The 72,089-nt window shown below is 34.1% G+C and overlaps 1 protein-coding gene across 3 annotated transcripts; it reads right to left on the bottom strand.

The window, feature by feature from the left end:
- Positions 1–38,035: 38,035 nt before the first annotated feature.
- LOC113702061 (zinc finger CCCH domain-containing protein 46) lies at positions 38,036–41,974 on the bottom strand. Of its 3 annotated transcripts, XM_027223022.2 has the most exons (9): positions 40,645–41,974; positions 40,031–40,213; positions 39,756–39,935; positions 39,561–39,664; positions 39,227–39,481; positions 38,983–39,133; positions 38,624–38,824; positions 38,456–38,539; positions 38,036–38,337 (listed from the first exon to the last, which is right to left on the bottom strand). In XM_027223022.2, the coding sequence occupies exons 1-8, from the start codon at positions 41,685–41,687 to the stop codon at positions 38,506–38,508; spliced, it is 2,151 nt and encodes a 716-aa protein (XP_027078823.2). In that variant the 5' UTR covers positions 41,688–41,974; the 3' UTR covers positions 38,036–38,337; positions 38,456–38,505. The 3 variants fall into 3 exon arrangements, with proteins under 3 accessions (XP_027078823.2, XP_027078831.2, XP_071910430.1); XM_027223030.2 differs by lacking the exon at positions 38,036–38,337 and having other exon boundaries at positions 38,456–38,519; positions 40,645–41,875; XM_072054329.1 differs by lacking the exons at positions 38,036–38,337; positions 38,624–38,824 and having other exon boundaries at positions 40,645–41,875.
- Positions 41,975–72,089: the final 30,115 nt, after the last annotated feature.

Here is a 72,089-nt window from a genome sequence, read left to right as displayed (position 1 = left end):
TTCAATTTCTGTTGGCTTATTGTTCTGAAAATTCTTATGGTGCTCTACACCTAACCATTCAACATTTTTGTCTACATTGTCATGCAGCTCATATCATCACTATCAGTTATATTATAATCAGAGTCCACTGCTGAGAAGAAGGATTCACTCCCTGAATCAGAATCATTATTATTGTTCCCATTAGCCTCATTGTCATTCCCTCCCCCCCCTCTACGGTCAGCATTAGGTGTATTAAAATTGTCATTACCATCAGCCCCTTCATTCCCACCAATCTGATACGGATCATAGCCTAACTGTTGAACAAAGATTTCATGGAATGAGACCTCAACATACAAAATAATTTCCCTAGTTAAACCACCATGCCTCTTAATATATCCATGCAATTGTCTACTTGTTTCTATCCTCATAAAATTGTTGTTTTCCCAACCATAATACACTTTGTGTCCATCCAAACTAGCATTTTCAGTCAATCTATCTACTTCAAAGATAATTAAACCTATGCTTTCAACATAGTCAATGACACATGCATCTCCACCCTCATAACGTGGATGAGGAGTGTAGGAAATTAACCCTCCATGGTGACACCTTAGAGTTATAAGTGTGCTGTCTTGTTCTGATAAAAAAATGCACATATCAATCATTCAATAATTAACAGGGCATACATTAACATTAACAACAATGCACTCAATAATGCATAAATGTCATAATCACAAATAAGGACCACATCTTATGGACCCATCTTAATATCATAATCACAAATAAGGACCACATGCATATTATTCAAACATTGTCAGCTCCGACAATCAGATTAAAAATAATTAATCTTTTCAACCCAATACAACTCAAAGTAAACAGAATATACCCACAATGCAAACCTCAGGGACCACATCTAAATATTATACTCACAAAAGTTAAAAAATTTTACATTTAACTCTTTATCTAAATACCCTAGAAATTTTATCGTAATTTGAAGGTGCACGAACGTTGAGTTCTTTCTTCCGAACAAACATTTTCTCCACGTTCGGTGGTCTTCAATCACCGAACTGGAAAGCTCCACTCTGAGGACGGAAATATTTCAACCAGTGGGAAAGGGGGAACATGGAGAAGAAAAGCAGCAGGTTAGAGAGAAAGTACAAATGTGGACTTTAGTCTATTTTGTGTTGGTTTTCACAGATATTTGGACTTTTGTTAACGGCCACATGGTATTCTCCATCCAAATTGAGTAATTTCCCGTTTTTTGACTAAATGTGGCAAAAAATCGTTAATTCAATACTCAATGTGTTCTGACAAAAAGTTTGGGGACTAAATGTGTCTTCGTGACAAAGTTTGAGGATGAAAAGTGGATTTTTTCCTATTTTTTAAATGTGCACCTTTTTTATTATTAAGTGTTTATAATGTTATTGTTTGTATAATGGTTTTAAATGAAGAAAAAAAAAGTTATGTAACTTTTGTTGGTGTTTTTCTCTAAATTCTATTACCAAACTTGTTTACAGCCACAGGAAAACTAAAAGTATGTGAAGCAGATCAATATATTATATAACTATATACAATATGACTTCTATAGCTAAAGTAGTTTGATTAAATCAATTTTGTTGAGTTTAGTATACTTATACAACTTGCAACCTTTTACAATTGTCCCGAGTCGAGCACTCAATAAAAACTTGAAATCAACAGCAACAGGTAATACAGTAGAAGAGAGTATTTTCAAAGGAATTTTAACACCAAATTGATGGCCACTTAAAAGTTGTTAATCTGTTAACTTCCTCATTCATCAAAGCATTCATTCTACTCTTGTGCATCTTGTGGATGATTTGGAGGTTCCTCATGCATCTTCTAATTAGACCATTACACCCTTCATTTTTAAGATAAAAAAAGTAAGTTAAAAACTTAGAATGATTAATACACAGGAGAGCCAATGAATGGTATATAATAAGAAACAACATTCAAACTTGTGCATCCAATCGTAATTAAAAATACATTCAAAAATATAGTTTACAACTATATATTTTTTTCATTGACAAATTTAGCACTAGAATTATTATCTTTTCCATTTGATAAAACATATAACTTATATAACTAATTCCTTTTTGTTCAACCATATAGAAAATTTAAATAAAAATACGTTAGAATTGGAAAATCCACTAACTAAGCTTGAGAAGACAAAATTGTGGATTGAAGAGTTTAGGATACAAAAAGAAAGAATTAAAGCCTGTTTGGAGAGATAAAGAATAAAGCTAAAAAGGATAAAATGCAAACAATCATGTTGCTAGGTAAGAACTGTAATAGCATCCGAGGTAAGTGTTAATGACTTGTTGGTCATTTAGTCACTTTAATTCTTTTATGGAACATATACTTGTAATACAATATATCAGCAAATAATTTGTAATGTGAGACATCTCATAAATTCATTCTTATAAAACAAAGTTTCTATTGTTTGAAGCAATGTGAAACATACTCAAACAACAAATTTTTTATAGAAGCAATGTACGAGATTACTCTATCATGGATAAAATAATTAATTAATAGTATAACATCTGGAAAAATAGATTTATTTGTACACATCCAATTCAAATAACAAAAACAACTTGAAAACTTGAAACTTAGCAATAGTTATCAATATACTTAATTGAAAATACAATACTACAGTAGTACACAAACAAAAATAACCCAAAAAATATCTCATCCATGTAACATATCAAAACAAATCATAAATATACACCAAAAATTAAAAAAACTAAATTCTACAACATTTTCCACCTATATCACCACCACCCATCACCACTACCACCAACCCCCACCACTATCGCTACCACTCTCTTCCTCTTCCTCCTCCCCTCCTCCCCCTCCCTCTTATTCCTCCTCTCCCCTTCCCGCCACCCCCCAACCTTCCCCTCCCCCCCTCGATCTGGTCAAGGCTTTTGGTTGCAACCAGCGACCTTCTGGTTGCAACTTTCTAGTCGCGACCAAAGGCCTCGATCTAGTCTCGACCAAATCAAGGGGAAAGGGGAAGCCCAATGGGCAAAGGGAAATGGGAGGGAGGAGGAAGAAGGAGAAGGAGGAGAAGAAAGAGGAAGATGGAGGTGAAAGGAGGAGGGAGAAGGTAGTGGCGGTGGTGGGCAGTAGTTGTGATTGTGGGTGGTAGTATTAATTTTTCAAAAGTATCTTAAAAATATTTTAATTTTAAAAGGTGTCCCAAAATATATTCCAAAAACATCACAAAAAATCTACAGTAAAAGTTTTTCATATACACTGCTACAGTAAAATATTTCAAAAATATCACAAAAACAACTAATCCAAATGGAGCCCATATTTTCAATGCAATTGAATGTGTAATTATATTTTTCTAATTTATCAATTTCTAATCAGCTTTTCATTGTGGAGTTATACTTTGGATTTATTGAACAACTATAATAGGTGAAAACTTACATAATGAGTTTGAGAAGAAAATTCTAGGATTTGAGGAGTTCAACAAACAAAAGAAAGAAATAAAGCTTTGCTCAGTAAGAAAAAAAGAAGAAATTCCAATGGAAACAAAAAACAATCATGATCTTAGGTCAAAAATAAAATAGTATGAGAGATGAACAGGATGCTTTATTCACTAAAGGTATATCATGTGTGAATAATTTATAATTTTATAGCCATGTATTAAAAACATTCCTACAAAATTTGATTCTGTAATTAGAAAATTAATTTGTTAATATATTTTATCACAACAGAAATGTACAAATGTGTAGGTTTTTGTAGATACATATAAATATGGGTAGTTACTAACATAATTTGAATGAAAAAAAAGAAAATTTTTAATATGATTGAATTATATTTATTATTAAGAGTTTATAATATCATTATTTTTACCAAAAAAATTATTATTTCTATATATGTCATTCTATAAACTATAGTACCAAATTTATTTGCGATCATAGAGAAACTTAAATGATTTAAAGCAGATCATTGTATTGCATAACCATATCTAAGATGACTTCTATAGATCAAAAAACTTGATCCAGTCAATTTTGATAATTTAAGAATTCTAATTCAACTTACATTCCTATGCAATTGTTCTATGTTAAGCCATTGATAAAAACTTGAGATCACTATTAGCAACCGATGTAATACATCGAATATTTTAGAGACATTTTAACACGAAATTCATTTACTACTCGACAATCAGAGATCATGTCAGCTTTTGCCTTAAGCAAAACATTCATCCTAAGCTTGTGCATCTTCTGAGTGACTTAGAGGTTGTTCATGTATCTTCTTTTTAGGCAATTACACTCATTATTATAAAGATAAAAAAGGTAAATCAAAAAATTTAAAAAGTTAATAGTAAAAGAGGGCTAATACATGATACATAATAAGAAACAATATTTTAAAATGTGCATTGAATAATTATTAAAAATGCATCATAGTAAACAGTTTACCAATATCACATTTCTTTTGATTGACCAATTTACTATCAAAATTACTACTTATTCCTGTTAATTAGGCATATACTTATACAATTAATTTCAATTTGCAATCGTAATGTAGATTTAGTAGCAATGTGTTAGAATTGGAAAATCTACAAAATAAGCTTGAAAAAAAATTATGGATTGAAGAGCTCCATAAACAAAAAAGAATGATTGTTAATACTTTATTGGTTAATCAGCTGCATGAATTCTCCTATAGAACATATACTTGTAATGTGATATATCAACGAATAAATTGTAATTTGAGACATCTCATAAATGCATTCCTACAAAAATATAGTTTATATTGTTTCAATTATTATTGAAATGTTGTTTATGAAATTAAATATCTACTTTCGCACATTGTCTTGATAACACCCATATATTACGACTCAATTATTTTCTCACACGTGCAATGCATGAGATTGGTTTATCATTTATAAAATGATTAAGTGATAGTTTAACATCCAAAAAAGTAAAGTTATTTGTGTGCATCTAATTCAAACAACAAAAATAAGTAAACAATTAATTAGTATTAGTATACTTATTTTGAAAATTATATTACCAATGCAATTAAAGGTGTATAGGCACAAAAAAAATTTCTAATTTCTAATCATCTTTTCATTGATCAATTACCATAAAATTACTATCAATTCATATTATTAGACAAATTACCAACATAACTTGTCCATCTTGCACAATCATATTGCAAATAACAACGTGCTGTAGTTCGAAACTTATAGAATGATTTTGAGAAGAAAAAGTCAAGAATTTAGGTGTGATACCCCAACTTTTAGGATACTATTGTTGTTTAGTCTCAAAAAAAAAAATTACGCTTCCTTTAGTTTATTTTTATTTTCAGACATTGTTTTGTTTTAAAGACTAGAAACCCTAAATTCTAATCAAAAAATTCTAGTTTTACTTGTGATTACTCGGTTTTCTCAAATCGCTCATATTTTACCCGAAACCATAACTGGAATCAAGGGAATTGTAAAATCCCTCACATTTTTCTTAAATATCCTTTTATTTGGCGTTTATTCCTTTCTAATAGATTTACTACTCAATCACCCCACAATAAGTGCAAATGAACCTAGAAAGTAGGGTTTCACTTTTCGTTTTTTAAGTTAGCGTGAATTAGGGTTTTACGCCTATCCGTAGTGCGACTATCCGGTACGAAGTGTGGATCAAATTTGGTGATTAAAAGTGAGTTTTAGATGATATTAAGTGTGGGATTAGAGGTGATAATAATAAGTTAGTGAATTATAAGTTAAAACCCTAGTATACGCGATTTAAGGAAAATCGGGTTGAACCGACGTGTACCGTTCTCTACCGATGGATTACACCACTTGACCACCACTTTATTACCTTAATTTCCTTGTTTTTACTTGACTAATTAGCCCTAAATTACCCCTTAATCCAGACACCTTTGTTGACTAAAGAAAAGGAAGAAAAGAAAAAATTGAGACTGAATCCTACGGCGACACTTGGCGGTAATCCACTTAACTTTAACCTAAGCTTATTAATATCTTCTTAACCTTCTTGAAGCTTCATTTTAGCCTCCATTTCTGCACATTAGAACCGTGACTTAGAGAGGAGAAAAGGAGAGAAAGAAACCAAGTGAGCAACCTCCAAGTTTCACCTTGAATCACCTTCATTTGAGCAAAATCAATGAATCCAAACCGATTAAACCTTCATTTGAGTGCTTAGGTAGTTGTGTGTGGTAAATGTTTGGGAAGAAAGTGTTTGGTTTCACACCTACAAGGGAGTTTTTGGCAAGTACATGGCTGCCCACACTTTTCTTTGTCCTTTAATTATGTTGGAGTTGCTTAGTAGCTTGTATTTGTGGTTATAATAATGCTTATATCAAGTGATTTTGGATGATTGAAATGATGCAATTGAGTTAGGGTTTGAATGACGCCCTCCGCATACTAGTTGTATGGATGGTGTATGATATATATATGTTGGTATAAGAGGTGGTAGTGATGGTTTCAAGCTAAAAATGAGATTTATATCTTGATTGTAGCCAATTTCCAGAATTGAAGTTAGTATGTCCCCTGTTCTGCCCGGTTTCAGTTCACCATGTTAGAGGCCGAATTAGCTTACCTTAAAACATGAAAGTTGTAGGGAATGATGTTTTATATCTGCCTGTAAAATTTCAACTCAATCCGAGTGCTGTACCATGTAAAAATACCGAGATACCCCTGACTGCCATAGGTAGAACGTTAGGGACAGTTTTGACATTTCACCCAATCTGATCGTGTCTTTTCACCTTGATCCGTACTGAATTAGCATTTTTCCAAAACACAAAAGTTGTAGTGCTATATCTTAGCTTTCCAACGCCCCTAGAATCGCCTTGATTGGACTTCGGTAACCTGAGTTATTACCATTTACGCATAGTGCAGTTGACTAGCCCGAATGTGAGATTCTGGTTCTGTAATTTGAGATTTTGACTTAGATACACTATAAAATGGACTGAGTGGTCTTCATCAAAGTTGTAGGCCTTTGTCTTAGTTTCGAAACGGTATAAATTGCATCCCAATTTGATAAGCGTAACTTCGGTTGTGCTCGTTACGCTAAATGACGGCAAATCTGTCTTTTGATTTATGCTTTCCATTTCATTTCCGGACATGTACCTAGTTTAATTTTGTACTTGTATGAGTTTAAGCCTATGGAATGGCTATTGAAATGAGATTATTTTGTGTGTGACTTTGGAACTGTTTGAGGAAAATATTTAAGCCATAAATGGCTGGAAATTAGGTAAACACAAGAGGCATGCCGCCAAATTTTCACTAGAGATATAAACTGGTCTTTGGAGTTCTAGTTCTATATTTTGCACATTTGACTTGAATACCTTGAAAACTGGGTTGAGGTGTCTTCATGGAAGTTGTAATCTGTTGCCTAAGTTTCGAGATACTACCTAGTACATTTTGATCCGATAACCACAGCTCCAATTATGGTCAAAATCGTGTAGCCCGTTTTGTACCGTTTTTTTATTATTTTTGACCGTTTTCGACCGTTCTCAATCGTTTAAGCTATAAACTGCTATTGTATGGCCGTTTCACTTATGTGTGTATATAATTTGTCTATACAGACTATGAGGCTTTTGACGGTGACGGTCAAGCTCAGTGACTTGTATCATTTTTCGTGCCAAGCTTTATCAAGTGAGTAATTGGGTTGTTTATTGATGTGAAATTGTTAAAATGTTTTGTATATGTTAAATGGGTACTTAGGCGAGGGTGTACTTTATCTCACTCGACCTAAACCCATCCTTTGTTTTGATTTCATAAGTGAGAATACCTGCCTTATGTTGAGTATCACCCTTTTGCTGTGTGCTGATGGGGGTGATTACATGACTTGAATTAAACCCCTTTTGTTGTGTGCTGTTGGGGTAAGTACTTTGTTGTGTACTTTGTTGAGAGATACCATCTATTGAGAGATTTGATATCTCAGGGCTTGGTTCCAGCCCGGTTCCAAGGGTAGACGAACTATTCGAGTCAGCCGGGGCTTGGTCGAAAATAGTTCCATGCTAACTTTGGGATTTAGTTCTTTGTTAAAGCTTTGATGAAAGCTAAGTTATTTTGTTTCGCTCGAGCTGCTGTGTGCTGTTGACTGGCCAGCGAGGGTTGATAAGGTGAACGGGAAAAGTTAAGTGGAGTCTACGGTCTATGAGTATTTTGGTTGACGAAGTGTCAACAGGCGTTCCAACTCGGGGAATTGAACTGGCTTTGGAGCCACCCGTATCCTACCATTGTGATGTTACATTTCTGTATTGATGGAGCTCTAATGACACAAATTCACTTATTTACCCTCCAAAATACAAAGCAAAGGTCAAGGCATCACTTTAATTAATAAGTAATCAAATAAACATGAAATTGAATCAATTGAATCATGTAAACAACCCACATTTAAGAAGTCAAAAGAAGAAAGGACTTGATTGCAAAAATTAACAAAGTTTTGAGGTCAAAAATTAAAGAAAAATAAAGTTTAGGGACCTATTTACAATTAATTTAGGGACCCAATTGGAAAACGCCTAAAGTTTTAGGGCCATAGCATAATTAAGGAAAAGTCCGAGGACCATTCTGCAAATTCGTTCTCTGATTTCTTAATGGATCAGGCCACTGGGCTATTTTATTTATTTGTTTGGGCCAAAACTCACTTGGCCCAATCGGAAGCCCTGAGAGAGCAAGCAGGCCAGCCTATTTTGAGTCCAAGCAAAACTCAACTAAAAACATATGGGCTTTATCTCTCCAGCCCATGTCAACAACCCAGAAAAAACAAATCATTAATCCATTTGTCAAACCCAAACAACAAGTCCAAACCAAACCTAATTTTATTTTATGAAACCCAACAAGATAAAAACCCAACTAAAGTTTGCTAACCTCTAATTATGCATCAAATCCCAGCATTAATCTATCCAAAAATCACATAAAACATGTAAAAAGTGGGTTAAACTTAAAAAGGGCGAAATAGGTTAGATTATTCCAAGCTTTGTGCCATAGCAGAATAAGGGGAAGCTTGAGGGTTTCAAATGCAACAAAAGCAGGGACCTAATTGAAGAACTTATGAAGGTGTTGGAGGCAAATTATGAAGCTCAGAAAATCCAGGACCAAATCACAAAACAAAAAGAAAATGGAGGGACTGAAATTGCAATTTTGGACAACCGGTCTTCTTCCCCACGGATCAGACATCAATCCGACACTTCCGTCTTTCTTACAATAGAGCCAATTCGAGAAATCAGTTTTTATTCTAGCTTTTTTCAATCAACATGAAAATCACACAAATTTCTTCTCATACCATTTCAGTTTGAGTTCATTCGACCGGAATCATGAGAGACGGAAAAATGGAAGACAGCAATGCATCAAAATTTTCTCAAACGTGAGGAAACGAATTGACCAACTTACCCGATTTCTTCACACGAAAAAAAAAATTGCAAACAGAGCATCTTTCAATAAGAATTTTTAGCTGGGCATTTCGTCGAACACCAAATGAGTATAAGAAATTTCACCGATTCTTTGTTCAATTTGAAGTTAATCAGCCCAAGAATTGGTAAGAAAACATAAAGACATTCAATCCCAATCAATACAGAAAGCAAGTATGCTTAAAATTGCGCACAATCAACATAAAAATCACAATAAGCTAATCTCTGTTTTGAGATTCTTATGGGTCTAAGCTGGAAGAGAAGACAGAATTTTTAAAGGGAGGAAGATGACTTACCTCATCTGTTCGGTTGAAGATTTGCAGACGATGGTGATGGATGTCCGACGAGGTGGTGATGGCTCGGTGAGCAACGGCGGTTTTTGGAACGCTGGTCTCGGGAATGGTAGCAGGGGATGAAGGCGGTGGCGGTGCTGCTGCTGCCATTTCCTACTTAGGCCTCCGTTCGAGAGCTCTCTCGGTTTTTCTTCTTAGCTTTTTCCAGCTCCTTCGTTGCCCAGATCATCAGCCTTAGCCGCCCTCCGTTCTTTCTGTTTTTTCCTTAGTTTTTCTTTCCCTTTTCAGCTGAAAGCCCTCTGTCTTCCCCAGCTTTCTTCCTTCTTCCTTTTTCTGATTTTTTTCCTAGGTTCGCCGAAGCTTTCATGCCCAAAACCTAGCCGCCCCTCTCTGTTTTTCTCCCTCTGTTTCTTTTACTCTCCACCCTTTTCTCCTTCTCAAACTCACGGCCGAATCCCTCTATCGTCTTTTCCTTTTTCGTAAACCCTAGCCGTCCAAAACTCTCAGCCTCACTCCCCTCAAATTTCTCTCTTTTCTCCGATCCTCTGTTTTTCGGCTCCCTGTTTTTCTTTTCCCTTCCTTAGACGAAGCCCCCAGTTTTTTTTTGTTTTTTCCTCTTTCTGTTTTGTTGTCTCCCCTTTTTCCTCAGACCGCCGCCCCTCTGTTTTTTCGTTCCCAAGTTCTGTCTGTCCGCCGCCCTCCTTACCAATTTTTCCAGGTTTTCCTTTTCCTTGCTCTGCCTCTGCCCTCCACCTTTCTTGCCCTCTCTCGGCTTTTTTTTCTTTTTCCCCCAGCCGGCTCCCCCAAATCCTTTCCTTTTTTGATTTTTTTTTTTTTGTTTCCCCAAAATTCCCTAAGCCACCAAGTGTCTAGACACCTAATCCCTTAGGTGTTGTGTTGTCTAATATCCAAAGGGACACTTGTCCCTATTGCATATTCTCCATTCGTCTAGCATGCAAACTTTCACCTATTTCACACATTATTTTGTATTTTTATATTTTTCATTTTTCCCTCTTTTTTTTTTTGAAATTTAGTGTGAAGACAAAAATAAATAGATAATAAAATAAAATAAAACCCTAGAATTGCAACAAATAAAGCAAAATTAAATTAATTAAACCAATGAAGTTAAAAAACCAAAAATTTGGTGTATACAGTTTGCCCCTCTTTGTCTGAGTTTTGAAAAAACTTGAGACAAAGAAATAGAAACCAAATACTTACCTGTGTCATTCGGTTGCCACTATTCGAAAGACTGCCATCTTGAAATGAGGACTGACCCCGAAAAAGTTTAAAAAATAGGACTGACCCAGATGAGAAATTTAAAACGAGACTGACCTGAACAAGAAATTTAAAAGGGGACTGACCCCAACGAGAAAATTTAAATCATGGGACTGACTCGAACAAAATTTAATTCATGGGACTGACCCGAACAAAATTTAAAATCATGGGACTGACCCGAACAAAATTTAATGTGCTCACTAGTGGGATTGACCCATGTTTAGTGGCAATGCAAATGAAGTGCTCACTGGTGAGCCTGACCCAACGGCTAGTGGCAGAATAAAAGAAATGCGCACTAGTGGGACTAACCCAACGGCTAGTGGCAGTGAAAATGAAATGCTCACTAGTGGGACTGACCCAACGGCTAGTGGCAGAATAAAAGAAATGCGCACTAGTAGGACTGACCCAATGGCTAGCGGCAGTATAAAAGAAATGCTGGTATGTATGAAGAGACTGTATAAGACTTGCTCGAAAAATTATCCAAAGATTTGCCCTAATGTGATGAATTGGTCAGTGGGATTAAACCCGAGCCTGCCTTAGTGGGTGGTACAAAATCCAAACCCAACGTGATGTTCGTGAAGTTGGTGACACAAAATCCAGGCCCAACGGGATGTTGGCGGCACAAAGTCCAAGCCCAACGGGATGTTGGCGGCACAAAGTTCAGGCCCAACGGGATCTTTGTGATGTTGGCGGCACAAAATCCAGGCCCAACGTGATGTTGTGATGTTGGCGGCATAAAATTCAGGCCCAACGTGATAAAGTGAAATTGGTGGCACTAAACCCAACGTGATGTTTGTGATGTTGGCGGCACAAAATTCAGACCCAACGTGATAAAGTGATGTTGGCGGCACAAAATTCAGGTCCAACGTGATAAAGTGAAGTTGGTGGCACAAAATCCAAGCCCAACGTAATGTTTATGATGTTGGCGGCACAAAATCCAGGCCCAACGTGATAAAGTTATATTGGTGGCACAAAATCCAGGCCCAACGTGATGAAGTGAAGTTGGTAGCACAAAATTCAAGCCCAACGTGATATTTGTGATTTTGGCGGCACAAAATCCAGGCCCAGCCGTCATGAATTGAATGAAATTGGTGATCTATTCAAAATCGACTAGATTGCCCTAAAATGGGTAAACTAGTCAAATGAATTCGAAATCGACTAAGTTGCCCTAAAAATGAACAAATTGATAAAATGGACTGGATGAAAATGGTCCAATGGATTGAATGGAATTGACAGCTTATTTAAAAATCAATCTATCCATCGGTAGTTTCAAAAATTTATTGCGATGCATTAGTCTACGAGCCTTCTAAAATCAAATTTTGGCCTCAATTTATTTATCATCTCAATAGTGAGGAATTATTTGTAAATTTCTTCAAATTAATGTCCTTCATGCAAGGAATTTTTACCAATTTTGATAAAATGGCCAAAAAGTGATTATTAGACGCTCATATTCCAAAGATCGCTCTATGAAAATGATCGGATCCTACCTTACCTTGTGCACTACCCCTTTGGATGGTACAAAATGTAAACGTGCAAGTCTTCTTGGATTAGTATCCGAGACACAGGGCGATTTATTCCTGAAGTGGGATCCCCTAAATGGCATTCCCTCTAGGGTTTATGCGTGATGTCATTTTATCAAAGCGAGTAAATATGCAGTACGCAAATGAAACGTGACCTAAAGGAACCCTTTATATGCCAGGGTAGGCCTAAAATGATATGATATTATTAATTCATGAATGAAATACACTCAAAATTTTTAAACGTGCAATAGCCTATTTACAAGGGTAGGTTCTAAAAGAAGATCATGCGAGACCTTTTATCTCTTAATGTTTGTGAATGCAAAAGGCAAGAAACAAAGAAAGTTAGCTCAATACATAACACATTGTGGCAATCAAATAATAATAAAATATAGAAAGCAGAAATGAGGTGAGAGGGTTGGAATCCCTCCCCTTGTGCATAGTGTCCCTAGTTCAGGATAAGGTCGACTCTATCCTAGGCAATTCTAATATGGATACATGAGGTTTGGCTCACTAATGCATCTAGACTCGATAAGGCTTCTGCTCCCAAGCCTTCAGACCTAAAGGCGAAGGGTCATCACTCCCAGGGCCTTTGATCGGTGGCTCGAGTGATCCCTTAGGTAGCGCTATGGGCGCAGAGCACACCATCCGCCTACCCAAAGCAATCGATCCTAATCCTACAAGGAGCTGTGGGAAACGCCCACGGAAAAGGAAAAAATAGGGTAAATAAGACTATGCATGCACGTATGAGATGCTCTCTTATTGAGGAGAGGGATTGTACCATTAGATGCGGTCGAAGGTTCTAGGGTGACTACCCCCATCCCAAAATGCAATGCAAAGCGCGAGATAACATAAATAAACCATCCATTCATCAAATCAATCGTACGCAAATGGGTGAGGGAGTGACTTGATACGCGCAAAAATGCAAAAAATCCTAAAAAAGAGAAGATGCAATCCTAAACATCCAAATGTGATATATGAAAAGGTTAAAAGAAGAAAAAGATTGACTAAATCAAATTTGCTCGGACACTCTAAGTCCCCAGTGGAGTCGCCAGCTGTCGCGCCCCATTTTTTATAAGAAAAATAAATTAGTTTAAAAAGTGAATTTTTGATTGGAAAATGAATTGTTGATTTAAAAAGAAAATGGGCCTAAATGGGACTTGTAATGCGACGATTTTGACCCAAAATAAGATTAAAAAGGGTTTTGAAATAAAAATCGGAGTCGCCACTTGGTATTGGGTTAAGGTGTACCAAGTCACCAAAAATGAGTTTTCAAAGAAAAAAGTAGACAAAACCCCTTTTAAACGACTCATAGTCTACGAAAATCAAAGGAAAGGTTCGGGAGTCACATTTGACGAAGGGGAAGGCAAGGAAAAAAATCCAATGCACCCCTTTGACCTAGCCAAGGCTAGTTGCGTGATTTAGTCAAAGATTTTCTTGTTTTTAACCAAAGAATTTATCACATTTGGATGTACTATATGAATGCAAACCCTGGATCTAGGAGGGTATCGGGGGGTAAAATTTCTTTTCAAAGCTCAATTGGTGCTAACCACATTAATTGTGATGCCCAATGATGATCCTTTGGAGAAGTTACGAATAATGCAAAAATATGAGACTCTAAGAAAAGGAAAAGGATAAAATAATTATAGAAATATACGTGTCTTAAAGGAATGCATCATGTCGGGTACGGAGGACTAATGTTTGTGACTCAATTTTTCCTTTAATAGAGGGAATACGAGAGTGCTAAGGTTAGAAAGCCAAACTCGTCCATATCCCATACTCAAGGGATTATCTTTAGTCTAATCAGGCAAAATGCACTAATCTACCCCCTAATTTCCTAAATGAGATGCAAATCTAAATGTTATATATACATAGGGGTAAGGGATATGTTATTAGGGGAAATATTATGTGAAAATGATAAAGATCCTAAAAAATGGAAAGATATGCATGAAGTGTAGTGTAATCATACAAACATGATCTAACGAGGGAGGTCCCTAAGGGTCTAGCATTGGACTAGCCCATGTCTATGAATCCTCACTAGCATTGGACTAGTGGAAAATCGGAACAAAGAGCCACAACTAGCGTTGGACTAGTGTGGTGACGGGAAAGGAATCACAGCTAGCATTGGACTAGTGTGATGACATGCATTTATTACAGTCTAAGAAAATCAGATAAAGCAAAATAAAGCAAATAAACACATAAATCACATAAGGCACATAGCACATAAGCATGATATCTAGATGGACGTCCTAAAAAAGCGGTAACACATAGCACATAGGCATGCAAATCACACACAGCAAAAATAAAATGAATAAATCCCTATCTATTACATTAGGGGAAGGCCCTACTACAATCTAATGGGGGGAAGTGAGAATAAATAATTAAAATAAATACCTAACTATTACAAATTTGGCATTTAAATGCCTTCCAAATAATCAAAATTGTACTAAAATAAATATACCAAAACTAAGCTAATAAAGCAAATAAATAAATGAAATAAATAAATAAATAAACAAAACATTCAAGAGGCATGCCATTAAACACGTAAAGTCACATAGGGCACGTAGAGTCAAATAAAGTGAAATATAAGGGATAGAGATTACCTCCCTTGAGTTGGAGCTCTAATGACACAAATTCACTTATTTACCCTCCAAAATACAAAGCAAAGGTCAAGGCATCACTTTAATTAATAAGTAATCACAAAAGATAAAAATAAACATGAAATTGAATCAATTGAATCATGTAAACAACCCACATTTAAGAAGTCAAAAGAAGAAAGGACTTGATTGCAAAAATTAACAAAGTTTTGAGGTCAAAAATTAAAGAAAAATAAAGTTTAGGGACCTATTTACAATTAATTTAGGGACCCAATTGGAAAACGCCTAAAGTTTTAGGGCCATAGCATAATTAAGGAAAAGTCCGAGGACCATTCTGCAAATTCGTTCTCTGATTTCTTAATGGATCAGGCCACTGGGCTATTTTATTTATTTGTTTGGGCCAAAACTCACTTGGCCCAATCGGAAGCCCTGAGAGAGCAAGCAGGCCAGCCTATTTTGAGTCCAAGCAAAACTCAACTAAAAACATATGGGCTTTATCTCTCCAGCCCATGTCAACAACCCAGAAAAAACAAATCATTAATCCATTTGTCAAACCCAAACAACAAGTCCAAACCAAACCTAATTTTATTTTATGAAACCCAACAAGATAAAAACCCAACTAAAGTTTGCTAACCTCTAATTATGCATCAAATCCCAGCATTAATCTATCCAAAAATCACATAAAACATGTAAAAAGTGGGTTAAACTTAAAAAGGGCGAAATAGGTTAGATTATTCCAAGCTTTGTGCCATAGCAGAATAAGGGGAAGCTTGAGGGTTTCAAATGCAACAAAAGCAGGGACCTAATTGAAGAACTTATGAAGGTGTTGGAGGCAAATTATGAAGCTCAGAAAATCCAGGACCAAATCACAAAACAAAAAGAAAATGGAGGGACTGAAATTGCAATTTTGGACAACCGGTCTTCTTCCCCACGGATCAGACATCAATCCGACACTTCCGTCTTTCTTACAACAGAGCCAATTCGAGAAATCAGTTTTTATTCTAGCCTTTTTCAATCAACATGAAAATCACACAAATTTCTTCTCATACCATTTCAGTTTGAGTTCATTCGACCGGAATCATGAGAGACGGAAAAATGGAAGACAGCAATGCATCAAAATTACTCGAGTATACCCACGCAAGAATAAATATAGTCGATGAAATAACTCTCTAATCGAATTAATCAAGATAAAAGTACTGAAATCGGATGAGAGGCACCTCCCACTCAAATTGAGTAGGGTACATGCTGCCGATCAACACTTACAATATCTAAACAAGAACAAGTGTGGTTGATGAGATAACTCTCCAATCGATTTAATCAAGATAAAGGTACTGAGACCGGATGAGAGGCACCTCCCACTCGAATTGAGTGTGGTACATATTGCCGCTCAGCACTTACAATATCCAAGCAAGAACAAGTGTGGTCAATGAGATAACTCTCCAATTGACTTTATCAAGATAGAGGTACTGAGACGGCATAAGAGGTACCTCCCACTCGAATTGAGTATGGTGCATGCTGCTGCTCAACACTTACAAGTCAAGCACAAGCACAAGCACAAATATAGGTCACTCAAGTTCAAACAAGTACAAGATTATTCAAGAAAAGGAGGACAAGTGTGATAAAGTACACCCTCACCTCATCAAATTCCATATTTAACACATAACACGTGGTATCATTCACATCAAGATATCAAGAAACATGCACTTGACACTCACCACAACCAAAAGCAAACGAGCAAGCAAGTCCTTCACGATTCCGCGCCGGAATTCCATTCAAAATTCTCTTGGACACCTGAGGCAATTTCAACCAATAATTAGCAAATGCAAACCGTCTTTAACCAAGCCCCCCCCCCCCTTCAAACCTGCACTCACGTACACCTTAAGTTACTTAGCACACAAGGAGAAAAATCTTATTCATTTAATTAACTAAGGAAATACATCGAGAGGGATCTAAATCCTTCGAAAATCACCATTTAAAATGAAGGATTAAAGTCACAAGAGACCTTGTATCTATCCATGAAATCAAACTTAAAACGAACTAACAATTTCAAAGGAAAGCTGGAAGTTCTTAAAAGAACATTTTTGTTTTAAACCAGAAAATTCAGCTTTGTACGATGCTACTTGAAAAATCATATCTTGAGTTTCGTAAATTCAAAAATTGCAAATTTTATACCGTTAGAAACGAGATTCAAAACACTACAATTGTCTTGAAGACACTTTTGTAAGATTCAATCCACAAGTAGGTCAAATTTTGGCCTTAAGTTACAGCTTTACCAAGTTTAAGAGCAAATCAGGTTTGAATTTTAGTCATTTTTGTGAAATTTCTGGCGCTTGTAGAAATTGAGTAAAAATCTGAAACTTACAAGGTTGAAAGAATTCTATGTCTAACTTCAAACTCCACAAACGGAATTCGATTTGAATTTTTCTACATCAAGATATCGAGATTTTTCTAAATCTGATCAGCAAGACCTTCAAAAATTTTTCAGAAAAACAGGGCAGTTAGAACTCCTCTCTTTCGACTTCTTAAGTCCAAAATTTATGCTCAACCCAAAACTTTATGCTCACACATTCATAGATTAACATCTAACAAAAATTATTGAATTAGATTTCACCCAAAAATTCAAAAATCAGGGCTGGAAACCAGTCGATCAGATCGGCCAGCACACATGAAAAATTTTCATAACTTTGTCCTCCAACAAATCACATCCAATATTCATTCAATGTATGATATTTCCACAATAAATACAAACCAACATATATCAAGTCTTATAACATCAAAATCTACCATAACTTCCATCACAAAACATGAAAGATTCTTAAGTCATCTAGCCTAAATATTTTTTTTTTTAGGGTTCAAGAGACCCTTTCATAGCAACCAATATCTACTACTAATTCTTGCATGAAATCAAAGATCAAGTAGAGTGGAGTTAATTACCTTTTCCAAGCTTCTTCAACCCTAGTTAAGTCCAAGTTTTGCACCACCAAATCCATCAAAAACCACCACAAGACAAGACCTTTTTTCAAACTTGAACAACTTCCAAAGGTGAGTGAAGATTTGGAAGATTTTGGAGCAAGATTTTGTAATTACATAAGGAGTTTTTCTTTCCCTCTTTTGCAGCCTCAAGATTCGGCTAAGGAGAAAGCGAAGGAGGGAAGATGAAGGCTTGGATGATGATTTGAAATGAAATGAAAGTTGGCACTTTAGTTGTTTAAGAAGTCAATTAGGGATAGTTGCAAATAGTGTCATGCACTCACTAGTTTTTCTCTTGTTTCTTACTCTTAAATACTAATCTCCCAAAATAGTTTCTCTTACTCCACTAATACTCACTCTTGCTAGTCCGAGGTTAACTCCCCAATTCACTAATTAATCGCGCCAGTGCGACTTTTGCAAAAAAAAAAAAAATTTTTGACGCGTAAGCGATAAAGATATGATTTAAGTAAAGTTCAAGTTAAAATGATAAAATTAAATGACATACCAATGCAAATGATTTAAAATAGATGAAATTAAGAATAAAAGTGCGAGTTCTCACATCCTCTCCCTCTTAAGGGAATTTCGTCCACGAAATTCATACCTTGATTCGAAAATAGGTCTGGATACTTCTTTCGAGTCTCTTCTTCTACCTCCCAAGTTGTTTCTTCTATTCCGTGATTTTTTCATAGGACTTTTACCAACGAGATTTACTTATTTCTCAGTTCTTTCACTTTTCGATCCAGAAATTCCACTGGTTTCTCCTCATAGGTTAATGCCTCATCAATTTCAATATTCTCTTGCTGAAGTACATGGGATGGATCCGGATGATATTTTTTGAGCATAGATACATGAAAAACGTTATGGATTTTGGACAAATTTGATGATAGCTCTAATCTATAGGCCATGTTCCCAAAACGTTGAAGAATTTTATAGGATCCTTCAAATTTTGGTTGCAATTTCTTTCCTTTTCCTGCCATCAAACTTGCTTTTAAGGGAGTGATCTTAAGGAAAACTTGGTCTCCAACCTCAAACTCCAAATCTTTCCTTCAATTATCTGCGTAACTCTTTTGGCGGCTCTGAACCGTTTGAATCTTTTGGCGTATCAACTTAATCTTTTCATACGACTCTTCAATCCATTATACTGTAGTTGGATCTAAAACCTTTCTTTATTTTATTTCATCCCAACAAATCAAAAATCGACACTTTCGACCACAAAGAGCCTCATAAGGAGCCATTTGAATAGATGAGTGAAAGCTATTATTATAAGCAAACTCCACTAATGTTAAGTACTGACTCCAACTTTTTTCAAAATTCAAAATACATGATTTTAGCATGTCCTCAAGAGTTTGAATTGTCCTCTCCGACTGTCCATCTGTCTGTGGGTGGTAGGTAGTACTAAAGTTCAGCTTAGATCCTAGTGTCTCTTGCATCTTTTGCCAGAATCGAGAAACAAATCGAGAGTCTCGATCGGGCACTATACTTGTTGGTATCCCATGTAACTTTATAATTTCATCCAAATATATCTTGGCCACCTTCTCCAAGGAGTACTTCATACTAATCAGTAGAAAATGAGCAGACTTGGTCAATCTATCCGCTATTACTCAAATAGTGTCATGACCTCTTTGTGTTTTTGGTAATCCAGATACAAAATTCATGGTGATATTTTCTCACTTCCACTCAGGTACCTCCAAAGGTTGCAATAGACCAGAGGGTTTCTGATGCTCGGCTTTAACTTGCTGGCAAATCAAATAAGTCTGGATAAATCGAGCAATCTTCTTCTTCATATTCTCCCACCAATAAAGACTCTTCAAATTTTGGTACATTTTATTTCCTTCGGAATGCACCGTGTACTTGGAACGGTGAGTTTTTTCTAAGATTTTCCTTTTTAATCCATCATCCTTTGGCACTACTATACCATTTCGGAACCTTAGTACTCCATTAGATCCTTTTGAACTTTTGAAATTCGACGTTTCCCCCTTTTGAACTTTCACTAACCACTTTTGTACCTCAAGATCCTTTTCCTGTACCTCCTTGATATGATCTAATAAGGTAGATCTCACAACAATGTTTCCAAAGATCACTTTTCTTTGTTCAAGGTGGGGTTCCAAACACTAATTTCTTCTAACAGGTGCAATATTTTTATCATCAATCCAACCACTTGCACTTTACGACTTAAGGCATCAGCTACCACATTAGTTTTCCCCGGATGATAATTAATTATACAGTCATAATCTTCCAAGAACTCCACCCATCTACATTGTCGCAAGTTCAACTCTTTTTGAAAAAATAAGTACTTAATACTCTTGTGATCGGTAAAGATCTCAAATATCACCCCATATAGGTAATGTCTCCACTTTTTCAACGCAAACACTACTGCGGCCAATTCCAAATCGTGAGTCGGGTAATTTCTCTCATGAGATTTTAACTTTCGAGATGCATACGAAATCACCTTTTCATTTTGCATTAACACGCACCCCAAACCTTCTTTTGAAGCATTTGTATAAACCACAAAATTATCTTTTCCACTAGGTAAGTTTAAGACAAGTGTCCTTATCAATCGTCTCTTTAAATTCTTAAAAACTTTTCTCACATTTAGAACTCCACATGAACTTTCCACTTTTCTTAGTCAACTTGGTTAAAGGTCTGACAATCTTAGAAAAATTCTTGATAAACCTATGGTAATACCTACTAATCCTAAGAAATTTTAAACTTCAGTATGATTTTCCGATTACTTCCACTTAGAAATCGGTTCTATTTTGACCAGATCCACCTTAATTCCTTTCTTAGAGATTATATGACCAAAAAAATTTACTTCCTTCAACCAGAACTCACATTTGTTGAACTTAGCGTACAGTTGATATTTTCTCAAGATTTGCAAGACAATCTTCAATTGTTTCTCATGATCTTCCAAAGTTTTAGAGTACACTAGTATATTATCAATGAACACCACTACAAATTGATCTAAATAAGGTTTAAATACTCGGTGCATTAAGTCCATGAAGGCTGCAGGAGCATTAGTTAACCCAAACGGCATCACGGTAAATTCAAAGTGTTCATATCTTGAATTAAAAGCAGTCTTAGGTACATCCTTTTCCAAAATTCACAATTGATAATAACCCTGCCTGATATTCAATTTTGAAAATACTACCGCCCCTTACAATTGGTCGAACAATTTATCAATGTGGGGCAAAAGGTACTTATTTTTAACAGTCTTAAAGGTACTGTTTTTACTCCCGTCCTTTTTCTTAACAAAAACACTGGAATTCCTCACGGAGAATCACTTTCTCTAATAAAATCTCGCTCTAAGAAATCCTGCAATTGCAATTTCAACTCTTTCAATTCAATTGGAACCATTCTATAAGGTATCTTAGAGATAAGTGCTATCCCTGGAACCACATCAATTTTAAATGCTATCTTTCTTTTAGGCGGCAATTACTCTAGTTTCTCGAAAAAAACGTTTGGCTATTCCTTTACCACTAGCATATTTTCAATCTCACCTTATCCCCAAGAGTATTTATAAGAAAGGTTAAACATTCTTGAGCTCCCTTACTCAACAACTTTCTAGTTTGAATTCCTGAAATAAGAGCAGACGAGACTAGTCTACCCCTTACATCCAATTTTAGGGTTGCCTCTCCCGGAATACATAACTTTACCGTTTTCATCTTACAATTCAACTAAGCGTGGTAGCAAGCTAACCAATCCATATCTAGGATAACATCATACCCCTTAATAGCTACGCCTATCAAGTTAGCCAATAACTTTCGCTCTCCAACCCATACCTTACAATTTCTATACATCAAATTAGCAATCAAACTTTGATCTCCCGTAGGCGTTTTAACTTTCAAGTCATAAGGTAATTTAATCGGTCTCACATCTACCCCACTCATGAATTTAGGATTTACAAAAGAATATGTCGCACGGCGTCAATTAAAACCTTAATTAAGAGATGATAAATAGGGATCGTACCTTCAATGACTTCAGTGGAATCGGGAACCTGCTAATGGTCTAAGGCGTAAACCCTAATCGGCACTCTCGGTCGACTTCCTCCTGCACTAGATTGCTTAGATGTAGACTTGTCTAGCCATTGAATACTACCTCCTTCCTTCGATATACTTAGACATTTCGAGATCTGATGCTCAGCGCTACCACAATGCAAACACTTCTCTGATTTTCTCCAACACTCATTCTCTTTGTGGTTTGGCTTACCACAATATCCACAAACAACTTGAGTAGCTACAGCTTGACCACTTTGAGGTGTCCCTCTCGATTGATTTCGTCCACTGTGGGCTCCCCTCGATGGAGCTCCTCTTGGTGTCCTGAATATCCTTATTTCTCCTGCTCCTCTTCCTATTTTAGATGGTGGTGCACTCTTATCAACTTGTCCAGGAGGGTTACCAGGAGCGTCCCTCTTCTTTACACGAAAATCCTTGCAATTTTACACTCTCAACCGCTGTGCTTTCACCAATGCCTCAGTGAAAGTAGAAATTTGGGCTGCCGGTAGCCCTCTTGAATCTCTACATTTAACCCTTGTACAAATTGTCTTATCCTTTTTCTTTCAGTGGCCACCAACTCCGGAGCAAAGTTAAAAATTTTAGTGAATCGCTCCTCATAATCAGCAACACAAGAAGTCCATGTCTTAACTTTATAAAATCATCCTCTTTTTTTTCTTGAATCATGGACAGGAGAAACTTCTCATTAAATTCCCTCACAATATTTTTTCAGGTCCAAGGAGTCTGAGCTCTTTTTCATTTTTCCTTAATCACATTTAACCGAGCACGGGCCGCTCTCTCGAATTGAAAGATGGCCGAATTCACTTGTCTCTCCTCAGTATAGTCCAAAGTGGCAAAAATATTAATCATTCTCTCTAACCAATTCTCTGCCATCTTCGGGCCAGGTCTTCCAAAAAATTTAGGTGGAACAAATTTTAAAAATCGCTCTAAAGTTCTATCCTCCCCTCTCTCCTGAACCCCAGGCTGGTTAACAGGTTCTGGACTCTGATGATCGACTAACCGCGCTAAAATATCAGTCATACGGTTAATAACGGTAACTACTTGATCTTCCCCTTCATTCCTCTGCCTTTGGTTTGGCCCAGCTGTCGATCTCCGATCATTCTCATGAGTTTGGGGTTACCTAATCCCGCACCCTCGGCTCCTTCCACGTCTTCGACCATCCAAAATTTTAGTATATTTCTAAAGGCATGAACGTAAGATAAACATGCATAAGTGAAATTTAAAGTGACAAATTAAGTATGCAAGACGAAAAATAAATATGTAAGATGTAAAAATAATTAAAATACGCACAACCCATAACGTAGATTAAAAGTCATAGAATAACAAAGTCAAACACATCATACATAACATTCAAGTGTTTCAAAAGATAAGTAGCATAGTTAAAAACTACGAAAGTAGAAAAACTACTAGTTTAGTGGTTGGCAGAGCCAGAAGTCTCGACTACTTCAGTAGGCTCAACCTCGTCTTCAACACTAGGAGTTGCGTTCTCCTGTCCCTCATCGAGTATTTTGCCATCAACTACTTATTCAACCAAAGTTACATATTCAACCATCATTCCATCAATTCGGTCCCTTACTTCTTGCACCACCCTAACAAGTCGTCAATTAGTCTCTTGAAACTACTCACGAAGGGCCTCTACTCTATTTCACTTTTCGAGTACATTCGTCTCGTCTCTAACTCATGAATCCTAACGGTCTGTACGTCCATAATTGCCCTTAACTCTCAATTATCCTCTTGAGCTATCATATTCGCATTACATAACTGTCTCTACTCATCGACTACCGCTAGCATCACATGGTTAGGGTATACGTAACTCCTCCAACATTCACATGAAAGCCTAACTCGACGAACTAGATTCCACTGCCAAAGAGGGCCCCCAGACCTCTCTCGATAACGAATCACTAGAAGACGCCTTGGAAACTGCTCATTTCCACCATTTCCTTCCATGACCTACAATTACAATTAGAAATTTAGACAAATCTAGATACACTTAATAAACTAGATCCTAATATTTCATACTATCACATATATTTTTCATAAGATTAAGACTCCTAATTTTTCAGGCTAGTTCAAATCTAGGTTCTGATACCACCTGTGACGACCCCACTTCTCTTTAGGACAAACTCTAGGGTTTCGACGAGCCGCCTGCCTAACTCTTATTAGGACTCACTACAACCCAAATTTATAATTTAGAACTACCCAATCAACAAGTTACTAATATATAGAAGAAGTCATTTCCTTCAAAATGTCATTCATTAACTACACCATAATATTTCAAAAATACATCAAGCGTCCCAAATTACAACTATCAGAAAATCACTTAAATCATTTACATCCATAGCTAGACCAAAATATAGTCAGGTCAGCGTCTTCAAAAGGTCTCGCCACTTCAAAATCATGTTAAGAAAATTAAACTTAAAGGAGTGAGCTAATGCGCAGTAAAGTCAAGAAAAACAGGCAAGCAAAAAAGTACAACAAGAAAAAAAAAACGTAAATCAAGAAAGACGGCAATGATATTGATGTAAAATTTTACAAGAGAAACAAAAACACCATCAATAAAGAATACAGAAACTCTCAGGAGGTAAATCCACAATTCATGCTACGTCGGTACCTTTGAACAACGATTTTCCAATATTGACACTCCGTCAACTAAGCAAGTAACAAGTCCGTAGAATTCACTTAACACGAATCTCCATCCACCGTTTTACCCTCTACCGGACCCGAACGTCCACAAGGGTTTTGGTAATACTCGAGTATACCCACGCAAGAACAAATATGGTCGATGAGATAACTCTCCAATCGATTTAATCAAGATAAAGGTACTGAGACCGGATGAGAGGCACCTCCCACTAGAATTGAGTGTGGTACATGCTGCCGCTCAGCACTTACATTATCCAAACAAGTACAAGTGTGGTCGATGAGATAACTCTCCAATCGACTTCATCAAGATAGAGGTACTAAGACGGGATGAAAGGCACCTCCCACTCGAATTGAGTGCGGTACATGCTGCCGTTCATCATTTACAAGTCATGCACAAGCACAAGCACAAGTACAGGTCACTCAAGTTCAAACAAGTACAACATTATTCAAGAAAGAGAGGACGAGTGTGATAAAGTACACCCTCGTCTCATCAAATTCAATATTCAACACATAACATGTGGTATCATTCAAATCAAGATATCAAGAAACATGCACTTGACACTCACCACAACCAAAAGCAAACGAGCAAGCAAGTCCTTTACGGTTCCGCGCCGGGATTCCCTTCGAAATCCTTTTGGACACCTGAAATAATTTCAACCAATAATCACCAAATGCAAACTGTCTTTAGCCAAATCCCTCCCTTCAAACCAGCACTCACGTTCACCTTAAGTTACTTAGCACACAAGGAGGAAAAACTTATTCACTTAATCAACTAAGGCAATACATCGAGAGGGGTCTAAATCTTTTGAAAACCACCATTCAAAACGAAGGGTTAAAGTCACAAGAGACCTTAAATCCATCCATGAAATCAAAATTAAAACGGACTAACAATTTCAAAGGAAAGCTGGAAGTTCTTAAAAGAACATTTTTGTTTTAAACCAGAAAATTCAGCTTTGCGCGATACCATTTGAAAAACATATCTTGAGTTTTGTAAGTCCAAAAATTGCAAACTTTATACCGTTGGAAACAAAATTCAAAGCACTACAATTGTCTTGAAGACACTTTTATAAGATTCAATCCACAAATAGGTCAAATTTTGGCCTCAAGTTACAGCTTTACCAAGTTTAAAAGCAAATCAGGTTTGAATTTTAGTCATTTTTGTGAAATTTCTGGAGCTTGTAGAAATTGAGTAAAAATCTGAAACTTACAAGGTTGGAAGAATTCTATGTCTAGCTTCAAACGCTACAAATAGAACTCGATTTGGATTTTTCTACACCAAAATATCGAGATTTTTCTAAAACTGGTCAGTAAGACTTGCGAAAATTTTTCAGAAAAATAGGGCAGCAAGAACTCCTCTCTTTCGACTTCTTAAGTCTAAAATTTTTACTCAACCCACTCACACATTCATAGATTAACATCTAGCCTAAATATTATTTTTTTTAGGGTTCAAGAGACCCTTTCATAGCAACCAACATCTACTACTAATTCTTGCATGGAATCAAAGATCAAGTAGAGTGGAGTTAATTACCTCTTCCAAGTTTCTTCAACCCTAGTTAAGTCCAAGTTTTGCACCACCAAATCCACCAAGAACCACCACAAGACAAGACCTTTTTTCAAACTTGAACAACTTCTAAAGGTGAATGAAGATTTGGAAGATTTTGGAGCAAGATTTTGTAGTTGGAGAAGGAGTTTTTTCTTTCCCTCTTTTGCAGCCTCAAGATTCGGCCAAGGAGAGAGAGAAGGAGGGAAAATGAAGGCTTGGATGATGATTTGAAATGAAATGAAAGTTGGCACTTTAGTTGTTTAAGAAGTCAACTAGGAATAGTTGCAAATAGTGCCATGCACTCACTAGTTTTTCTCTTATTTCTTGCTCTTAAATACTAATCTCTCAATATAGTTTCTCGTACTCCACTAATACTCACTCTTACTAGTCCGAGATTAACTCCCCAATTCACCAATTAATCGCGCCGGTGCGACTTTTGCAAAATTTTTTTTTTACGCGTAAACGATAAAGATATGATTTAAGTAAAGTTCATGCTAAAATGATAAAATTAAATGACATGTCAATACAAATGATTTAAAATAGATGAAATTAAGAATAAAAGTGCGAGTTCTTACATATATTTACTAGTCCGAGGTTAACCCCCCCAATTCACCAATGAATCGCGCCAGTGTGACTTTTGCAAAAAAAAAATTTTTACGCGAAAGCGATAAAGATATGATTTAAGTAAAGTTCATGCTAAAATGATAAAATTAAATGACATGCCAATGCAAATGATTTAAAATAGATGCAATTTAAAAAAAAAAGTGTGAGTTCTCACATATATACCTTCTATCGTATGATAACCTGTCTTCAAGATGCCATTTATTTAATTTCAGCCCGTATTAGTTCATGTTAGTGCAAGGAAAATTGAACTTAAAAGGTGTCATTGATTTTTATCGATATTGTTAATCACAATATTGCCTATTCATCTTTTTTTTCTTGTTTTTAATAAGTAATGTCATGTTTGCACTTGTAGACTTCAAAAAGGTGCTACTACTAAATCTTTGCATTGAGTAAGCGTGTTTTAGATGTAAATTGAATTTGATATTGCACTTTGTAAAGTTAACTAATGCAATATGTAGTAACCCTATAGTGCAAATCATATAAATGGTGGTATGTGTGATCCAATTGTTTGTAGATAAACGTTAAACAAGTTTAGCATGTACAGGTCAAAGGGAAGGAACACTTTCCCACTCTAACTCTCATTCAACTTTTCGGTGATCATGCAAGTTTTACATTTTATTGCATATCCTATTTTTATCCTATTTTTATATGAAATTTTAAGCTTACAATGGACCGAGTTCTTTCCAATAACTTGTAAGAAATAGAAGAAAAAGATGTCATCAAATTCAATATAGACCAATTTCTATGTGCCTAAGAATATATATTCCCATTTTTTCAGGAGTTCTTCTGGCAAACACGTAGGTAGCAATAGTAGCTAAAAGTCAAAAATTTTGTTAATTGTTGCTTCTATGTGTTTAAAGTTTTTACCTTTTCTTATTGGCATCAATAAATGGTAATTAATTTTAAAATTTTTATGGAACACGGGTCTGATCACTAAGTTAAGGTCTTTTACACTATAAGCCCATTTGCATGGCATACATAATTTTTCTGCAAACAAAGCTATGTTGAAGAAGAGCTTGATCAGCAATTCTTTCATTTAATATTGTAATCTGATGCTTGTGTCTATTTTGTTTTTTCTAGAATCTTCAACAAGATAGGTGATATCGTCCAAAGCTGCTGTAAAGAGATTGATTATTGGTTGGCTGAAGTGTTTCAGGTTAGCAAATTATTTGGAATGCTTCTTGCTATTTTATGCTTGCAAAGAGTCACTTGACATTGGAGAGACATGATTCTTTTCTTTTTTTTTCTTTTTTTTTTTTGGAGTTTGGGTATGTGTGGACTCTATTGCTATTCATGTGTAAATAGTTCTTGATTTGTAAGTGGCAAATAATATAAATGATTATATTTTAGAGAAATTCTATTAATGAATTTTTGCAAATGCACATCAGCTGCACCAACAACATTCATGCTGTTTTTGAAGGCCAACAGAGTGTGGATTTTTCAAGGATGATGGAGCAACACATTGCATAAAATAACTTAAAATTTTAGTACGATTGTCTTCTTTTGTTATGAGTAATACAATTTCAAGGATTTATGCATAATATTTCTACTATAAAACACATACTTTAGTAATTTGATTTATTTGTGCATAGCATAAGGTGTTACAAGTATGATATGAAAAGAAAGTAATCCTTTTTAACCTGAAATGGATTTATTCATATAATTCTCTATGTTTTGATAATCAAGTGACCCTCTATGGTAATGGACAAATATATTGATTCTTCCATGAAACATCATCTCTATTTTCTAGATGTTTGGTTGCTTATTTTGATACTTCATTGGATATTGAAGTGATATCTACTCATTCTAAACTTCTAGATAATATAATCCTACCCTTACCTGTGGTGATGTCCATGATTAAATCAAAACATTTCTCTTTTATCACTTTGGATATTTATGTTAGGGATGGACAGTTCACACTTAACTCTTTTCCATGTGAAAATAACTAGGATTATATTTTTTTATCTACATTGTAGTATTTTATTTCAACTATAGTTTTAGGAACCTACAATCAAATTGTTTAGTCAGCAATTGAAACTTTCACGCGATTTCAGCTTTCATGATAACTTTTTCATACTATTTGCTTATGGTATATAAACGACAGTAGAAAGGTATAGTCACACATCAAATTTAGTGTTGGAAGTTGGATGTCTTGCAAGATGACAAGCATTATAAAGAACGTTTATTCCTTTAGAGACATATACATAGATATGTCCACATATTTGCATTCACTAGAGGCCAAAACAAGAGGTAAGCTCCCTCCATCTCTTTTTTGCCTCAAAATTTTCATACCTCTCCTTGTTTTGGGTTTCGACCTCCTATACAAAGAAAAGACTATTTTATATTGTTTTTTCCATTTTACTTTCACACTATGCCATGCATTTTCGAAATATAAATTTGCTCCCAAGCATTACATTTGAGTCTGCTATCATTTTCTTTTAAAGAATTAATTTTATGTTCTTATCCTTTGATGTGGGAAAATGAAATAACCAAGTAGAATTGCTCAGGAATGGGTATGTTACTGTATTTTTTTTAAAATTATGATATAATGTAATGTGAAATTGGAATAGATTTTTTTTACTATTTTAAAATGGTAGCAACAAATCTAAGTATAAAAGTTGTTGGCTTGTAACTACAGTAAAGAGTAGAACCACATCTTGGAAGATATAAAAATTGATTGCATTTCTCAATGAAGAATGATAGAGATCTTTTAGTGTTCAATTGGAAAGTATCATGTTAACTAGAAACTAGAGGTTAACAAGATTAAAAATACTTTTCAAGAACCTAATGGCAATCCTTTGTGATGTTGTCATTAGTTATGATGGCACAATTAGAAATACGTCAGCAATTCGATCATCTAGTTTGTGTGAATAAATCACAAGATTTCCTTCCAAAATGATTTTGACGCTAGTGAACTTGTTGGAGTATTGATTGCAACTGCCATGTCAAATCCTGCATACAAAGCAGTATTAGATTCTCCAAGTAGTAACTTTGCTTGGTAGATCATGAAGGTGAGTTTTTATTTAACAAATGGTATTTCCATGCTCATTGCCTTCGAATTTCAGCTTTGTTTGTTTCAAATTCCTTGACAAAAAGCCTATCTACTTTTCTATGCTTAGGAGATATTGCTTTGTGAAGTCAACTTCAAAAATGAAATTGTTGACCACTATGTGATACTTTATCTAAATTAGTGCTATTAATCGAGCTGATTCGAGTCGAGTATTTGATTCTCAAACTCAACTCGTGCATCTATCGAGCCAGGCTCGAGCTCGCTTGGCTAAGTGGACGAGTCTTGAAGTGTGTTCGAGATCGGCTCAACGAATAGGACTTGTGCCTCGAACTCAACTCGTTTAACACACTTCAATTTCGAGTTTGAGCTCAAAATCTCGAACAACTTTTATTGTCAATTTTGGTGATATTCATAAAAATGCTACGATTCAATCACACAAGTTTTATAAAATGACATAAATGCCATTTTTTATCTAGTCTAAACGAGCTACTCGAATAACAAACGATTCGAGTTGGCTCGACTCATTAATTTAATCGAGTATATTTCTAGCTTGAACTTGACTCGTTACTAAAATTAACAAGTTGAGTTCAAGCATTATCAAGGCAAGCCCATTCGAGTTTTCGAGCTACTCGTTTCGTTTAACAGCACTAATCTAAATGATTGTGGTTATGGAAGAAAGTATTGTAGAGAAAATGCTGCATACATTGTCAAAAATTAGTTGAGGAAAGTCAATCTTAAGTAATGTTGCATTTGATCTCTTGATAGAGTAAGCCTCCATTGTTGCCATCTTTTTCCTTTTGTCACCATTATTTATTTTCATTGTAGGGATATTAAGTTGCCAGCGGCATATAAGTTTGATTTTTTATTAGTGAATCATTTATAGAATGTACAAATATCCAACTAGTGGTGGAATTAATAGGGTAGTGATGATCGGGTTACAAGGGAAGAGGGAAGGTGGGAGAGAGGTGGTAAAGGCATAGAGCTATCGAAATAGAGGTGGGATAGAGATTCAAGGTGGGGCTTTTTTGTAAGTTTAGAAATGGTTTTATTTTGTCCTTTTCATAATAGTGGTGCAATTTCTATAATGTTAGGATCTAAACTGATTCTTAACTCTTAGAGACTTCATACCATTAACTTCCAAGCACCAATTTCCTTTTATAAGTATGACAGGCTACCTAAGTTTGACATTTTCAATTCTGTAGATTATTGCCCATGCAAATCAGTTAGGGAAGGACCCAATAAATTTAAGCAGGCGATATTATGAAGAGTTTCATTATGACATGACTTACCTTTGATGTATTGCTTCTTCCATGGGGAGTTTCGTGTCTATGATCATCTACCTCAAAATATAGATTTTTCTCCATGAAACACTAGTAAAAGTTCAAAAACAAATAAATATATTTGATTTGGGTAGAAACAAGACCCTCTACTCAAAATTCATATCGTGCATATATTGTGCATCTATCTATACTGTAGAAACAATTCTAATAATGATTTGCTTTAAATTTGATTCTTATTGTTAGTTAATTAACTTCATGCATGATTTATTTACATGCAACTATTGCTTTCATTTCTTTACATATTGCTGCATATTATAGCATTTTATCTAAGGAACACTAATTAAATATTAGCACCAAAAAATTTGTTCTTTCACACATTTATTTAGATTGGATGATTCTTGCGATAGTAAAACACTACTTCCTTACCTTAATACTTATCTTTCAACTTAGACTTGACTTGTTCTATATAAGTTTTTATCATGTAAGTTTTGTAACTTAGGCTTAGTTTATCCAAATAATTATTAAGCTATGCAATTAAATTTACCAAGTTTGTAAGGATGCCTGAAACTTTCCTCACTATTGAATCCATCATCTCTTATTTCTCCAGGTTTGAATCTAATCTTTAAGTGTTTGATTTTTTCTCAATAAGTTGTCCAAGTTTCCTTTAAAAATTTATCAATAACATTATGGTTTAATGTGCTTAATGTGCTTAATGTGGTGCTAAGTTGCCATTACTTACCTTCTATATCTTATTAACAATTTCAATTTCATGTCATGCATGAAAATATAAATTTTAAATCTATTATGTTACTTGAAAGAATCAAGTTGAAAAAACAATTCATCTTTAACTAGCCCTTTGTTCAAGCAATTACACAGGATTACTTTATCATGAACATCATACTATGTTATAGCTTGACATCTACAAAAATAGAGTCTACTAATATGCATTTACATTCAAAGAACTAAAACAAATAGTCAATATAAAAGTCAGCAACAATTGTTATTATACTTAATTTTAAGGTTACGATTCCAAGTGCAAATTTAAAATACTTGGGCTAATAACAATTACATTGACCAATTTATGGTCATAGTTATTGCTGTTTTCATTTCATCTTTTTTACGACTTATAGAATAGTTTAAACTTTTACAACCATATTACAAATTCAACAAATAACTTGTTAGAGTTAGAAAATCTATACAACAAGCCTAAAAAGAATATTAAGGAGCTCAATAATCAAAAGGAAGAAATAAGTCTTTGCTTAGAAAGCTAAATAAAGAAGTCTCAAAGATAAAATTTGAACATTGAAAAAGTTAGGTGAAAATTATAATAGTGTGAGAGTTACATATAATGCTTTTTTAGTTTAAAAAAAAAAAGGACATGTACCCAAAGACTAATGCTTGTTCCTTCATGGAATACATAATCCTAATTGTGAGGTGCCAAATCAGCAATCTTTCTAAAATTTAGAGATCTCATAAATTTTTTTCGAACAAAACAAAACATTACTATTACTTAAGTGATTATGAAATTATTTTTTTCAATTGTGACAAATTTCATAAGTAAAACCTCATACTCCATCTCATTTTGTTGCCTTGAAAATAAGGATAACTATATATATATATATGTACACATACACATACATACATAAGTTTAACTATGAATCACTATAAATCTAATTCTTAGTGTTAATTAATTCTTTCCATGTCATAAGTATAAATAAAAATAGATGCCATTTCATAAATATCGGTTATGCTTATTGAATGTAAACATTTAGAAAATAAATTATTCTTTTGAACATATAGTTAAATTGGATTGTTTTCACATCAATTTAGACTCAGTTTTACGTTTATAAGTTTTTATCACCTAAATTTGTAAGCTAAGTCTTAAGTTATAATTAGGATTAAATACCAAAAACCTCCCTGTGGTTTGACTAATGTTCACTTTACCTCCCTATGGTTTGAAAATCTACAATTTAACTCTCCGTCGTTTCAACTAAAGTAAAAGTCTAACAGAAAACATCTAAACTAACGTTTGAAAGAAAAATATCAAAATTGCCCCTCTATAAGTCAAACCCTTGGAAGAATGTTTCGTGCATTTGAGAATGAGTAAAATACCAAAAACCCCCCCCTGTGGTTTACCAAATGTACACTTTACCTCCCTATAGTTTGAAAACCTACAATTTAACTCCCTGTCGTTTCACCTAAAGTGAAAATCTGACAGAAATACCGTTATTGTAGATGTTTTCTGTTAGACTTTCACTTTAGTTGAAATGACAGGGAGTTAAATTGTAGGTTTCCGAACCATAGGGAGGTAAAGTGAACATTAGCCAAACCACAGGGGGGTTTTTGGTATTTAACCCTTATAATTATGATGATTGGATTACTATAGCCATTTTTCTTCAAGTTTGTGATAATGCCTAATTTCTCCATTCTCAATTACTTTTCTCTAATTTGAGTAGGCTGGAAGCCAATCTAGAAATAATTATATTAGAGTCTGTGATGCGAAATGAAAAATTAGCAACACCTTTCATGTACCAATCGACGTTCAAAACAGATTTTGAAGCTTTAAGGTGCTCTAATTCAAGTCCTTGATTCAAGTGAAGCAACTTTGAGAGCAAGCTCGAATCCATGAAGTTTCAAAGTTGTTGAATCAATATTTTTAAGCAAGGGTTTTATTGTCACTATCCTTGCTGGTTTGAGTCATTTCTTGTAGCGTAAGAATTCATTCATATTTGATCAATAGGAAGGCCGAATTCTAGTACTTAGTTTAGTTGGTTAGGTAGTTTATTTAGTTGAATTAAAATCGGACAGATTTGATCTCTTAGGAGCCAACTTTTAATTAGAGTTTTAAGTCCTTTAGTTGAGTCCAAGTTCAATTAGGTTTTTGAGTTCATGTGAGGCTATAAATAGCCTAGTCCTTCCAAATGTTTTGGGGAGCTAATCAGATTTTACATCAAAATTGTGAGTTTTATTCACTTCTCTTGTCCAAGAGAGCTTTTCTTGAATGCTTGAGAGTTTTCTTAAGTTATTCAATTTGGACTTATCAATCAAGTACACATTTTAGTTGTGGCGTTCTTCTACCGATAACATTGGTTCACTAAATCATTCGATTGTGGGTTGAGATTCAATTCAAGGTTCATAATTTTAAGGTTTAGATTGGTCAAGTGTTATTCTGCACTCCAACTTGATTTCTTCGTCTAGATTCAGGGTTTGGGGGGATACGAGTTCATACTTTCAGCCGGGTTCATATCAGTCTACCAAATCAATTGAAATCAACTCCTTTGAGTTTCATTCTTGCAAACATACTCCCCAGACGGGATACTTAACGCTAAAATTCCCTCTGCCCCTACCGTCCTCCAGCTTGATGGTTTCCATCCCCTGTCGATATTTCTTGATGAACTTTCCAAGTTTGCATTAAATTCTTATCAATAGCTTTTGCATGTAGTACAAAATGTGACTGCATACCTTCTATATCTTACTAGGAAGTTATTTGCATGAGACCCTTAATATTGAAATCTTATACTTGTCATGATTGCTCAAAATAAGTTGTAAAAGTGAAATTTTGTTTGAATTATTGATTGAGAAACAACATACTATTTCTAGGAAGGTAGTTTTCTTAAGATTGAATATCTATATTTAAGAATGGACATGTTATAGTTACATGCATTTATAAAATGCAACCCCCCTTCAACTCTGTTTTATTTTCCCCATTTTTATTTTTCACCTTTTTTCCTACATATTCCTAAAACATAGTTGCATTTTCAAGATTCCACCACCTTTTAGAACCCCCTCCACCGTCCCCTTCTCTTTTTTTTTTTTTTTTGTGATCCCCTAATATTTCCATTACAACTAAGTAACCAATAGAAATCACTCCACAGCCATCTGAATTGGCTAATGTTTTTTGTTTTCTATCACGGCTTACCAACATCATGGTGATCTCAACTTAATCTAATTGCATGGTCTTTCCGGCATTTCTCTCCATATAGCAACGGAAAATTAAAAGCACTGACTACTTGAAAAAATAAAGTATGCATGTATAATCTTCCTAAATATATTTCTCTCCATGTATAATCTTGGAAGAATAGAGCCACATGAAATGGGCCATAAGTTTCTTGATTTTCACTCGAGTTGATGACTACTCTTTGCTTGGGAGTTGCTTGAACCAGGACAAAAAGCCAATTTCTTCGTTCAAAAAGGGCCTTGAATTGGTATTCCCCCCATTAGTACCATTCCAGTTAAAGCCCACTATCGCAGATGAATAGCCCATAGAGTATGCCTTCTTGAACACCTTTTCTTTTGATAATTTGTGCAACATCTGTTGCATCTGTAGAACCATCATGGCTTAAACCCAGGGAGACAAAGCAAAAGGCCAACAAAAAAGAAAGAAAAATGTTAATCGCATTTTATTTTTTTTGCTAATTAGACTCTCACTGTCATTTTCATTATATGATTTTCATTTATGAGACTCTATGATAAAACAAATTGTAGCAGTGCAATTAACAAAAAAAGGGGTGTGATTAACATTTTTCAAAAGAAAAGAGAAAAAAGAAATAGTATGTCCTGTAGATCGAAAACAAAAAAAAAAGTGCAAATTGAAAATTAACTGTTCGTAGTATGGAAGACATTGGAGCATTATTTAATAGTATTAAGATTGAATTAAAGTCCAAGCAAGTACTCAAGTTTCCTCTGCTTCTGTAGTCAGTGCATTATTTAATATTGCTGAAACCTTGTATATAGTAGAATGTTTTATTTTTCAGTCTTAACAAATATTTGATGCATTTTTTATGCAAATAGATATCCTACTTGATTTTTTTTATTTAGATTCTTCATTTTGTCATGATGTTAACTATTTTTGTTTCATTTAATATTATTATTTGTTAATTTTAACTTATCATTTTATTTTCTCGTAGTTTATCAACTTGCTCATTTTTCAACATTACCAATATATAACAAACTTTAGTCTCATTTCCTACTTTTTCAAAATGAAATTTTAAATTGACACATGAAAAAAATTGCTAGAGATTCAAAGTTTTTGGACTAAGTTTTTATGTTAACTTTCATAGTACTTAGTTCAAATTCTTTTTATACTCTTATTGTTTAATTATTAAATAGTATGTAATTTTGCAAAGTTGAGCATGGATGAAAAAATTTGATAATTAGACTTATTGAGCATTATAGGTAAATATTTAAAACTAATTATGGGTGTAAAAAGTGGTATAAATTAATAATTTAGTTTGCAAAAATAAGTTTAAATGAATTTACAAAAAGTTAAAATAAATGGATTATAAATGAGTAATTGAGTTACCCAACTCAATTTTTGATTTACTCATTTATGCCCATCTAATTAAATGAGTATAAATGAATTGATTCACTTGTATCCATTATTCATTTCAACCCGTCAAAATCACTATGGAGCATTTTGACAACTCTCGTTGAAGACAATGGAGCATTATTTAATAGTTTCAAGATTGAATTAAAGTCCAAGCAAGTACTAAAGTTTCCTCTGCTTCTGTAGTCAGTGCAGTTTCCTCTGCTTCCTTCCCCCAAAAAAATTTTTTTTTTCAGCTTCTCACTTCTCTAGTACAGACTTGAAGACACTTTAATAAAAGAAAATTAAGACATCAACAACTGGACTCATCAGTTATATGCGCAAAGGATTAAGGCCCAGTAAATTATTACAAATTTGGTCCGGCAAATCATTAACTTTTGGCCTACCCCATGTTGTATGACTAATTTGCCCTTAACATAGAAAGCAGAGGTCTTTAAGGGAATCTTAGTCAAAGTACAGGATAAGGCCCCCAACAAACATCAAAGTAAAATATTAATGTACCCTCATCCAGGTGTCAAACTTCCTTTTGCCTCCAAATTGTACACTAGATAGTAATATATAGCTGGTCTAAGCAACACAAAAAGGGGATCATGAGAAAGAAAACACAGATCCAAGTCATGGGATTTCATTTCCAGTGAAGCTAATCTAAAATGGCAAGAGGAGTAGGTGTAGGAGATTGGGTTTTACACTTTAACAGTAGTGAGTGAGTTTTAACTGCAACTTTTTTTCAGTGGATCTAAAGTTCATTTTTACCATATCAGCATATTTCTCTCTTTAGACCATAATGTTTGGTGACAAGACAAATTTATGAAGAGGGAAAGGGGTGGGGGGGTTTCAGAATTTGGAGCACATGTGCCCCATGGAATATAAAAGTAAAGAAAGGAAAAAAAAATACCAAAACAAAGGGGCACCAGTACCCATAAAACAAAAGGCCAAACACATATATTTATATCTGAATCAGGCTAAGGGCTGAAAGTGAAAGGAGTGTTGTACCCTGATACCCATTCAAATGGTGTCAGCACCCATGTGAACTAGTGGCCCTCCCCCTTCATGTCCAACCTAAAAGAAACCACAAAATGAGACAAAAGAGTGTCCCCTAAAGTAGCCTTTAATCGCATAAAAGAACACCCTTTTCTTTCTACCATCCTTTCGAATTTTTACTTTCTTTTTTTTTTTCTTAATTAAATTGGTTGGGGGCGAATAGTCAAAACCATCATCCTCGTGTACTTTGTAAGATGATCCAACGTGATGAAGAAAGGCTGTCATGCAACAGAAGCAATTGAACCATAAAGAGTGACAGAAAAAACACAGCTTTCAGCCTTTGCTTCAGTCTTAACCACTTGTTTACCCTTTCGGGTTTGAACGCTGAGTCAAGTAGCTATGGTAGGCATTCAGCTCCTTTAGACTTCCTTGGAACGGTGCAGCTGGTTCAGTGCATGATATATTATCTCTAAACCCCCCCCTTTCACAAGAGACGTCAGGGCAATTACTTCTTTCCCAAATTTTTCTTTTCTTTTTTGGTTTCCTTGCAAACTACTATATAACATGGGAAAAAAAAATGCAAAAACGACGAGGAAAGAAGAGTAAATAAACATATTGTATGATAAAAAGTTACTACTGCCTTTGTTATGCTACTATTGTTCTGTGTGGTCCAGCACACTACTACAGAGAGGGTACAAATTAAACAAAGATAGACCCCACTCCCATAAATCAGTTCATCTGTCCTTTATGTATGCATTATGTATTGTTGTAAGTAGTATGGTATTGATGATGACAATAATCTTGGGGAGATCTTCCTTACAGATCTTTTCTTCTGTTGTGGGTATGGTTTGGCTATACAGCTAGAGGACTTTTACTTCTTGTATATGCTAGCTACTCAACTTTTTCTGCACAAAGGAGAAAAAAACCAAAGGTCAAAAAATCTAACAAACGAAAAATTCTTCCAAGTGAAACAAATATGGATTTGCATGAATCAAATTAAGAATCCAAAAACAGTCCTCTTACCAAAAGCTAAAGTTAAACACTCCTTGCTAGCCATCTTTCACTCCTAGCACCTAAATTTCAGTGGCTTCTTGCCCAGATGAAAACCTGGTCAATAATAATACCAATAACTTTTAACTACCATCAGACAGTAACATAAAGAATAGATGCACGGTCGAAGTGGGAGTATACCTTGGCATTTGGAAGTAACATGATTTAAGAGAAGCCATGCTAAGGGTAGGAGTTGGGGCCAGCATTGGGATGTAGTTAGAAGATGATGTTATTGGGGAAATTTCATCAGCACTAGCTGAAGGTGTAGCAAATGAGGAGTGGAGTTCAGCAGTTGATTTAGTCGGAGAAGCAAAGAGGTTATCAGGAAGAATGTTCTCCAAGCTGCTTCCAGGAAAATTTGAATTTCATCAGGTAAAAAGCAACACTTAATTCATAAAGGAAGCAGAGAGAGGAATGCAAACAACATGCGTGAGTGCCTATAATAATACAAATGTCCAAGCCGATTAATTTAACATCTCATGCAAAACTGAATTTGATACCTTTCATGTGTATCAGATTCTTCAACCTTGGTGTTCTCTTCTTTGTTACCAGAGTCACTACCGCTGCTGAGAGCTTCAGATGCTTCCTGAAGCACCCGCTCATCAGTTGTAGCTGGAGGAGAGTTAGCAGCTTCTAGGTTACCATTAACCTCTGCAACAAAATAAACTCATGTAACTTCTTAATGCACAAAGCCTCAAGCTAAACCTGCAACAAACATCACAAGACTCTTTTAAGAGTGCCAACCTTCTGGAACTTCTAAATTGATGCCATCAGATGGAAGAATGAGATCTTGATTGATTTGAGACAGAGGCTGACTTGGAGAAGGGATGGAAACACCTTGCAATGTGCCAGGCTGCAATTGTTGACCCTGATTCTTTTCCATAAATCTCATATTAAACAGCCTTCTTCCCTGAAACTCGAGCGCTTGATGCAATTCTGCCTCCTGCTCTAGCTTTCTCCTCAACAGTATTTCTTGTGTATTATAAAACATCCTTGCACCTTAATGACATTAAAAAGAATTGGATAGGTATAAAGTTCAATTAGCAAATGGTAACATGTAAAGGTTCTTGTTTCTCACCGAAGGGAAGGTCATAAGGTTCCCTAGACTCGAGTCCTGAAGGACTCAAACACCCAGAAAAATCTCCTCTATCCAGATGCGGCTGTTGCTGTTGATGCTGCTTCCTGCACATTCACCCACAGAAATGCCCCCAATTATTCCTAGAAGACAATAAAGACTTCGTGCAACAAAATGAGTAGAAGGAAGTTTACATACTTGTCGGGGACTTTTCCTTTTTCTTTGTAGGGCTTGACAAGCACTCGCGAATCACACACAAAATGTGGATTTCCTTTGGCCAAGATCTGCTTCACAGTCTCCGGGTAGACAAATGTAACAAATCCAAACATCCTTTTTTGTTGATACGGGATTCTAACATCTTGCACTGGCCCAAACATGCTTCAGAAACAAATTAAAGAAGCAATAATCTTTAGCTAAATCTTGACACCTAGAGTAAAAATTCAAAAACAATCCACCAGGTATGAACAGGTTACCTAAAGTAATTAGAAACATCCTCTTCCTTGAATGTACTATCAGCAGGAAAAGTCAAGTAAATCTGTCGGGAAGCTGAACTAGCACTTCCTCCCAATCCCATTGCCGAAAATTCACTCCTATCTGGTCGACACCGACCAAATTTGTGGAATTCATCACCCATCATCAATGCAGCGGCAGCCGATCTAAAATGTAGAATCATGTTAACATCAAGACAGCGACTTTAAACCAATCCTAAGGCCATTTGCCAAAAAATTATAACATTGACTTCATCTCAAACTGAGGTACGACTTGAAGCAAAAAGAGCCATCTTTCCAGCCTATGGGTAAAGCAACCAAACTTGGTCCGACAAGCCTCTAACTATGGTGTTCAATTAACACAAAAGCCAGCACATGCACACAGGTACACAAAAAAGTGCCATTAAAGCATCAAGAACAGTTAAACTATGAACCAAAAATAAAACTGTGTCTCGTATACCTAATCGAAATTATTAGGAACACAGGCACAATGCAATCGGAGAAACACAAAACTAGTACCAATTAGTACTAATAATGAACTACAGTCACCAACTTTACACTCAAAATGTTCAAGATTGTGCCTTTTGGGGAAAACATACCTCTGATTATCGTTCAAGAAGTTCATGCACTTGTTGTAAGCAAAAGGGGGAGGCGCCCCAGATGCCAGTAGCTGCTGAGCAGCAGCAAACCTCTGCTGCTGAAGGGCCCTGAGTCTAAGCAACTCATCAATGCCATCAATCTTGCTTGGAGACCCCACCATCATAGGCCCAAGACCACCACCACTATCAGGTGAAGTAGAATCACCACCACCATGCAGGAACTTGCAACTGTTGCCATTCTTGCAAAAGCCTCTTGCAAAATACAAACATGGTCTCCAACCAAACCCACCATTTCCACCACCTCCAGCGTCATCACCACCAAGAAAAACATCATTAACAGAACAGCTCCTCCTATGTAACTGCTGGTGGTGATGGTGGGCCGGGCTGTCCTCGCAATTCCCATAAGGAAAAAGCACAGAATCACTCCTTCCACTGGGGCTAACAATTGGATCCAAAGATTCCTCAAGAAATGACAACTGATCTTGAACTTGAATGTTCCCAAACTCATCACCACTCAAATCACTACCATTATTGTTGAAAAAGGGCAAAGAGAGTGAAGGACTTGAGGACCCAGAAGCAGTATTAGTAGACGCTCCCCCACCTCCATTAACCACAGCAGCATAAGACGCTGCTGCTGCTGCTGATCTAGAGCTTCTCGAAGAAGTAGACCATGGGGAAGAGGGTGAAGAGGTGGTGTTGTTTGCCCCCAAATGGAACCTATTATTATTTGGGATAATGATTCTAGGGGATGTCTGGGAAAATGGGTTGGGCCTAGAACTTGGGATGGGATTACTGTTGCTGCTAAAAGGGGAAGGAGAGGAAGGTGTGGAGGGTGTAGAACAAGTGTTTGACGAAATTCCTAAACAAACTTTGGCTTGGTTGACATAAGAGAGCAAAAGGGATTCTGGACTGAAGGCCAATCTTATCATCTCTTTCTCTCCCTGGTCTTGTATCAGTATATAACCTGTGATTCTTGAAGCGTTTTCTGGATCCAAACTTTGGATCCTCGACAGCACTATTTTTGTTGCTTCATAAGTATCCATGATGACTCCTATTTTAGTGTCTGTTACTACTATGTGAGACACACAGACAGAGAGAGACAGACAGAGAATGAGACCGAGTGAAGTAAGAAAGAGAGAGTTGAAGTTGAAGTTGAAGGCGAAGAAGTGCAGGGAAAGGGCTGCTGCTACCACTTCTACTACTACTACTGCTACTACTAAACAGCAAAAACTACTCCAAAAAAAAAAAGTACTAGTACTAAAAACTACTACAACTCCATCTGTAGAGAAGAGGGCCTTCTGGTTTTCCCCTCTTTTCTCTTTGGGAACTTCTTATTTTCAAGGAGAGAGAGAGAGAGAGAGAGAGAGAGAAGAGGGAAAGAGAGGGGGAGAAGGAAGGTGAGAGAGAATGAGGGAAGGGTTTTAAATAGTGAGTGAGTAAAAGAAAAGACTGAAAAATACGTTTGAGAAAACAAAAGATAAGGGGGAAGAAGAAAGAGGAGAGAGAGAGAGAGAGAGAAATGATAGAGGGAAAACGAAGGAGATGCGTGCTTATTTTGGGGAATTAGTAGGAAGAGGTGGCTAAGATTTAACCATGTTATAAAAGGTAATGATGGGTTGGAGACTTGTGTGGAGTTATATTTGTGTAATCATTAATATGCCCCCCCTATGTGTGTAATTATTGAATAAAGGTTATTTACAAGAAAAGGAATAATTTTTTTAATATCTAATTTTAATTCTTTTAATAGAGTACTATTTGTTGGAGCCCTTTTTAGTTGTGTTGATTATTTATCCAAGTTTTTCACTTTTTTTTTTTTAACCATAGTGTCCACCATCTTTCTACTACTAGTATATACCATCATGGTCACAGATTTTGCCAGAGAAGATGGTGTTGTGGATGGGGAGGAAGAAGATAGACCAGACTGATGCTAGTAGAGAGAGTAGGTAGTCAAAGCTTGGTTGGATGGAAGTGATGGGATTGAGGAAGAAGATGGAGCGGGGTTGGTGGGAAGAGGAGGTGGGAGGGGCCAAAAACAAATTTTGCTTTGGGTGCAGCAAACACACAAAAACACAGCCACAGAGGTCTTAAAACTAAGAACCACAACTTTTGGTTTGCAGTGCAACCTGCAGCAGGCAGCAGCCTTGGGGAAAGGAAAACCTTTCTCTCTCTCTTTTCTTTGTTTCTTTCTTTCCTTTGTTTCTTTCTTTCCTTTGTTTCTTTCTTGCTCTATCTCTCCTCTCATCACTCACTAGTCTAGTCCTTGTATCTTCCTCTCTCTCTTTCTCTCTCTTTCTTTCTTTGGTCCTTTTCTCTCTCTCTCTCCCCCTAATATATTTTGTGGGGCTATCTTTTGCACAATTAGACAAAACAATGCTGAGTGGAAGTGTGGTTTCAGATCTGCTTTTAAGAGTAATACTCATAGTGTCATAGTCCACTCTCTTTCATTTAGGACTTAAATTATGCACTCCAAATTTGGTCAGATCAGCTTGATTTGCTAACATTTGTAGGGCGGTTTCTTATGATTAAAGGTTGGATCCCTCTGCTTAGATTTTTTCCTGTATTGTGAGATCATATAGGTCATTCACCCTAATTCTAACCTAAATACCTTTGGAGAATGAAATCTTCAGGGTATTAAGGCTTAGATTTGGTTGCCTGAATATGCTGAAAGAGAAGAACAGTTGAAGGTGAAATTATTGCTTTCAGTTTTTCTACAGCGTAGTTATGAAATTGGGCCCAAGATTATGTCTACCTAGTCAAAGGCGGTCACTGATTTAAGGATATATATATCGGTGACTCACAATAAGCAACAGAGCGTATAGTAATTTATTATTGGTTCAAATGCTGAAAGAATTATATACTCTATTTTAGGCTATTTTAAAATACTTTTTATGTTGAAAAAATCAAAATACTTTTTAATCTCTTCTTTTAATATAATCTTTCTTTTTATCAAATGCATATCACCATTCAAATTCAAATTTTGAATTTGTTAGAGTAAGATTGAAAAGATAAGTACAAACGTCCTTAAAACATGGCAAAATAATTGAAACGGAAGGATTTCTAAATGTCGAAATTCGGGTGTTTGAACTATGAGTTTTCACAAAAAAAATCTTCTGAGATATCCCGTTAACACATTTTTTTTAAATCACTTTTTCATCTTTGTACATCAAAACGCTATAATTTGTTTTTACGAAAAACTCGAAAAAATCGTAATCCGAATGAGTTAACTGTATCAAAAATTAATAATGGGACGTGAGGATTAAATATTCAAAACGATAAAATGATTTTTTTTTTAAATATGAATTGCTTATATGACAGTTTCTAATTGGTTTAAAATTGTACTGAATTTAACACAACACTGTAGTAAGATCTATGTATAGCACATGTTCATTCGACAATATAATGACAAATATTGGATGAAGAAATCATGTAAGATACCGAATATACCCATATTATCACTAATTGATTGGATCTGAATACAACTACTTTATTCTCAACTGTCCCGTTCTTCTGGGTGAGACGCATGTATTTTTGCACTTCCTTTCTAATCAAGAGATTTTTCTGCTGCTTGGCTTGTATGGAAATGGCAATATGTCTCACTAGAAGTTTGTAATATGTTGGTAAGGCCCATATGAAGCTGGGGGATTGCATGTTCGACCCCATTTGAAGTGATACTTCTATGAACCATATGAAATTAAAAGGGGAATTGAATTTTCGGACCCATTCGAACCGATTTTTTATGAACCATATGACGTTAATGTTAGGGTTTTATTACAGTTCTGTTTTTACCTTGTTCGATTAAGGATATGCATTGCTTTTTTTTTTTGGATAAAAAGAAAATATTATTAACCAAATTGCTAAAAATCATCCGACACGAATTGTTTAACAAAGTTGGATGGGAAAAAGTTGGGTGGAGAATTCTGAAGAGATTCCGTAAAGTGTGAAGATTTAGCATGAAAAGCTAATTCATGTGTCACCTTATTGGAACAATTACAATTTTCAATATATTTTTTTATCTTCTCAATTATCTTTTTATCTCACATACATCACATCACAAAAAGTATTACAGTAAAAATATCTCAAATAATTTACAATCCAAACACACTCATAGATAGTCGAATATCTTTAATTGTAGCGCCACTGGCAATACCTCTTCCTCATCATGCAAGAGGTTAATAACAACATTAAGTGTATCACCCTCCAAGATACAAATTTCAGGAGTTTTTTTAGAAAATATATTGTAGCGATTTGATATATCTGAAGTAAAAAAGTGATTACAAAATATGTTCATGGAAAATGTAGAGATTTTTTGATAAAAAATTCCTTTCCAAACAAGGCCAAGTCAATTGGAAATTCTTAGTTAAATGGAGATGTATACAATTGGTAACGTTGTAAGGGAATTGCACTCACCCACGCAATATGTATGTATCGAGTCTAATAAATGATTAACTCTCATTTAATATTAATCGACCAGATCATGCTATTTCAATTGAGTACTCAAGTCAAATTTGAATCCAAAGATACTTGATTAAGAGGCTTCCAAACATTTATTTATCAAAAAAAAAAAAAACAATCCCATACATATATAGATATATATATATATATAATACATCATATAGTGAAATCCAACTAAAATCAAATTTTTTTTATTCAATGTCAATCAGGCTCAAATAAAGGGTTTGTTTGGATTGCGGTTTATTTGTCAAAATATATTTACTTCCATCATCATTATAATTTCCAACGCACCTTTTTATCTTTCCAATTACCTTTTTATCTCACATACATCACATCATAAAAGGTGCTATAGTAAAAATATCTCTAATAATTCACAATCCAAACAAACCAAAAAATTCGAACTTAGGCTTGTCTTGTTATAGTTGGTACTCGATCGAGTTTGGTGAAGTTCAATTGAGAAAAATTTGAAGGCCTGACTAAGCCAAAATTGGATGCGGCTCGTCTTTTACTGCCCTAATTTGTGGTTGAAAATCTCGTTGTCTTGTCTAATAAATCCACCACGGTTTGTCTTTCCGCTGTATATGCAAAAAGCACCCGTGTATAAAGTAATTGCCTTTACAAATAATCTCCAAGCGTTCACTTAATTGTAGACTGCACTGTTTGTGACCTTACTTTCACAAATTTATGGTACATTACCTGAATTTCTTGAATTTGAAAATTTATGCTTTAGTCAAAAGACTTTAATAACCCAAAATAATTCCAAAGAATAATTAAGCATACCTTTTCCATTTCTTCAACATTTGATCTTGTGAAATTTTTTATGGATTAATATTTCCTACACTGACAATGTATATACTATCAGTTTTGGATGAATGATAACTATGTAAAATTTGAATTTGAATTTCAACTTTTGTACATATGTCATAAATTCAATAGTGATAGTATATACACTATTAGTATATATAAGATTTATTCATTTTTTACGGGGGAGAAAATTTCAAACTTGCTTGATTTGTAGAATGGATTTACATCATTAATCAGTCACTGAATGAGGTACAATCGTCCTCATTTGATCGTTAGGCCACACGATACAGAGGATTAATATTTAAAAGAAAAAAAAAAAGAAGGGTTTGGTGCAACATGTACTGAAAAAGGAGACAGCTGTGACTAGATTTGTTTGAATTTGTGTTGGTCTATTTGTACGACATAAGATGGGAAGCTAACATGATACATTATAAGCCATAATTCCAATTATAGAAGATGGTTGATGATCACACTCAAATTGCTTGCATATCAAAGGTGGAAAAAAGTAGCATCAATAAGCAAAATAATAGAATAATGAAAGTGACTGTTGAATTGAGTTCATAAGATGGCAATTGAAGAACAAAGTTTCAGAATTCAAATTAAGAAAATTTAATATCATACTACCATTTTTCCCAGGTAATTAATAATATGTTCCATTGTGCAATCTATCATTTCTTTATCACAAGTACTAACGTCCTAATTTATTTGTGTTGTTTACTACTTTTGTGCTATTATAAAATAGGAGTTTTCAAAAGAAAGAACTTTGATTATCAGTATCAAGCCTGCATTAACTGAGATCAATTCTGAGAAGTGAGAGTCATGTGTCTCGATTAAATCATTAATTTTCTTAAGCTGCATGCAACGTCGATCGGTGACAAATGGATAAACAATTGATTAAGGAAGGGTCTATTTGGATTGACTGTGTTTCACATATTAGTTTTTCATATATAAGTTCACAATAGCACATATGTCAAATGCATTTTAAATACACTTACTAAAAACATCACCACCCACTTTCTTCCTCCACCACCAACCCCGTCCCTCACCACCACCACCACCCCACGATCCCTTCCCTCTTCTCTCCTCACCTTCCCCTACTTCTCCACAACCCCGTCGCTCACCACCACCACACTCCTCTCCTTCCCCTGCTTCTCCACAACGCTTTTACTTTCTCCTACTCTTATCACCTCTATTTTACCCCCACTTGCCAAATCCCCTTCCTTCATCCTTTTCCCTCCCCTTTTCCCTATTTATCTCGCCACCCTCCTCCTCTGGCTTCCTCACTCCTCCTACCCCTCTCTCCCTCCATATTAGGTCGCATTAACAGATCACCTGACCTCTGTTCGTGATCTAATTGTGTGACCAGATTTGGAGAGATAAGAGGGCAGGAAGAGGGAGGAAATCAGAGAGGAAGAAGGGGTTAGAAGAGAAAGGAAGGGGAAGAAGGAGAGAGGGGAAAAGAAGGAAAAAAGGGAGAAAAGGGGAAAAGGAGTAGGGCTGCAAACGAATCGAATCTTTCAAGTCCGAGCTTGACACAAGTTCAGTCAACATCGAACTCGAGTCGAGTTTAAACTAACCAAGTCGAATTCAAGTTCGAACTAGAGCTCAAAAATACTCAACTCGTTAACTTGCGAGTCAGCTTAATTATATATTTTTATTCTTTATTCTTTATTTTAATAATAAAATTACATAAATATTTCTAATATTTTATTATTTGTTAAGAAAACTTATTATTTTATTTATTTTTTAAGCTTGAAGTTGAGTTTTATATTGAGAGTTCGTCGAGTTTGAGTTTCATAAAACTAATTTGAAACTCGACTCAATTAGACCCAATCTCGACTCGACTTGGGTTGTTTGTACCCCTAGAAAAGAGGAAAAAGAAGAGAAGAGGAGAGAAAGGAAAAAAGGGAAGGAGAATGGCTAGCAGGGATTGGAGGAGAGAGGAGGTCGCAAGGAGGTTGAGGTAAGGAGGAAGAGGAAGTAGTTTTGAAAAGCTTTTTATTTTAAAAATATCTCAAATTATAATTGTACAATAAAATTTTTGAAATAAAATACTATAAGGTAATTTTTTTTATTATATCTCGAAACATTCCCACATGAATACATAGTAATATACGAGTGCTTACAGGGAAAAAAATACCAAATAAACCAGAAAAACTAAATATACCAGTTATGTGGAAAATTAGTATTAGACCCCTATATTCCAAGTTACTACAAGTATACTCCTTTGATTAGTTGGTCAACATACAAATACCCATTCTATTTTAAGAACCTAATAATGGTTAACCAATAAAATGTGAAATGGAAATTTCGAGCTGCACCTGAAAAATATCACCTTTCAAGTTCAGAATTTTGAGCTTGTTTAAATCAAGCTTAAACTATTATTAATTTAGTTATGTGTTTGTGATTGGTGTTCCCAACTTTTGATTGGTTGGATTAGGCCGCATAATTTGGCTTTTTAATTGATAGCACATGGTGGGTAATTTGGTTACGTAGCAATGTTAATGCAACTCATGTTCCTGGCGATGCAAGTGACAACAGTTGAAGTCGGATTAACTTTCTGCATGTCTAAATTTCTGACTGATTAAGTTTTGCATTGTGTTTTGTTTGATAACTCAATTCAACACTTAAACTTAATGGGTACAAATTTTAATCTGTTTAGATACGTTTGATAACTAAAAATAGAACATCTAAATTAGTTAAGTAGCACTGAATTTTTTAACCAAAACTTGCTCCCAAAAAATAAGTGATAAACTATTCACTTATAACTTAATATGGTATACACTTAAACGTATCAAATTTAATATTTAACTATTCAATAATTTAACAGATTCAGATTTCAAATTTCAGTTTTATCAAACACACATAAATATGTGGCTTGTACTACTGCTGTAAGTGAGGTTTTGTAACAATAGAAAATATGATTTTGCCTTCCAAATTGAAGGTTCCATCCTTCTTTTTCATTCCTTCCTTTTTCACCACTTATTTTCCCTTTAGTATTTTGTGCCTTGAATTTATTTGGTTGTTCAAATTGTGTGGGTTGAAAATTTCTGAACAAGGGATGTCAATTTATATATGCTTCCGCTACATATTCTTTTAAGCCAACAAAATGCCCTTGAGCCTCAAGTTTAGAATTTTGAACTTGCGCCACAAAGTTGTCAAAGTGTGTTTGGATAGTAAATTTTTTTCAAATATTATTTTGCTTGCATTATAACAAAATTTTCAGCTAACTTTTTATCTTCACAATCAACTTTTCATCTTCTATGCATCACTTCACACCACAAAAAGTATTATATTATTATTTTAAATAATATTTCAAAGCTTCTGTAAATGAGAAGGTTTCATCTTTACATTGACTAATTCTATTTGAACAATGAAATCTTACTGCTATTGTTTCTATGAATCTTTCTTTTAACGTTTTTGTTTGAAACTTCTAGTTAACTCTATGGTAAAACCTTGAGTATCTACAGAAACTTGCCGTAGCTCTAATTTTACCTCTATTCCACCTAAAAAATTTATTAAAGAAAAAGAATGAAAAAAGTTAAAAATGTATCTGGACTGCTAATCCAACCCCAAAATAATTTCAAGCTGTAATCAACTTTCAACTTTGAAGCGTGATTAAATATTAGCTCTGTATTTGATATACTAGTTTTTTCATAAAACGGTTAATCTAAACATACCTATATTGATTCCAAGTTTTTATTTTTGGCTGTCTTTTCGTATTTTAGGGCAATTATGTTTATTTTTAAGCTGGCTTTGTTTGGAAAGCAATTTTCCAACAAACAATGGTCACATTTTCTATTAACATATTTTTTAATTATCGTTTTACTTCACATATATCAAATCGCTACAATACATTTTTCTACAAAAACTCTAGAAAATTGCAATCCAAACAAAACCACACTATACCAATTTATTGATAAGATAAGGGGGAGTCTCCCTTCTTTAATTTTCTATGCATTTACTGGCGTTCAATTACTACACTCGCACGTTGTCCGCACGCTTCTTGCTTGCTTTAATTATTACTTTGTGGTGTTAAAAACTTCACTTAAATGTGATCAATATGGGAACTTAAGGTCCAATATGTTTAAAGTTGAAGATTAGGTTCAAAGTCAGAATCAAGTATATAGGAAATGATGAACGTGAAATTAGTCCTTTTGCTAAAATTGAAATTTAAGGTGTAAAATACAAATAAGGTACAATTTATGGGGTCCAAAAAGTGAATTGGTCCTTCATTCTTAATGTACCTTGTTGCAGTGTTTGAGAATTCTCCAAACATATAATTGCTCTGTGATCATATTTCCCATCTTATGTTGGGTCACCACCAAAATCCAAAGCATTTATATCAAATTCAAGGACCTACTCAAAATGATGGAGAGAGAGAGAGACAGAGAGAGGAGGTTGTAGGAACTACGTTGCAGAAAAAGTCACGAATTTATATCAAATTCATGGACTTCTCATCGTACAGTTAGGATAATTGCTTATGAACCCATTTGAGCTTTAATTTCTAATCTAATTGGTTTTACGAGTCTAGTTACCAGTTAATCACTAAAAAAATGGATAACTCAATAATATAATTGAAAATACTTCGATTATCCATAACGGTCTTATTTTGTCAATATGCTTATCAAAAGAGAAGAAATTCATAATACGACCCTCCTCACTCGTTACTCTGCAAAACTTTATCGAGTAAAAATTTTCACAAGTAATGACTTGCATTATTATCTCAGTACTTATCTTTCATGAAAATAGGAATTACTCGCATTTTTTTTTGCTACATAGCATATAATAATATCATTAGTTTCTCGTATTTGTTGAAGCAATTAAAATTTGTGGCATTTGGTGATTCAGTTATACGTTAAAACCTTTACTTTATTATCTTGGTTTGATGATACATGTTTCCTAATTTGTCTCCCTTATTTTCAGATTAGATCAATCAGCATCCTAGCCTTTTCAAATTTTCTCACATAGCAATCATTCTAGAAACCCCAAAAATAAATCTAATTTCGCGATGTCAGGTGCACACATTGCAAGGAGAGAAGAATTTCCTTTAATTAGACTAATAATTTATGGGAAGAAAATGCATACATAAAAAACATCTTTGTTCACAAGTTATAACCTTTATTTGTTTTTGAAGATTGCTTTCCAGTCCAGTATCGGCATACATGTCTATTCCATACAACGTTGACAGTTGATTTTGTATTTGGGAGCGGGGTGAGGATGAAGGGGTAGGTGGATTAATTGACGGACAACAAAGAAGGCAAATTAAGATTTATATATATCTGGACGGTGCATCTTTAAATCAACCCTAGCATGTACATACGATATTATAATTCAATAAAAAAAAAGGATCTTGATAAAACTAGAGCATGTACGGTACATCTTTAAATCAACCCTAGTATGTATATACGATATTATAATTCAATAAAAAAAGGGTAAAAAACAAAAAAGTCCCTGTGGTAAACCTAATACACAAAAAAGTCCCTCGTAATTTCAAAATATACAACACGACATCCCGTACTTTGAACTAAATTGTAAAGGTGACGGAATCCGTTAAACTTAACGGAAATGGACGAAATGACAAAAATGCCCTGATATAATTAAGCAAAAGACAGCTCAAAAAAATCATTTGTTCTATTCTCTAAATAGAGAGAATTGAGGGTTAAGGGGTAGAACATGTATATTTATTAAAATTAGGTATAAATTTTTTTTTTAGATTCTAATAAGTCATTTCCGTTAAGTTTAACGGATTCTGTCACCTTTACAATTTAATTCAAAGTACGGGGTGTCGTGTTATATATTTTGAAACCACGGGGGACTTTTCTGTGTATTAGATTTAACACAAAGGGTTTTTTTTTGTATTTTACCCATAAAAAAATGGATCTTGATAAAACTAGAGCATGTAGTAAAGTTGATACATTCTCCCTTTCTTACACCATTTCCACTGCTCTGTTAGGTATAGAATTAGAATCTTAAACTTGATAACGGATAAGATTCTAAGAGTCTTCCCTTGTATATATATACTCATACAGAAAGACATACACATCTATATTCTTTTTTTGGGTGACACACATAAAAATTTACTAACTTATAAAGTTAAGACCTTGATTTATTTTCCTATGTGTTTTAGAAATGGATATTAACCTATCACTTTATATGCGTTTAAAGCGCATACATACACCAGTAGACATAAGGAAAAGTCGTTACGTTTTCATACTAGGAAATTTTCTCTTGGCCCACCTGGGGTTTAAGTTGATAATGATGTCTCCCCTTAGAAGCAAATTTCTATGAATATTGTTAAATTCAAAAATTAATTCAAAAATAAATCTCAATTTTAGTGTTGTTTGGGAGCTCGTTCCCTCATACGGTTGCCGCATTTCAGCATGAAATAGTATTTTTCTTTTATTTTTTTTGGTCGTACTAGAGGGACTGAAAAAAATTTTCTTTTAATGCATCTCCACAATGTTGGGAATGTGAAAATGATCATTCGCCGCATCCACTTTTGGATGGATCCACAGCTATGATCCATGGATCCTTTATGACGATCATTTTTTTCTAAAATGATTTTTGGCACCTTATCATGTTTGAAAGGTTTGTTGCTACCTTTTAGCATCCAGAATGTAAGTAAATCTATCTGATCATTATGCGGCCTTTGTTAGATACACTTTTACTATAAAACAATAAGTCTTAGACAAATCAATGAGTTTGAATCATTTGATCTTTTCTTAATTAGAGAAACTTGACATTTGCTGGTCGCGGCCAGATGATGACATGCTAATTCTTAAATCATTTGATCTCCCCTCCCCCCATCTGGTCGCGGCTAGATCACGATAAGAAAGTCGTGACCTGGTCGAGGCCAGATCGAAAGAGAGAGAAAGAGGAGAGAAGTGGGGGATCAGAGCGGTAGGGAAGGGAGGGGACGAGGAAGAGGCAAAGAGAGGGAGAAGGAAGAGAGGGGAAGAGAGGGAGGAAGAGGGAGGGTGAGGAGACAGAAGGAAGGAGGGGGTGGTGGTAGTGTTAATTTTTAAAAAGTATCTTAAAATTTTTTTAATTTTAAAAGGTACCTCAAATTGTGTTCCAAAAACCCCTCCCTAAACACCACAAAAAATCTATAATAAAAGTTTTTCTATAGTAAAATATTTCAAAATACCCTAAAAAACAATTAATCCAAACGGAGTTGTTTTCAAATATTTATTATAATATTTGTGTACCTTGATAACCATTTAATGGTTCAAATAATTTTACAAGATACCGACTTTATATGAAACTCAATTCATAACCTACTGAAATGCAAAGAAAAACTTAATTTACAAATAGTTTGTATTCCGTATATTTTAAAGAGAATTTAATTAGTTGTTTAATTATCAGTAAAAGCAAAAAAATGATAGAACTCATTACCAATTAATTTTTAATAGTGCAAAAAATTATATACATACTTTATACCAGATTTGAGACTAACTATACAAAAGTAAACAAGTATATGACATATAAATGACTTGAACTAATGAAATAGAAAAAGAAGAAATTAGAATATTATGTATTTAATATAATTTCATTCTAATTTTCTTCTCAATTGATGCTAAAACCCTTAATATCACTATTTAAAATGTAGGGGAATATTATAAGACCTAAAGCAACTTCAGAGGGATGAATTAGGTTGTCTACAAATTAAGAAAATAATTGCAAAATGTCACCCAATTATCTATCTAATAATAATTTAAGTGATCACAAATTCAAAAATACAAAGTAATAGTAGAGATGAAGCAATTTAACCACACAATAGAATAAAAGAGAAATGAATAATAAAATAAAAGAAATACAAATCAATCACACTCTCGAGTTTCTTTCAAACTTAGAGTTGATTCTTCCACTAGTAGTGTCTTCAATTGATAGCGTAGCAAACCACCTTATATACAAAAAAACACATTTTTTTCTCACTCTAAATACCTTTCAATTGAGCCAAAGAGTTTTACAAATTCAATTAAGTTAACCCTCACTATACTATAATTAAATATCTCGAACCAATTAAGAATTGATACACTTTTCAACCTCATCAAAATTACAAGTACACCATACACAAAAGTATTTTCCCTAAAAATCATTCTTTCAAAACTTGTAGTCTTGTAGGCGAAAATTTTTCTAATGTTCAAACTTGGGAGTGTTAATATGTAGTAAAATTTTGACACAAAAGTCTCTTTAACAGTTAAAAAACTAGCTGTTAAGTAACTAGCTGTTGGAGTTGTTGGATGCCCAATCCAAAATCTCTGCATTTGAACCATAGTTCGATCCTACTTTGGAGTCTCTTTGTTGAAATATTCGGACAGCCAATGTAGCGTCTAACAGAAACAAAGAGTTAATGAACTTATCCACCGTTTGATAGACATGTGATGCATCCAATCCATTGCCCGATCATCAAAGTTGGCATTTCCTTGATTCTTCAAGCAACCGATTCTTCTAACCAATGTCTAAAGCTGCATCTGATACTAAGCGGCAATCTTCATTCTTTCTTATTTTTCATCCTTTCTTTTTCCAAATGTTTGAGTATCTATTCTTAAAAACATTAGGCCAAATCATTATTTTGGCTTGTTAATATCAAAATTAAGAATTGATCAATCTAGATTTTCAAATATAAGGATTCAAAATCAAAACATTAAGGATCAAAAGTGCAAAGTTAATATTGTTGATTGATGACAATTTGTTGTTGATCATTAGTCATTATTGAATTTTCATTAGTTGTTCTCAATATGCCTAAAATTAGAAATTTTAGGGACTAGATTTGCTTTACAAAAAACATTACGAACCGATTCAGCACACAGACAAAACATTAGACACTAAATTTGCAATTCTTCCAAAATTAAATCCTGTGAAGGGAAAAAGAGAAAGTTAAAAGTATAACCTTGGAAGAAGATTTTTGACTATTTTGAGCATGAACATGCCTAAGTATAACCTTGAAAGACGATTCTTGAGATGACCTAAAAAACAAGTTAGTGAACTAAATTAGTCCTTTTTATTTGGGGATCAACACCATTAATTCGTTTTAGACTGATACAAATTATTGGAGCACATGTTTGCCATTTGTAGCCACCTGGAGAATCCAAGGATTTCCATCCAGATGACCCCAAATTATGCCTAAATGTATGGACATAACCAACAGGTTGCAAAATTTCACGTGTAATGAGCATGGTGAAATAGCTAAATTACAATTGAAGAACTACAATGTGTTGCTGTTATTAGGTATGGAGATATCTCACAAATAGAATGTCGGGATCACCTTTCCTCTATTAGGTTTTAACAAATTGGACTCAAATGAGATGAATCTAAGAGTTTAGGGCATAATATATCTAAAGCTTAAGTTCTAGATGCAAAGTGAGAATATGATATAAGTTAGGGAGTTCTAAGTGAAATTATTCATTTTATTTAGGGTAAAAAACCTCAACCGCTACTAAACTATTGGTCGGATCATATTTTGGCTATTAAATTATTTTTTATCAGTAATTGGCCACTAAATAACATAATTAGAAAAACCCGTGACCATTTGGTGGATAATTGCTTTTAATTTGTGAAATTAGCAGTTAATCTGTGAAATAGGGTCGCGTAGTTGTTAGACAAAATTGCCCCCGCACTTTGCCACGTGTACCACTAATTTCACAGATTAAAAGCAATTATCGACTAAATGGTCATAAGTTTACTGATTAAGTTGTTTAGTGGCCAATTACTGACGAAAAATAATTTGATGGTCAAAACATGATTCGACCAATAATTTAGTGGCCGCTGAAGTTTTTTGTCCTTTTATTTTTATGCAATTGCCACATTCTCACATGGAATGCATGTTCCTTATTTCTGCTAGTATTACTTACTTAATTTTTGAATTCAAATGGTAAATATTAGAGAATTTAGGGTGCAATGTTCAAACATAAATTTAAGGAACAAAGTGAGAATTGGGTATAAATAAGGCGATGCAAAGAAAATTAGCCTTTCTATTTACCTCTACCTTTTAGCAATGACTCAAACAGTTTTAAGCAGGTTATAGCTTTGGGATCACAAATTCCATTTTACGTTGGGGCACTATCGGAATCCAAAGCATGCAAGGATTTGTCGTAAAATATCAAAGATCAGCAAAATATCAAAAGTCAATTCAAGATAATTGTTGAGTTCTGAAGCTATAAAGACTGTTTGAGTGTTTTCTTTGAATGCTAGGAGTTTCATATTTGCTTTGAAATTTTAGTAGGTAGATTAGGTATAAGTTATGAGCCTGAAGCATTATCATGGCTTAAGTTGAATATTTAGAACATGTTAAATATTTTAAATGCAAGGTCTTATTATCCAATGCTTTTTAATTTTCCCTTTATTCTAGCATGCATCTTAGGTCCTCCAACACACTTTGGATCCTTCTTGTACGTAGCGCTCCCTGCAAGAAATAAATGAATTTTTATAAATAAATATATAAATCATGTACACATGATTATATTTATAATCAGTAAATACTAGTATTGTACTCGTATATTATATGTTCATACGCCTAACTCAAAAAAATCCTTTTTTTTTGTATATTTTAATAAACCTTGAAAAAAGACTCTTGTTTTACAAGAAATCATATAAAACAGGCTATATATGTTTGGTGTACTTCACAAATAATACTTCAAATTTTGAAAAACTTTAAATTTTGTATAGTGATAATGATGTATATTCCATACATAAACAAAATGGTACATACAACATAATTTCTCTGAATTTATACATAGAACACTAATAAGATGGTAAAATTATTGATTAAAAATTTCATACACGGAGATTAGAGTTATAATTACTATTAGCATACCATAATCTGTGAGATTCACGGAAAATTTATCCCTATTTTTGGTTCCGTGACTTTCAAATATACTCATATATTTTCAGGCAAATAGAAATGCTTGTTCTACGAAGCTCGCACTTTCATTTTGAAATTTTAATCATTTTATTGAAAAAAAATTGTATAATAGGCGTGCATATTATATTTTGTATAATGCCTCTTATTTCATTAACTAGGATTATATCAAGTATTATCGAATTTCATGACTGTTCATAAATATTTTTAAAAGAAAAGCGAAAAAATTCCTACCCGCCGTGGGTACTCCATTTCTGCACCTGGTGGAGCCAATGTCTTACTACTATCCATACAAGAATAATGGCAGTCACTTCAAAGTCCCATGCACATAGCTTGGATTTAAATATTTCTTCCGTGTTATAGTTTATTCGCTTGGGGCTAATTTAGGGTTGCCATGACTTATAAAAAAATATTCAAGTAGCAGACCTTTTGGTTAAAATACTTATTAAGGTTTTAATCATATTGTTTGGAGTCATACTTAAATAATTACCTTTTCTATATGAGGATGTGCAATTTGGAATTTCTAAAACATATTTATCTTTTCATTTAATTCAAAGTTTATAATAAAATTATTAAAGTTAAACTTTACTTTTTGAAACACAAAAGTTACTCTAAAAACACCAATTTGTGCTAAAAGTGCTTTAATGTCCAAATGCTTTAATCCTAAATTCAAGAAATTGTGCTCACCAAATACATTAAGGGTCAGTTTGGAGTTGCAGTGGCTTATGGAAAGCACTTCAGTTAGTAGAGTTTTTGGTCAAAATACTTATTAAGTATTTAATCATATTGTTTGGGTGCATACTTGCATAAGTACTTTTTCTATTTGGTAAGGTACAATTTTGAATTTCTAAAACATATTTATCTCTTCATTTAGTTCAAAATTTATAATAAAATTGTTAAAGTTAATTTTTTATTTTTTAAAACACAGAAACTGCTCTAAAAGTACCAATTTTGAACTTATGCTAAAAGTGCTTTAGTAATCAAAAGCTGTACCCCTAAATTCAAGGAATGATGCTCACCAAACACATTAAAAGTGTTTTTATCCTCTAAAAGTACTTTTCAACAAAAAGCACTGCAACCTCAAACAGATTCTAAAAATGATGTTATTCTATAAAAGTTTTTTTTAGCAAAAGCACTGCAATCCCAAACATAGAGACCTTTTGTTTGCATTTTCAGAGTTCAAATTATATGTTAAGACTGTTTTATATAATTTTCTTTAAGTCTACGGAAAAGAATAAGTATTCAAATTCTATTGCACAAACGATAATTAACAAGCATTTTAGTGCTAATAATTTAGATTTGGATGTATATGTAAATTTTTAAATTTGTTGTATCTGTTGCATGTCTGATGTATCTTTTGCCATTAGTGTAAATTTAGTACATGAAGTTATATTATGATTTTTTATTTAAAAGAAAAAGAAAAATTGTTCAAATTGTCCCATACATTTCGTTAAATAATTTTTTTCTTCTTTCACTTTTAAAATATTAACTTTACGTCCTTTACAAATTTAAATTAGTAAAATTTGATTCCAACCTAAATTTTTGACCACTTTTTTTTATCTAAAAATCACCACGTGGCTAACATGCAATTACTTGTATGTGCAAAAAAGTCAGATCCCATATCTTTAGTGGCAAAAATGAATATAGACCGGATCAGATCCCATTTTTTTGAAAAAAAAAATGAATATGGTTAGAGACAAATCCTATTTTTCAAGAACAAAAATGAATATAGATCGAGTTATTTATTTAAGTGCTGATGGGTTCTAAACTTTTTGTCTTTAAAAAAACAATCATGTGTAGGTTACGTGATGTGTGCGTTTGGATTGCAATTTTTCAAAGAAAATTTGTTATATTTTTCGTGGATACATTTTTCAATTACCTTTTTACCTCACATGTATCAAATTACTACAGTAATTTTTCTACAAAAAATCCAAAAAAATACAATCCAAACAAAATCACGTGCTTAATTTTGTGAAAGATGTAAAGTTATTATTTTAAAAGCGAAGAACGAAAATTTTTGTTTAGTAAAATGTAATGAATGTTTTGAGCGATCCTCCCTTGAAAAAGTCTAGATACGTGAAAGTCAACATCCAATAATATGACCATTTTGAAATTTGGTCCTAACCAAAATCTAGCTGAAAACAACCAAAGCCGAATCCTATGTTGATTTTGATTCGATAGTTTTTTGATTTAAGACTTTTAAGGGCAAAAGGTATACTGTTCCCAGGACACGCTTCACAACCAATTATCTAATAATGGCGAAAACTCCAATCATGGCAATTCCAAAAGTTTTCAAATACCAAATGTAGTCTTGTACTGTAGAATTTTTTAAGTGTACTCTAAAAACTTAATGTATTCTAGGGTAGATCACATTTACCTCAGACATTTACCAATAGCGATATTCTACTAATCAATTGAATTAATTGCAAACATAGTGTCTAATGAAATTCTCATATAATTGTTTCATCAGATGATTTTTTGTCTCCTAGATATTGCCGTTTGTTGAAAAAAAAGAAAAAAAAAGAAATTTTTTTGTCTCCCTATAATTTAAAAGTTGCTGTAATTAAAACCATAGTTTTATATGGTGTCACAACAATAGTCTTTCAATCAGAGGTGCAGTTTCTTTGGCCACTTCTTTTCATATTAATATGCAAAACATCAAATTTCATTTTTCAAATAAAAAATCATAACTTTAGATCCACATCTAAGAGTTACCTGTTAAGGTTTTTATACAAAAACAACCACTTAAACATTAATAGTAGAAATACAAGATAGCCACTTATCTAGAAGTAAGATTAAAATTGAATATCATATTATGAATACAAAAATTTTGAAACAAAAAAAATATAAAGTTTTACTACTAATAGAGTCTAGCCCAATTTGATTATTTTACCCCAAAAAAGAAAAGAGGAGGGAGAAAGAGGTTTTCTCAATTTTTCTTTTCATTTTTCATATCTTAGTATTGTGCAATTGATTATTTTCTTTTCATTTAAGTTTTAAATTTTCTCAGATGACATTAAAGGATTTTCTTATAAATAGTTGGCTTTCAAACAGTTAAATTGTATTTTTGTCAAACTATACGGTCATACTTGTAACTTCGACAAACTTTAAGGGGTATGTGTGTAATTTTATTGTGTGGCACTTTTGTCGTGTAATAGGCTTCCTTTAGTTGGGTTTTGACGATAACATTTATAGGGGTTCAACACAATTTGCTCAAATCCCAAGGTTCATTTAAAAATTTGGTCAAACCTCGTGAGAGGTAAATGTAACTACCCATATAAAAGTTAAATTTTCAAATTTTGTTGTAGTATTGTTGCGATGCTCTAAAGTGTGCTTTTACATCCTTCATATGTGTGTATTGCATGCTTTAAAATCATTAAGATTCCATGTATGCACTAAGAATTTCATCTTTTCTTGGATAAAATTACAAAAAATTTTATGGCCCCTTAACATAAATCTCTTAGTGATAAATTTTGTTTAAATCTTAGGAGTTGTTAAAATCTAACCATTTATTTCTACATCTAACAGCGAATTTAATAAAAAGTTATGATACCCAAAAAAGACTTTAGTATCTCCAATCAATTATATGTTAGATTAATATAACTTAAACTCATCAAAACTATAATTAAACTATTATTACAATTAATGTTAATTAGACTCCTACTATTTATTTTATCATATAGTCTAATAAATAAACATTATAATAAAAATATGATTAATAAAAAAGTAAATTGTGATTAAAACTTCCCTACTTAAATTTTTTTTTTTGCAACGATAAATGTATAACATATTCTATCTTAATCTACAGAGAAGGAGGAGTCTAAAAAGACTTGTGTCAGAGGTTAGCAGATAGACAAACCTTACTAGATTAAAGGAGTGTTTTGACACCACTTTTAAATTTTTTTCGTTATAGGTGAGATTTAAACTCTTACCTACCTTCCAAATCATGGTGACCACTGAACCAAGCTTAATGGTTTTTCGAAGGAAACTTGAGGACAATTTTCGAAGGAGCCTACTTAAATACTAGTAACATAGTAGTGAACGGAAACTTGAGGACAATTTTCGAAGGAAAGGTGACAGTGTGTACCCACGCGCTATTAACTGCATGTGAGATAAGCTGACAATCATTTCTGCAGTTCTTAGATATTTTAACAGTGCACGTTCAGTTGGTGGCCATTTCTACTGACAGCCATCATCTCTCTCTCAATCTCTCTGTCTCTCTGCCGGACAAGGGGCACAAACTTTGTGGCGGTTTGTGCATTTTTCAATGGCGCGTAACATTTTTTTTACGTCGCGTAACTTTTTTTACATATGGAGTAACTTTAGAACAAATTTTTATGAGCCCCACACATGGCGTGAAAATCGAATTACATGCTATAATATGAGCCGCACAAATTTCTGAGGCCACATCGTGACCGTGAACCTTCAGGAACGGTTGTCCGAAAGACAACCGTTCCTGCCCCATTTCCCTCTCTGCCCGAGTTATAATAATGGAACCTTAACTACTGACCTTGGCTCAGTGGCCTCGGGAGGGTCTTAAATTCCTATTTGGATTGTAGGTGGGGTTCAAATTCTATCCGTAGTAAAAAAAATTCAAGAGTAATGTTAAAATATTTTCTTGATTTAGTAAAATCTGTGTATTTATTAGCTCCAAATTAGCCTGTTTAGACTCCCCTTCCCTTTAGTTTAGGATAAATATATTATACAACAGTTATCATCTAAAAAAAAGTAAGTAAAATGGAACCGTGCGTTAGATCTTTTCTGCCAACTTGTGTGTGTCCCACGACCATTTGCACCTCGTCTATGGATGCATTTTACACCGTCAACTACACTTCAATTTACTTACGATGAAGATGTGTGGTCAGATCTTGGTGAGAAATAGATATAATAATGATACTAAAGAAAGGTTCTGACTTTTCATGACCAATCCGAACTCCGAAGTATAAAAGGAGAATTTCTTATGTTGTAGTTCGGGCTTGACCCATTTGGGCTCAAAGATCAAGGCCCAAACTCGACCTTCCGATTATATTAGAGTGACCCAAATTTAAGTTTTTCATTTATTTTATTATTTAGGGCAAAAAACCAAAAAGCCCCCTGTGGTTAACCTAATACACAGAAAAGCCCCCCATGGTTTCAAAATATACAACACGACCCCTCATGCTTTGAACTAAATTGTAAAGGTGACGGAATCCGTTAAACTTAACGGAAATGGGCGAAATGACCAAAATGTACTGATATAATTAAGCAAAAGACAGCTCAAAAAAATCATTTATTTTATTCTCTAAGTAGAGAGAATTGAGGGTTAAGGGGTAGAATAGGTATATTTGATAAAAATTAGGCATAAAAATTTTTTTTTAGGTTCCAATAAGTCATTTTCGTTAAATTTAACGGATTCCGTCACCTTTATAATTTAGTTCAAAACATGAGGTGTTGTATTGTATATTTTGAAACCATAGGGGGCTTTTCTGTGTATTAGGCTTACCACAGGGGCCTTTTTTGTTTTTTACCCTATTATTTATTTAAAATAAAGGCTCAATTTAAATGGTGAGTTATTTGGATATTTATATACATATAGGAGAAAATGCACTTTCATCCCAATGTTTGGAGTATTGGATAATTTCGTTCCTAAATTTCAGTCAAAATACATTTGATTCTCGCACTTTTGTAATTTTGACCAATTTCATTCCTAAAATTTCATACAGACACATTTCATCCTCATAGTTTTATAAATTTGTACAATTGAGAACAATTGAATGATTGCTAACCAATTTGGACTGAATATTATCACATGACTAGTATGTCTTGTTAATAATTGTATTATTAATACTTAATCCGGTTATTGATTAAATTACATAAATAATAATAAAAGTGTTTGCATAAGAGTTTTTATTTTAATTTCTGATATGATGTATGTGAGAAAAAATATATTTGGCTGATAGATAAACAATTTGAAAAATATGTATATGATGAAACAAAACAAAAATTTTCAAATAAATGACAATCTATACAATTCTTTGTATCTCATTAATATTTTTCTCCAATTGGTTGCAACGGGATTGTTTGAAAATTTTATCCAATTGGCTATAATAGGGTTGTTTTTTCTCCACAACTTTGTTTTCTCTCGATCTTTTTGTTCAATTTGTGATTAAGATGAGATAAATGGTGTCTGAAAATTACTTAGTTCTTTTTAAATAAGAAAGTGAATTAAAAATGATTTTTGAGGTTTTGTTGATCCAATATTTTTTGTATTTTACAAATGGGCATGATATGGTCAAGTGATCATATTCTATTCAAATTACTTGACAATCCATCAATTGTCCTTAATTAATCAAATTTATGAAACTATGAGAATGAAATATGTTTGCATGAAACTTTAGGGATGAAATTGATTAAAATTATAAAATTACAAGAATGAAATGTGTTTTGACTGAAACTTTAGGGACGACATTTTCTAACAACCCAAACAATGGGGATGAAAAATGCATTTTCCCCTATATTTTACTGTAACTTATTATAGAATTTGTAAAAAACTTCTATAGGGTAATTAAAGAATTTTTAATTTTCTTTTCCTTTTCTTTTTTTTTTTTCCTTCCTTTCTTTCATTTCTTCTTCTTCTTCCTTTTCCCCGCTATCCCTATTTCAACCACCATCGGTTGACACTTCCCTCTCCTTCTTCTTCGTTCCTATCCTTCTCATATGCTCTCCCTCCCCCCCTTCTCATATGCTCTCCCTCCTCCTTCTTCCCCACCAGCCTCTCCACCCCACCCCATCCCCCTTCCTTAGTCCTCTATGATTGCCCAACTAGAGGTCATGCCGAAAGGGAGAAGAGGGTGAGGAGGGGGTGGGTAAGGTAGAGGGGATAGTAGGAAAGGGGGGAAGGAGGAGGAGAGAGAGGGAAGGAAGAGAAGATGAAAGAGGGAGGAAAAAGAAAGAAGAAAAAAGAAAAGAAAGAAAAAACTTTGTGGGTTTTTTGGTAGTTTTGGGTGTATATTTAAAAAATTTTGGATTTTTTTGAGGATTTCTATAGATAAAGTTATAAAAAAAGAAAAAATTGTCTATTAAAAATACGGTAAAAAATTGAGTTGCCAAACAGACCTAATATTTTCTTTAAAATGTGAGATTATTAGTTAAACATATCATTAATATAGAATCATACTGTAAAAATATCCAAGTTATTCTCACAAATTTCTTAATTAACAATAATAATTTCCATTAAAATTTAAAAATAGACTAGATTTATCATAAAGAAAAAGTTGAACATCATATCGCAAGGATAGCCCAAGCCCTAATCAAGCTTAGCTTGCTTTTACATTAGGCTTTATGTTTAACCGTAGCCAGTTGGCATAAATTCAAGTAAAATCCCGGCCTTATATTTAGCAAATTTGTAAACGATTCCAATCAAGCCAATCGAGCAGAATTTGAAACTTTAAGAACACAATGAGTGTGTTTGGATTGAGATGGTTTGAGATAAAATAATTTACTTCACAAATTCTAATCATCTTTTTATTTTGCCAACCACCTTTTTATCTCATATACATCACATTACAAAAAATTTTACAATAATTATCTCAAATAAATCATCAAGGTGACTCATGTTTGATTTCATTAGTTGTCACTCGGATAGTCAACTGTCCAGCAACTTGGTTTGTCGCAGTTGCCGTTTTGACCAACAGAAAAATAACAATAATAACTTGGTTTGTCATTGTCCATTAAACATAGTAGACTAGGTGGGCCAAACTAGAATTGGCCCGATTGTATTGACAATTTTTCCTCCATGTAACTTTCATGATTCATCAGATGCATCATTTTTTTAAAATGTTTTTTATTTGATTAGTTTTCTTGAGCAGCAGAGGAGTGGGATTGAAGAAGCCAGGAGAGGAAGGGGGCTTTAAATCTAAGACCTCTAATTCTTGGACTGTCAACCTTAATTACTAGACCAAAACATCCTCAACTTTTGATGCAAAACAAGGACCCTAAGTTCAAGAATCCCTCGTCTGTGTCTACAATACTTCATTTAGGGTTCTAAATTAGGATAGTTATCCCTATTTCTTGTAGTATTGTTAGTTTATTCTTGTTAATTTTATTGTTTTTATTAGTTGTAGTCATGTTAATAAAGGTTGCGTAAAGAAGCAATGGAATAAAAGGGCCAATTGGTGTTCTAGGTGCAATCCAGCCTAAAAATCTGTCCGTAGATTGTCGAGCTGCCTTGACATGGATCTACGAGGTAGATCAGTGCTTAGAACTGCAAATGAATCAGATTGCAAGCGGCTCAAATCTGAACTCGACTCGAGCTCGATCAACATTGAGCTCGATCTGACTGAGTCCAGTTCGAGCTTGAACTTGAGTTTAAAAATACTAAACTCATTAGCTCACGAGTTGGCTCGAACTCGATTATATATATTTAATTTTTTATTTTAAATATAAAATTACATATATATTCCTAATATTTTATTATTTGTTAAGAAAAATTATTATTTTATTCATTTTTAAAAAATAAAATAATTATTTTTTATTTTTTAAACTCAAGCTCGAGTTCGAGTTTCATAAAATTATGTTGAGACTCACCTCGATTAGATCGAAACTTGACTCGACTCGGCTCGTTTGCGCTCCTATCCATGCTTGGCTAACTTGGATCCGTTCGTAGATCCTCAATGACAACCAATATTCAATTTTTATTTGTTTAGGGCTTTTTAGTGCTTTTTTTCCCCTATTTTAGGTCAAACTCTTTTAACTTATAAATGGGCAGATCAAGGACTTTTGTATTCATTTCTTTTTATCAATTTTAATAAAATATTAATTGGTTATTCTAATTGTTGAGAGATTTCTCTCATTCTAATATTATTGAATTTTGTCTGTTGGGATTTATTATGTATTGCCTTAGGTTTCTCCATCATGGAGGGTGTTCATGTAACCCGTTCTCCTTCTCACGCTTTCATACCACGTTAGGTGGTATTAGAGCAAGCTTCTCCTCCACAACCACAATAATGCTTCAAGATAGCCTTGATCACTTTGGTGCTTGCCTCGACCACGTCGACGCTCATGGTGATCATATGGAATGTCTACTTCAAGAATTTTCCCCAAGGTTAGGATCAAGCTGCTATTTCAAGAGATTTATGCACCAGATATATAGTCGGGAGATGCATATTCTTGATGATTCCGATGTTTGTGCAGTTTCTCTGAGTTCTCTCAATTATCAGGTCTATGAAAATTGGGATCGAAGCACTCAATATCGACATCAGATTTATGTGCGTACATTACCTGTTGATGTAGCAAAACCTAAACATAGTGAAAACTAGCATGAGAGAGAGAGAGAGAGAGAGAGAGAGAGAGATGGAGGGATTCATCTGCAAGCTCAATGGTGATAAAGCAAAATTTGTTCCAAATTCTTTAACCATCGGACTCCGCACAAACATGGATTCTTCTCCAACATGGAGCCTGATGAGTTGCATGAATTCAAGGACCTTGAGGTTGACGAAGTATTCGTAGCTCTACCACTGTCGAATTCACCCCCATCCAAATTAGTTGATTGTGCTCTTATCCCAACCCAAGGAGATACTGAACTTAGTGAGGAAATTTCACACCCAAAGGAGGATCGGGTGGTGATAGGAAGGTGCAACAAAATCTCAACTATAATTGACAATGAGTGTGTTGGCTTTCAAATTTTGGGGGACTCACATGTAATGGCCTATGTGTTTGAGGTAATACAAAAGTTCAACATACTTGGGCATTACAAAATCTGACGAAGGATCGTGGTTACAAGTTCTTGTGGTTCAAATTCTCTTTAGAGAGAAAATTTCCATTTAAGTGGGGGAGTCTAGTACAGAACGAGGACCTCCGAGTTCAGGAATCCCCCATTTGTGTCGATAATACTTTATTTAAAGTTCTAAATTAGGATAGTTTCCTTGTTTCTCGTAGTATTTTTAGTTTATTCTTGTTAATTTTATTGTTATCGTTAGTTGTAGTTGTGTTAATAAAGGTTGCACAAAGAAGCAGTGAAAGAAAAAAGTCCACTCGATTCATGTTCTCTGTGCAATCTGGTCCAAGAATCCATTCATGCATTTTTGAGTCGGATTCAAGACAGAAGACCACGACATGGTCCGCAAGGCAGATTCGCACCTGGCTGACTAGGATCCATCCGCGGATCCTCAATTATCTAGGTCAAACTATTTTAACCTATATATAGGTATATGTAGGGTTTTGTATTCATTCCTTTTTATCAATTATTAATACAATATTAATTGGTTATTTCGATTATTAAGAGATTTCTCTTGTTCTAAGATTTTTTATATTGGTGATTGATCGTGTATCGCCCCAAGTTTTTCTATTAGAGAGAGTGTTTGTGTAACTCTTTCGCAAGTTCTTCTGTACGGCGTCAACTTCATCACACGCATCAATGCAAATGAATATAATTAAAAATGTTCTTTTGTTGGGTAACATGCATATTACACCAACTAATCACTCCTTACATTATTTAAACTGATATTATTGCAGCCCTTGTTGGACCACAAATAATAGCCCTTCCATTGATTATCCATCTTGAAACCAGACGACTGTACTATCGGACCTGAATGAAAAGTTGCGCGCGACAAGGTTTGGAGGTATCTTGACAAACCCTTTCGTGTTTTTTTTTTTGTCCTTTTCACGGGCTGGATAAAAAACTGGGCCCCGAAAGTTGAAATGAGAGAACCACAAGTCGAAATCGGATGGTTACATTACTGTATTTGCTAAAATGAGAAAAATCCTGGTAGAGATACAAGCAAGGGGCATAGAACCTTCGAAGCAAATTCACAATAAGTGCTGCTTTTTCAAAATAAAATTTCCAAATAGTGTCACTTGCCAAAATTCTTTCCAAAGGTGAAAAACGCATTAGCAAACTGCAATGTTTCTATTTAAGAAATAAACAAATAAAAGCAATGTTTGTATTATAGAAATAAACAAATAAAGTGGAGTAAGGATTAAAAAAAAAACCCTCGAAAAGGTTGCATTTCCAAAATGCAGGTTTCGGAAAGTGCGCATTTCACGAATGCAAGTTTTGAAAGTTCTTTAGGATTGTTGAATTATTTCATATAATATCTCGCTTGCATCATAAACATATTTTTCAATCCACTTTTTTATATGTCTAACTATCTTTTCATATCACATATATCATATCGCAAAAAATATTACAGTAAGTATTCTAAATAATATTTCAAATAATACTCTATCCAAACAAATCTGAAAGTACTTTCCGAAATATTTGAAAGAATATTTGTGAAATGCGTAATTTCTGAAAGCTGCATATGGGAAATGGAAGTTTTCACGGGCCTTTTATTTTTGCATTTTTGCTTCACTTTATTTGTTTATTTCTGCAATAGAAACAAATTGCATTTGTACAAGTTTTTGTAAAACATAGCATTTTACTAATACATTTTTCACTCTTCAAGAAGAAGTTTGACAAGTGGCACTATTTAGGAATTTTTCTTTTGAAAAGGTAACATTTATTGGGAAATTACTCTTACTTTTTAGGAAATTACTCAGAACCTTCGACCTTAAAAAGTTGCATCCAAAGTTCCTACTTTGTGGCCCCCTCCGATTAGCCAAGTTTTACACTTGACATCTCCTTGAAAGTGACAAAGTTGAATTGAATTGCAGCTACTTCTTGGAGAGCCCCATGAGTACAATTAACCATGTTAAGAAACAGTGAAAAGTTTAGCCAATTAATGACGGAAGGAAGAAGCCTGCAAAAATAAATGCTGTGTTTAAGGGGAGGTTCCTTTTGAGTATCATACCCTCAATTTAAAAATTCATCTTGTGATGGTGAAATAAGTGATCTTGGTCCTTACAAATTAACAGCTCAATTATTTAGAATAATTTACCATCACTATCGTGAGACAGATTTTGAATGAATGTTATCATAAAAAATAACCACTGAGTTTTGGCTCCATGGCTACCAAAAAGGGACTAAGTCTCTCTTTGAATTATAGGTCGGGGGTTTAAATCTTACTTATAGCGAAAAAAAAATTCAAAAGAAGTGCTAGAACACCCTTTTAATTTAGTCAGGTCTGTATACCTGCTAACCTTTTACAGAATCTCTTTAGACTCTTTCTTCTTGTAGAATAAGATAGATTATGTTATAAGAATGTTATCGTTGCAAAAAAAAAAAAAAGTATCCTAAAAATCATACAAATTTCCTTGTTTAAGGTGGTTTTGGATAAAAAGGCATAAAGGGGCAGTTTACTTTGGCAAAGTGAACGCCTTTCCACACAAGCAGTTTGTTGTGTGCCTATGGGAAGGGAGAGGTATGAAATCAACAAAATGGAAAACTGAAGAAAAGAAAAGAGAGGAAAACTACCACAAAAACATGTTCATTGATCATTTGCATAGTTTAAAGTTATCACTTAAAATACACGAATGGAGATGTGAGACTCAATCTAATTCTTTAAATTTAGATGTCAATTTTTTCTTTTAAATAGGGACAGTGCAAATAGCAAGAGGGGGTATGAAAAATAGATGGATAAGAAAATGGTTTATGCTTGATGAATAATTAATGAATTTTTCTAACAAGTGTCTATTTGCACTCATTAACGCATTTAAATCACATCCAACCTATTATGTGAATACACACGCTACACTTATAATTATTATCCTCTCATGTACTTTTTTGCTTTTTCTAATTAATTTTTTTTTAAAATTAACACTTAGACTAGATCTTGACGAGCACTCGCTAGACATACTGTTAATTAATACTGCTGGTGGGATGTCAACAGATATGCTGATGTGGAATGGAATAACGAATAAGTATGTGTAGGAAGTAATTTTATCTTCTTTCCAACTGCCCTGCCGAAAAGTTCGTTTGTGTTGATTTGTATTTCTATTTCTTGATTCATGCGGTTATATCATATACGGCTCAAAAGTTTTTCTTGGAGATATGAGTCAAGAACTCAGATTTTCATTCCAAGGATGCCTTTACTGAAAATGTTGATGAAATGGTTCTACTTAAAACTTGGATTGCCAGTTTTTTATTTCTTTTAATGTTCTTGGGGTCTATTCAGTGTAATTTGGATTTAAAAATGAAGATAGATGCCCTACAAGATTAACGCCACAAGAATAGGAATAATCTTCATTTTATGGAGCTTCGTATATATGACATGGTCCATTTACAAATTTCCTGTAATGATGATTTAGGTTAGACAATAAAGCAGAAAAAGAATACGATATCAAAAAATTTGAGCGAAAGAAAAGGAAACAAATTAAGTATTGGAAAACAAGTTATTCAGTACGGTGTTGGCTGACGAAGGAAATCTTCGAACTTAAAAAACACTTAAGATGAAAATTCACATTACAAAACTATCAATCTCAATAGTGATACGTAGACATGTAGGAGGATCCTTGATGAAAAGAAGTAGAAGCAAGAATAGAAAATTTGGAGCTGCTAGGGACATAAATTGTACAGAAAACGGAAAAATCTTGAATATATCAAAATCGTGCATAAATTGGTAACTAGTAGTTCATGTTCAAATGATTTAAGATAAACTACTTGACAACAGGTTTAAAACTTTCTTCTTTTTTTTTTTTGAAAATTAATAGTATGTCTCAAGGCTTTGATTGAATTGTGATTTTTTTTTTTAACGTTTTCATTGAACTCTATACAATTTTTAATTACTTTTTATCTTGATATATCACATTCTAAAAAAGTACTGCAGTAATATATAGTGTTGTATCTTTGTTCATAAAGTCTATCGTACCGTGCGGCTCTTTTAAGTGTTTGGATAGTACATTGATTCTAAATGATATTTTGCTTGCATCATAAACACATTTTTCAATCTATTTTTTTTTTATATTTTCAATTAACCTTTTATTTCACATACATCAAATCACAAAAGTAATACAGTAATTATTCTAAATAATATTTTAAATAATACTCGGTCTAAACACACACGTTTTCTTACAGGTTTCCGACATGTGTTTTGGAACATCAGGAACTTGACCGACCTTCGACAAATTGTGACACAATTGATCGTGATTGTGATTGTGATTGAAATATGATCATGCCGTCTAGATTACATATACTGCAAGGTAGGAGAGTGTACTAAATTTTCGAAAATGATCGCCTACTTAGCTGTATATATTCAGAATGATTTGTGGGTCACATTCAACCTTTTGCATTTGCAGTGCTAGTTTAAAGAAATCATGATTTCAAGGGCAAGAAGAATAAAGATAAATGATTGAATTTCCAGTACAAAAAAGTAAATGAAAATTTATAGAGATAGAGTTGGACAGTGAAATTTTTGTGAACAAAGTCTTGACTCAAAGTTTGATCAAGGTGGATATAAAGGGGTTTTAGTCATGGGTTTCTACTACACATTCACCCCTTAATCATGGATAAAATTTTTTTGAAGAAATCATGGATAAAACTTAATAACTTCGATCTTGCTTACAATCTAAATGAAGCATAGAAGGAAGTTGCCTATAGGTACCAAAAGGGCCAATAAAGTAGAGATAGTGGATGCAACATATGGCCTTTCGAGCTTTAAAAATGGCAGAAGAATTGCATATATAAAAAGGCATGATTTGAAGGTGATACTATCATCCATTTATTTAAGCTATATATATATGTCCACCATCACAATATGAATTTTGGTTGCATTAATTAAAATTTTCAAATTTATCTTATATGAAATTCATTTTCTAGCACCGTGCAACGCACGTGCTCATAAACTAGTACCTTAAAATTTGCTAAATTCATTTAGCATGAATGCAATAGGCAATGCTTTTTATTTAGCAGGAAAAAAGATTAAAGGCAAGAGTTTAAAAGGTTAAAATTCTCAATCTATATCCAACAAGTTTATGAATAACATCTAGTTAAAAGGCAAAAATAAAGAAATAAATGTGCAAGAAAACTTCATCAAGAAAAATCATAGCTGTAAAAGACTCCTTTGCGTATTGAGGCTATTGTTGGAGTGGTTAGTGGACTAATATACTAATTAATATTGTTTGATGAACTATTAATTACTTTAGCTTAATTAATTTGGATTGAGACAATGATTTGCTGAAGAGGAAAACGCTATATGGAAGCAATGCCAATAAGTGAAGCTAATTAAAGAGAATTTGAGTAGTCAATGATGGTGGCTCTTCACCTTAAATGTCCCCATCAACAGCAAAAGACACAGATCTATCTCTGTCAACTTACGTAAGTTTGTTGTCTCCATGCACATGTATATGGATCTTTGTCTCTTTTCTTTTTTTTGGGGTTTCTTAGTCTTGTAGAGATTAGCATAAAGAACTCCCTTGACAATTGTATGGACACAAATTCTACTCAGGTCAATTGTTGTATATAATAAATTAC

Source organism: Coffea arabica, chromosome 1e (assembly GCF_036785885.1).
Source record: "Coffea arabica cultivar ET-39 chromosome 1e, Coffea Arabica ET-39 HiFi, whole genome shotgun sequence".
Lineage (NCBI taxonomy): Eukaryota > Viridiplantae > Streptophyta > Magnoliopsida > Gentianales > Rubiaceae > Coffea > Coffea arabica.
The sequence above is the reverse complement of the archived record's forward strand: the minus strand, read 5'-3'. Positions and strand labels throughout refer to the sequence as shown.

Bases quoted from the DNA above. Each gene is read 5' to 3' on its own strand.
- LOC113702061 (XM_027223022.2), bottom strand. From the start codon at position 41,687: ATGGATACTTATGAAGCAACAAAAATAGTGCTGTCGAGGATCCAAAGT. The intron at 39,665-39,755 runs GTATGTAAACTT...GTGAATGTGCAG, and splicing joins AAAGGAAAAGTCCCCGACAA to GAAGCAGCATCAACAGCAAC. The intron at 38,825-38,982 runs GTATCAAATTCA...TCCTGGAAGCAG, and splicing joins GAATCTGATACACATGAAAG to CTTGGAGAACATTCTTCCTG.